This window comes from Platalea leucorodia, assembly GCF_965183815.1.
Source record: "Platalea leucorodia genome assembly, chromosome: 1".
NCBI classification, from domain to species: domain Eukaryota; kingdom Metazoa; phylum Chordata; class Aves; order Pelecaniformes; family Threskiornithidae; genus Platalea; species Platalea leucorodia.
Window position 1 is genome coordinate 79444635 of NC_138823.1, and position 60948 is coordinate 79505582.

Here is a 60948-nt window from a genome sequence, read left to right on the forward strand (position 1 = left end):
TCCTCGGCACAGGCAGGGTGCTCAGAGGAGTCCACCAGCTGCGCAGACCACTTGTGCTCTGAGGTCATTCAGCGCTACCCCATCGCTGAGGAATCTGCTGGCCGCCTTCCTGACAGCGCCGTACAATGTCCCACCCCGCCTGCCAGCTAACACAACACACTCATGCTGAGCCCAGGCCCTGCTCCCCAGAGGTGCTTCTCAACCATGCTCCCCAGTTTTGGCAGAGCCCTTCACACCTGAGACCTCTGATCACCCACTGACCACCATATCTGCTTCAAAACACCCTGCTGAGTCCCATTTCAGCCTCCTCCCTTCACGTTGCTGTTGGGTGCGTTGGGTGCAAGAGGCAAGGCTAATACATTGGTACCCATAAGCACTGATCCCAATGCCTTGGAGAATTGCTGGAACAGTGCCCTTCCACCCCAGCACAGGGACAGGGACTCACGGTATCTGTATTTTCAGCCTTTTCTGTTGTGATCTCTCCCAGCCTGTCCTCCAGGGCTTAAAACAATATACAATACCCAGTATCCAGGATGCACATCAGCCTTCTCCCTGAAGCTCAATGACTTATTTGTTGCCACAGGTATAGCTAGGGACTGTCCAGGTGGCAGCTCATCTTGCAGCACCTACCCTAGCCTGGTGAGATGGTGCCATCACAGCAGGCTGAGTCGGCTGGAGCTCTGGATGGCTTGGAGACAGATCCTGGGGAGGGAAGGGTTGCGGTGGGGCTTTGCAAGAGAAAAGGCTGGACTTACGGAGGAAGAGTGGGACTTGGGTGGTGGGGCAGGGACAACATGTTTGGCTGGAAAAGCTTCCTTCTGTCAAGGCAGCGGGAGGGGCCAGCTGCTCTTAAGCGACAGGGAGCCAGGAGACAGAGATAACAAGGCTGGCAGGGCAGGGGCTCACCAGCCAGGGCTTGTCCCACAGTGTCCCACAGTGTGGGAGCACAACATGGGAGCAGGGCAGGCCCAGGGATGGGAGTCTGGTTCGGCTGAGAGTCCAGATCACCAGGCAAGTTCAGGGTGACAAAGCAGTCCAAGGCCCAGCTGAGAAGTTGATCTGCAGGTCAAGGTCAGTCCTAGTGATGGTAGCCAGTGCCAGACACAGTCCAGTGATTGCCAGGCAGATCTGAGGTCAAGCCAAGAGGTCAGTCCATGTGTCAGGGTCCAGACAAACAGTGTCTATGGACAGAAACAGCCATGAAAGAGGTGGAGACAGACCACGATACAGCTCAGGAAGGGACTAAAAGCCCAGGGCCAAGGTGAAACGGGGCTCCTGGTCCCATTGGCAAAGGTTGCAGATGGAGGCCCAGGTGTGGCTGGTCAGGGCCATCAAGTGCCTTTGGGGCAAGGCAAAATGATGGCTCCTGCCTACCTCTCAATTTTTCAGCAACTTCACATCTGTCTCTAGCAATGGGCTGGAAGGCAAAGGATGCTTCCACTCCCTGAGAAAGGCTGATCCCTCCTGTGCTACCTCACCTCATTTCTACAGCTTCATCTGCACAGGATAGCAGGCCAGCACCCTGCAAAGCATCTTCCACCAGCCACCCCCCAGGGACCGCTGCTGCTGGGACATTGTCCCCAGTGTCAGTGTCTCACTGTGCAGGGGCTTACCCTGGGGCTATCCACAAAATTGGGAGGGAGCGAGATGCCCCACATGGGGTGTCAGAAGTGAGCACCTGCTTTCTGACAGGTCTGGGTGGCCAGGGGCTGGGAGCACTTGTGGGTGCACATTTGGGGCACACAAGTCAGCTGGGCTCTGGCACTGGCCAGGGGCGTTGCAGCATCACGGTGCCAGGAGGCCCCTCTCCAGGCCCGTTCATGCTTCCCGGAGCCCACCCCGGGGCTGCTTCAGCCAAGGTCATTCCTGGAAAAAAGTTTTGTCTGATTTTCTCTGAAAGACATCCAGTGACATGGGCTCCCGGCTGCCTACAACACTGCTTTCTTCTCTAAGGAAAAGATGACAAAGGAGAGAAGCTGTAATAGCTATAATAAATAGGTATAATAAAACCTTGAGGGGAATAAATGAGATGAAAATAAATTACTGCTCACTGTCTCTTCAAAAGACAAGACACAAGAACTAGAGAGAGATCCAAAACAAACACAAGGCTTGCTCATGGAGCACGCCTTCAGCCATGGACACTTTGCCTCAGGAGAGCGTGGGTAATAAATGTTTATGTGGTTTCATAAAATACCTGGATAGAGACGCTGCAGAGGAAAAGCACAATTAAATACAAAGATTCAACATCTGTCTCAGACTGCTGGAGGCTAGGGGAATATTTGGGGGATTTACTACATATTTCCTTGCTCTTATATCTTCCACAAGGAATTTGCCAGTGGACGGTCTCACAGCTAGGATATAGCATTAAACAGTGTTTTATTCTGATCTGGTTTAGCTGTTCTCATTCATTCCACTAATGAAATGCGGTGGTGGCACAAGCATGCTGCAGCACACCTTGGGCAAAGCTAGCAAGGCAATAAGCTCCATGGCACTGCTCTGCAACCACTTCTCCCCAAACAGCCCCATAGCTGCTATTTAAATATTTGGTGAGTGATTGTCTGTCCTGGGCTGGCTTGTCACCTTTGCAGCCTCTCCCTGCTAGGGTGACAGCTTTCAGATGGGCTGAGGAGGTAAGATGGGAGGGAGTTTACCTTGTGGGTGGAACAGAGACCTCACAGGACAGAGGGTTTCCAGAGAAGGAGTGGATGCCAGCCCCAAGCACTAGCATGCTGGATTATTTGTCCTTTCTTTTCAAGGGCCACCTGCGAGTGCATTGTCCGTGGAATGGTCCAGAGGAATGGGCAGCCAGCCCACTTTTGTTTTTTAGAAAACAATTCTTTGGTAACAGAGGGAAGCTCTCAGCTTCATTTTGCAGAATCTGGTGAAAGACAGATCTGCATTCGCCTTATCCACCACCTTCAAGATTTTATAAACTTCACTTATAACTTCTCTCAGCCTTCCTGTCTCCAAACTGAAGAGCTGCAGCCTTTTCCGTAGTCCCTCATAAAGCAACTATTACATCCCTTTGATTGCTGTAGTTGCCCTTCCCTTTGCCTTCTCAAACTCCACCATGTCTTTTTTTGACACCAGAACAGCCCCCACTGCTCAAGATCAGGATGCATGGAGGAGGCTTTATATAGGGCTAAAATGGCACCCTCCGTCTAACTCTAAATACTCTTTCCAATAGTGCCCAACATTTATTTTGGCTGCTGCTGCATGAGCCCATTGTATAGGGTAAGAAATGACAATCCCAGGATCTTCTTCCTGATCTGCAACTGCAGATCTGAGCTCTGTGTTCAACATCATGTAGGAATGTGCTAGATTATTTTCCCAAAAGGTATTACCTTACATGTATCTATGTTGAAGCTCATCTGAGACTTTTCTGCCCAACCATTTAGTTCTGTGGGATCCTTCTGAACTTCCTTGCCATCAGATCAGTATTTGACCACCCAAAGAAGGTCAGTATCATCCCCAAACTTGGAGATTTCACAGTTCAGTCACTTCTCCAGGTCATCCATGAAGATGTTGAACAAAACTAGTCCCAGGAGCAATCCCTGGGCTACCCTCACTGCTTATTCTTCTCCACACTGAGAAGTGTCCCGTGCGCCCTGCCCTTTGCTTCTTGTCCTTTACTCAGCTTTCATTCCATAAAAGAACCTTTCCTCCAACCCTGTAGCAACTTAGTCCCTTTAGTAACTTCTGGTGAAGAACCTGTCAATGGCTTTTTGGAAGTATTATGTCTCCTGGGTGCCCTCTATCCATGTGCCTATTGAGACCCTCACAGAACCCAGCACGGCAATGACGCAGGATTTCCCTTTACAGAAGCCACACTGACTCTTTCTCAACAGACTGCTGCTCACATACTCATCAGTCTTACTCTTCATTATGCACACCACTCTCTTACCACGGATGGAAGTCAGACTCACTAGCCATTTTTTATAGTGGGGGGCTTACGCTGGCAATCCACCAGTGCTCTGGCACAGAGACATTAACGACAGCTTATACAGCCTGGCCAGAAGTTCACGGTTCCACATTTGAATTCCTTCAGGACTTTCAGGCAAATGTCATGCAGTCCTAGTGACTTATTAACATTTAAACGATCTGTCTGGTCTTACTTCAAACTAAGCTGTCTCCTCTGACCAATCTACTGCCAATATGGCATCAGGAGTGGAAATCTCCGCACCAAACAAGGCATTCCTCCACTGGAAGGTGGAAGAAGCAACTGTGTCCCAAGGCTTCTCTCCCAGACAGATATAAAAGAAAGGAGCTTTAAAGCTTCCTAAACTCCCTGGGAGAAACATCTGAAGTCTGATGTCTTGGCAAATCCATCTCTCAAGAGCTGAATTCTCTAGTCTCTTTCCCAGAAGCATGGCTGACAGTGTGGCTGCTGCTGCATCTGCAAGGTGATACTATTGAGGGGCAGAGGCAAGAAATCAAGACTGGTCTGGAAAAATATAATACGTGGAAACTGGACCCAAGTGATGCTAGGGGGTGATATTAAACTAAGGAAAAGTGCATTAATTGTATAGATTAATTTAACTGCTTTGAAGTTCAGTTCCACAGAATTGATCTGTTAAATCTAAGCCCTTCTCAACTGGGGACCTCCCAGGGTCTGAGCTTCAGCTTTCCTTGTCACTGTGGTCCAATGATCCATCGCTGGTATGAGATGACGCTAAGTAAATACCTAGATATATGGATAGCTGAGGACCTGGGACAAAAGTGAATAGGGAAGAGACATGCAAATATGCAGACACAATCAAAACAGGCAGAAAAACTTCCTTACCCTGGTGAGACATTATTGGATGGACATGTGGGGTGGGAGATATGGATTTCAACATCAACAACCCTGCTACTGCAATTCTTCTGTCTCCACAGAAAAAGGAGGCAGGACAGTCCTTGGCTGTCTTCTAGCAGCCCCTGATCCTTGCTAGCTTGATCCCTGCATGCTCTCCTGCCCTGTAGGAGTTGTAGGACCTGTCTACTGCTGTGGTCCCTGGAGATTTTTCAGTTTGTGTAGCCCATCCAGGGAACTGCCCTCTGCAGGATGATCTGCAGGCATGACACAAGCTATAGGATGCCCAGCTGTGCATCATCCCTAGCGGAGCTCAGATCCAGTTTAAGTCTTCCAGAGAGGAGATTTCATCAGCCTCTGTGACCACGTGAAAACTGAGGCTTCACTTGTGGGAGGTTCGGAATCCCCCCCCTCCAGAGAGTCAGAGAAAGCTGCTGGTGCTGAGATGTTAGCAGGGACTGTTCCAGAGATGAAAGGAACTGATCCTCCAGACGAGCCCTGGTCTACCTCCCCTTTATATCCTGTCATAACTGGTGGCTCCACCAGTTCTCAGCAACCTCACATACATAGTAAAATACTACCACACTTTGTGGAGAGGCTTTTCTCTTTTAATCCTCAGTTTCTAATCACAGAACCAGGCAGAAAGGATATGTCCAGGATAAACATCTCCATCCTATTGTGTCCTGAAACACTCAGGTTGTCATCTTGTTCATGTTATCATGCAGTGGAAGGTTCTTCTGCAATATTTTTTCCTTACCAGAAAGCTCAGGTATTAAGATTATCTTTTCAAAGAAGTCTATAGTTGTGGCTCCTGGAGTTGGACAGCCCAAGCCTAAGCATCAAAGCTGCCAGCAAGTCACCGTGCACACTAGAGGTGAAGAGAGCAAAGAGTGCTCAGCACTTCTCAAATTCCTGCTCTTGTTGTTCCTAGCTGTACCCCAAAACTGTGCTCATAGTTAGAGGTCTAAACACCACAGATGTCATGTGAAGCAGTAACATATTATTGTTTCTGACATATGGCAGTGCAAACAGAAAGCTGTGAAAGGGTGTACTGAACAGGTTTGGAAAACTCCTGAGTAGGCTTGGCCAGTAGGAGTGGACATACCAAGATGCTAAACCAAAATGTATTATTCAACCCATGCAATACAGGGAACAGAAAAAGAGGTTTTGGCCTTAAGTCTTGTTCTTTTGTACCTCCATTAATCCGTAGTAACTCCAACAACTACAACAGAATTGGTTCGCTTTGCAGCCCATTTTGTCTCAAATTGCATTTATATTCCAAAGGAGATAAGGTCAGAATTATTCCAACAAAATTATGTGTAGTATGAACAGAAACTAGACCTAGAATAATAAAAACACCACAACCAACCAAACAAAAAACCCACAACCAACACAAAATAGTAAGAACTTAAATCCACAGTTCATTTTTTGAAGGATTTTATTTCCTGGACATTTCTAAAGACATTTTTTAAAAAAAAGTTGGGGTGAGGGGGTGTCCACAGGCTTTCTAAAAACACAAATGCCAGTAATTTCTGGAGGAACCCAGAGTACCCAAAGTGACTGTGTACCATTGCCCAACCATCTAGCTTCCTGAGGTAAGTGACATCATTGCTGCTCTTTACCATTGTGCAAGTTTAGTTCAGTACCAGCCCACTTCTGCTGAAAAACCTCGCGGCGCAGCTGAGCGAGCAGAGATCATGGGCTTGCACTACAGGAAGCTGGCCTTCCCGTGTGGGCACATCTATATAAGTTCACTTAAGTCGTTGCTATCAACATCAGTCTTTTTTGCTCAGATGAAATTCAAAGTGCTTTTCTCCACAGTCACTGACCCAGATTTGTGAACGTGGCCAGGTGTCAGTGATAAAACCAGGACATTCAGCAGATATTTTCCTCCATTAAGAAAGACACAGATTAAAGCCTCTTCCATATTTACTGCCATATAAACTCTTTAAAAACTATCCACCTCTTGGGGTCCCTGCACTATACTCTGCTACTCCTGCAGAGGAGGAAATGGCTAGGGTATTTGTGATGATCTGGCGGGAGCATGACTTGGGTGCCTCTCTGTAATGTTGTCCAGTGGCTTTCAGCCACAGCTTGGCAAGCTGAAAGCTCTCCAGCTAATGCATTATTTTCTTTCAGTGATCTCATGTTTAAAGCATAATTTCCTTAGTCTTAGGCTCTCCCACAGGGTCAGTAAATTCCACATTCAAAGAAGATTTTAATTCCTTGGTGAGTGACAAGCTGGAATGGCGATTTGAGTCCTAATCCCTCTCTTGAGTGATGAATGGAGCATCTCGTCATTAGTACATCAGACAGATGCTATCAAAGATATCATGGGAATAGCAAACACCAGCAATTTGAGCCAGCTGGAAAACGACAAGCCTTGGGATGGTCCCCTCTCCACCCCATCAGCCTGCAGGGGTTTTGGTGAGCCCTCCCTGCCTCCCTCCTACTGGTATAGCATGATACAGTGCAGACTTTCTTTTCCTCTCTCTTCCAGCTCTTTTTCTTCCTTCAGACCCACCATTCCCCAACTTGCCTGGGGAAAAGAAGGAATTAATATTTAAAACTTGTCTACTTTATTCATTCCTGTTTTAATTCCTTCTCCTTTGAATTTCTTTCCAGCTCCTTGTCTTTCTGCTGAAACATCCTGACATGTTCCTTTTCAACCCCCTTTGCATGCTCCACTTGGCATCAGCCCAGCAGAATAAGTACATTTCGGGAAGCAGTGAAATTAGGGCTCAGCAAGGAAAGGGGGTGAGGAAGATCCCAGAAAAATTGCAGATGCCCATATTTCCCCAAGTTGCTTTTGTCTTACTGGAAATAAAAATGTCCCCTGCCTTGCCTCTCCAGCGCTGACCCACTGCCTCTCCTTCGAAGCAAATCTCCCTTTAGGTCTCTCCACAGAGGGGCTCTATCTCCACTTACTTAGTACTGCTGGCTTTTTGCTCCTCTCCAACCGAGGTACCTCTGCTAACGTTATCTAGTGTTCAGCCAGAGCTGATTCTTGGCCCGTTAAGTCGGGGAGGCGGAGGGAGGAATGGGATACCTGTGACTTTCAGGAAGCACCGTCACTGCCAGTGTCTTTTCCCACCCGGACACTCCACTGCTGCCTGTCCTGCCTTACCATCTGCCTCCTACACCTTTCGCTTGCCTATTTGTTTTCTCACCCTTCTGTCCTCATGGACAGACAAGACTTATTCAAGAGATCCTTGGCAAGCAAAAAAAATCTGCACAGGTAAGATGTACATGGACTAGTGAAGGTGGTCTTCAAGGGTCAGCCTCAGGTCTCTTTTCCTCTTGTTCACAATGTCTCTTTTCCTTCTCTCTGAAGTCCCTGAACCCTCTACTTTTCCCACAACTCTCTGATTTTCAGCAACCAGCACCACTCTCTGCTCTCTTCAGTGCCCGTCTCCCACACCTTTCCCTTTCACAGCCATCTGTGTGCTCCCGCTTCATCCCACCTGGTAACTCTTCACTCTTTGCCTGTTCCAGTTTCATCAAAGACTCCTTCTGCCTTCTTCTTCCCTGCCCTACTGGAAAGACCCTAAAGCTGTGCCATCTTCCTATCCTGTGGTCTCTGCTCTCTGCCTGTAGTCACCTGCCATAGGTAGCTGCTTGCAGACATCTAGTCTGCAAAAAGAGAGAGAAGTGCAAGAGTGAGGTGTTGTACAGACAGGTAATTAGGGCTGGGCCTCAGCACTATTTTGCAGAGGCAAAAAAGACAGGATTATGTGCACTCTAGCCATGTTACCAGCCACTGTAGTACAAGCCCAGTCCCACTTGGAAGCCCTTTGGCTGTGAATAATGATTTCTAGCTGACATAACCTGCTAAGATTGTTTAAGCAAAGAGCCCCGCTGACAAGGCTACGCAGCTTTAGCCTGGCTCAGTCTGTGAGTGGAACAAGCTCACGGTGGCTTGCAACAGCCTTGACAAAGCCAAGCACAACAGCATTGCTCTCTGCCTTGGTGTTACACAGCAAAGCGACATCAGCGGAGCGTGGGCTGGAAACGAGCAGCAAGAAATAACATTGCTGCAGTGCATTGCTACTTCCGTTTTTCTGGCTTCGAGTGATTTTAATGATGTGATCTTATAGTTGCATTAGCAAAGAGGGTTCCCTCATTTTATTTATTTAATTTTTCTTCCACTATTTATTATATTCCACTATAAAGAGAGAACATTTCTCTGGTTAACACATCTGAAAATAGAGCTGTGATACACATCCTGTACATATCAGGAACGCACCTGAGCAAGAGGTGAGCTCTACTTTACCTTGCCCTGTGGAGCCAGAAGTTGATTTCCCCTGTAGTGGATAACTGACATGAGTGAGCCTGCCCCTTTAATTTTGACCCAGCTTATCTGGGTCTTTCAGAAAGAAAAAATCTGAGCGAAGTTGGAGTTAAACCAGCTAGGTGAGCGAAACAGGGAAAACCTCGGACAACGGCAAGCACTCATTCTATTCAAACCATCTGACGGGATCACCTTGCCTTGCACTCCTACCCTACCCTGAGCTGCTAGCTGCTGCACACAGCTACTCACATTGACAGTCCCACTGACAGGGAGAGTTACGGCAGCTCACTACTCTCTGAAGCAACATCACAGAGCGCTACAAAGTACAGTGTTTGCAAATATATACAACAACTTGCAACCTACCCCTTTCCCCTGCATCTCTTTCCCGTTGCAAACACCAGTGCCTAAAAATTACCTTCAGCTTTTTGCTCAAAGGAGTCAGAGGAAATAATAATTTTTTTTCTCACCTTGTTGTTTTACTGAAGGACATGGGGTTTTTACTTGTGGTTAGCCACCCATCTGAGGTATCTTGGCAACTTTCTTAATTTTCTAAGGATTCTGGAAAAAAAGAAAGAACCTTAAAGAAATCTTCAACAATCTGTAAGCTCAGCACCTGGAAGAAAACCTGAAGAACAGTTTAAGAGTGCAATTGGAATAATTTCCAATCCCCTTAACAAATAACATCATTATCATAGCTTTGCTGAAGTTCATGGCAGACTACCAGCCCAGATGCAAAATTTCCTCACCAACTCTTAATATAGCAGTGGCGGGAAGGGAAGGAAACGTATTGCCACAGGTGCCACCATCTGCTCCACAGTCTGAAAGGGGAACTTTGTTTTGGAGCTTTATTAGCCCATTCCACTCCCCACTTGCTGAAACTAAGCATTCTGTTATTTGCTGGATTTTGATATACTTCAGTGTCAAAGACAAGAAACGGGCAAATAAGTAAAATGTGCTGAGGAAGGTTTCTGAAGGCATAAAGAGGATGCGGGCACCAAACTCCCATCACTCTTCCCATGGGAGCTCTCTACAAAGTACGCTTTGTGGGTCTACCTTTCTTAAATGAAATGAAGCTAGATTGTTTTGTGTCCCTGTGACAAACCTGCTTCCCTGAAAAATGGTCCCCTCACTACACCTTTCTAGAGGCTAAGCTACCACTCACTGTCTACAGTGAAACACATCACTGAAATGTTATTAGCTAAAGGAACAAAGCCCAGTTTGATTAAAACCTGTGCTAGGTAGGCAACTACAGTCCTAAGTAACAAGATTAGTATGCCTGTGGATGTGGCCAAAATGAATTACAAGGCCTGCAGGTGGGCTGGAGCTGAATCTATGGGTGTAGTCACCTCTACCATGTTTTCCACCAGTTCCTCAATTTCCATCAAGTTCAACTTCTGGTCAGTCCTCTAGCCCTGAAGCCTCACTAATCCAGCACAGCAATCATTCAGCTCCCTCCCTAGGGCCTCCTCTGCAGAAGGCAAAGTCAAAAAAACCCTCCAAGACCTAGCAGCAGAGCTCCTCGGAGCCAGATGTTGCAGCTGACTAATGTCAGTGCAGCTGAGGAAGAAGAACTGCTCCTCACACTAGTACAGCTGGCACAGTGCAGAGGGACACATTTTTAAAGCAAATGCACGGTCTTTTATAATCTAGCATAAAGCATAGATGCCATCCTGCCTGCAGTCCAGAAGATATTAGACATTTTTTATACTGACTGAGTGCACATTATTTTATAAGAATATTGGCACTGCTATGTACGTGTGTCTGTGTGTGGTGTGTGGTGGGGGAGTGCTTTTCTTTGTCCTTGCTGACTACGGCCTGCACACTGAACGCTCATTCTTGTTTGGAGTCTAGGAGTCAAAAAAGCTGTGAAAAATTATTAAGATGAAATACTGACTACCCATTTTAGACACCACATTAAAAAACCCTGGTAAATTTTAACTTGAGGGAGAGGAATGCAGAAAATGGAGCAGAGTCAAAGAGTTATCAAATTGATTAGAATTTGTTGCCATAAAGATTAAATTGAAAACCCATAGAAGAGCTCCCACTCAATGTGCAAAAAAAAAAAGTAAGCAAATGAAGAAGAACTGAAAGTTAAGTCTGTGTAATATCAAACCGATTAAAGATATCAGATGCTTCCAAAATACTTGTGCCAGAGAGCAGAAATCAGGACCTGGAATTCAACTTCCAAGAAGGCAAATGATCCAGTGGTTTGTATTAAAGCGATGTTTTAGTATTTTCTTTGATATAAAGAACCTCAATCTAATTGTGAAGAGGAGATTATCAGCAGAGGACAGGATACATGCTCTTGTTCTTCAGGACTCTGATGTCCACCATATTGTGTTGTCCTATCTATCTCCAGTCTCTGAGGTTTTCCTCCTGGAGACCCCTTTCACTTTAGTCTGTAGAACTTTCTTCACTCAGGCATCAAGGATTCCTCGCTTGCAGGCCACGAGCCTTCCTCAGTGTAACACTTTCCCAGTGACCAAAACCCCACTCAGTCTACAAAAGATGACATTAGGATTCCTCTAGGTTCTCCCTTCCATTTCGTCCACATACCATGGGATTGCCCCCAGCAGGGTCTCAGTTCCCCATATCCCCAGGGTTACCCTCAGCCCATTCCCTCTGCCCTCCTGCTCCCCTGCATCTCGGTTGCCCCCGACATATCCTTGGTCCACTTCCCTCCTGTATCCTCTGACAACCCCTACACAAGCGGTTCAGGCTTTCCGTGTGCTGACCGGCCAGCCAGCAGCCTACATAATAGAAAGAACCGGTGAATCCACACCACACGAATTTGCTCAGTGCAGTGAGTCTGTCTCCTCTGTGCCGTCCAGATTTTCTAGAAATGTAGAAGAACTAAACAGCACTGAGGACTTCGCTGTTTTGTCAAATTTGTTTGGAATTGATCAAAGGGCTCTAAAGTTACTAGGAAGGCACTGACAAGCCAGCACAGCGCCCAGGGGAACAAAAGCACCTGCATGAGGTCCCCTGATCAGGCCTTACACGTGTCTACTATGTCTACCCCGGTGGTTTTTCTGCAGCTAATTTACCTTATATCAAGGCTGCTAAATTCAACAGAACCAAACATTACAAACCTGAATTTGTAACGTCTAACCTGTATGCCTGTATGTCAGTGCTCTCTAGACACAAAGGATATTCTCAAATGCGAGTTTTGAGAATGTGTGTGTGTATTTTTAGTAAAGTAAATGTTAACACTGGCAAAATTCTGAATTTTCAATCTTAGATGCCGTATTTCTACAAAAACAAATACATAATGAAATGCAATACCTGTCCTACAGCAAGCCACTGTGAATTCTCCAAGGACAATGAATTTTGACAAAATACTCCTCAGTTTCACAGTCTCCCCCTGTCTCAGGAGAAATTTGGCAAAGCTGAGCCCAATTCCCTGAGACATCTGTTCATTCACATAAAAAACCAAGCTGGAATGGTTTGCCAGCCAAGCTATTACCTTCCGAGAAACCAAGGCTCTTTTATTTAAAATCCATGTGAGACAATAGTTGTAGGGAGTTCAATTTCATCATCTCTGTCTGTTCTCACAGCAACCCTGATAAACTGGGCATGAATCCATAGCTGGGAACTGAATTCACACTTTACAGACTGTCGGAAGCACATACCCCCGCTGCTTTCTTCGGGAAGGTTTGTGTGTTGTTATCCTCCCGTTACCCCAGAGCTGCACAGGCAGATGCATCAGACATGCCTGCACCAGTGAATGGAGGTGCCTGCAATTCTCCCACGTGAAACTGTTTCTCCTCTATATGCTGAGTCCAGAACCATGTCAGGACTGGCAGGAAGCACAGAAGTCACTGTCCAGCCCTTACCTCTGTCTGTAGGTCACCGGGAAAGCACACAGATCCAGCCCAAGGGCAGGATCAGGGAGGGCATCATGAAACTTCTCACCTCCCATGTGGAGGGACTGTTTTTACCAGCATGGCTCACGGCAACAGCACCCTGCAGACCTCAGGAGGCTTTCCCTGTGCTGGCTAGACCCCCTAAGAACAGGCTCATCTCTCCTGAAATCAAACAGCAAGTGGACAGGAACGCTATGTGCAGCGCCCAAACCAGAGAACAGCACTAATCACTGACCAAGGACATAAGCCAAGGAGCAAGGGAAGGTTTTGCACTTTTACCTCAGAGGTCTGCATGAAATCTTTCTGAAAGACAGGAGAGTTTCTTTAATATCAACTCAGTGTGGTGCAGGGAGACCTATTTTCTTACGGGAGATACACAGTGCATTGCAGGAGGAAGGGGAAGGAGTGACATGAAGAAGGGGTTCGAGATGGAGGGATGGCTGAAGAACTGCTGAGGATGTGGGGCCTGAGGTGGGACCCAGCTGGTGGGAGACTCTGAAGCAGAGGCACTATGGAGTTCAAAGACACGCATGCGGCCGCAGCTCCGTCACAGAGCATTTAGGGCTGGCCTGGAGGGAGCCGCCGGCTGCGGGGAGCCAGAGGGAAGGTGACTGCGTGAGGGAGCAGCCAGGCACGGCTGGCAGAGGTGACTGTGAAAAGAAAAATATTGTGGGGCAATGGAAATAACTGAGGGGCTGCACCTTGAAGGATAATATTATGTGAAATCTGAAGGGGCTCCCTGGGCTCACAAGTATGTCACTGAGGAGAAATTGGGCTGTGTTCAGTACAGTATTTTAGCCGCATTTATTTCCTCAGCATCACAGATGCAGGCAAGACCTCACCACATGATTACCGTGAATTACACTGAGAGGGACCAAAGGAGCAGAAATATAGTGATGTTGCCCTAGTCACTAGGGATGGGCTGTGCCTTACCAATCTTGATACCTAACTAAATCATAGTAGAGAGAAAACTGATGATACAGTAAGGATTTGTGAGGGTGAGGAGGTAATCTTGTCATCCAGGTTGGTTTAGATTCAACTCTGAATTGGGGCGGGGGGCAGTAAGGCAACTGCCCCAGGCCATGAGAGATGACAGAGGATTTACTTCGAGCTGATTGATTGTGAAATGATGGCAATGTGCTTTCCTGAAAAAAAGGAAGGAGCAGCATCAGAAACTCGGGTGGTGCTGGGGCTTCTGATGAAGATAATGTGAGGGAGAAAGAAGTGGAGGACACCAGTGCTTAGTGAAAGAGACGTTATTAAATGCCAGATGATCCTGATGCGGAGAAAGGGCAGACAGCATAGCAAGAGGCCATTGCAGCTGCATCCAGATGCCTGCAAGTGTTTCAGAATCAAAAAGGAGGCTTACAATGGGGGGAAGCACAGGCATGCATCTGAGAACAAGAGTAAAGGAACAACACACCCCACAGACAGGCTAGGGCAGCAGCATAGCTTACTGCTATCAAGCGACACAGAACTAGTAATAAAAGTATTTGTAAATGCATCAAAAATGAGAGGACGGCAAAAGGAAAATGCTGGCTATTAGCAGGAAGGTGAACTAATACCAGAAAGTCCGGTAAAGACAGAAGTGTCCAGAGCCACTTAGTTCAATCTTCACAAAAGTTAATTTTAAGGTATTCTGAATGAAATTAATTTTATAGCAGAAACAGGAGGTGTACGGAGGGGGAAGAAAAATTAAAACAGAATAACTAGATGTGGGCAGGTTTGAAATTCACCTCAGGGAGTTTAACCACCCCTGTGAGCCATGAGCCATGATGTCTCTGACTGCACGGGCAGATGTGCATCGTCCCTGGGGAATGGAGGAGGGCAAAGACAGAGGCCAGCCTTTCCGTGGAAGAAAGGAAGGTACTGGTAGCACTTTTAGGCTACTGGTAATGCCTGAAAGAAATGAAAACAGATTATCCAGAAGTCAGTTGATAGACATGGAGTAAATAATAAGATGTTAAAGGAAATAACAAGGTGGCAGCCAACAAGAAAATCCTGCCCTCCTGAGCTCTCCCCCTACTAGACCAGTCTGGAAATGGAAGGAGAAGAGGGATTGGAAGTCTTCACTTGCATTTTCTTCCTATGCTCTGTGTATGTCTGATGGTAGTCTCCTATTCCTACTTTGTCCTTCTTTCTCTTCTGAGTTTTCCTGCACTTCACAGTCTCTTTGTGTCCTACCCTCTTCCCTTGTTCAGGTCCTTCTTCTCTGGTCCTGCATGTTCCTCAAGTCTCCTCACGTCAGTCGTGGTTCCCAACTTTTTGCAGCCCCCTTTCAGTCTGCATACATTTCTTCCCATTGTCCTTCCTCTTCCCTCTTTCTAGCTCTGTTTTTATGAATTCTGAATAGGATATTCTGTTTCCAAGAAAACGTCCCAGCCTTCCAAACCAGAACTATATTTACCCCAAAGCTGAAAATCTCACAGCTCAACAACTCTAAATGCAGCTTTCAGGAGAGCATTTATCAAGCATTGGCAGAGTTTCAATGATTTTTTTATTATATTGACATTAATATAAAAAGTGACATTTTCAGAGTCTAGAAAACATCCCACAAGATTCTAATAATTTTAAGATGCACAAGATCAAATTTTAAAATCTTTTTTACATTTATAGCTTTCAGCATTTGAAAAGCATTTCTAAGCATCTGCTTAAAAAGTAAGTGCAAATAAGTAGTGTTATTGCAAGAGAGTTTTACAAAATATTTTGATGGTTTTAAGAACATTTTAATCAATGTAGTCTGTATTATTTTCTGATTTACTACAACAATTGATTTATTTTATGGGCATTTATTTATGCTAAAGATATTTATTCAGCCAGTTGATCATATCCTTTCTTCCTTCCTCAATATAAGGTTTATCTTGAGGATTGATATCTTGTCTTTTGCGATGTACAAACCCATGCGTCTGTCCAGGGTAAATTTTAACTTCATAATCAACTTTACAGTTTTGTTTAAGCTTCTGCTCCAGTAGGGTGACCTGTAACACAGAATGTTCCGTGTTGGCTGAGTACGGAGTTAACATGTTATGTATTTACAGTCCTCAAATTGTCCTGTTTTTTTACTTTTCTGGGAGACAGACACAGTGTGTCCTTGCTATCATTTTCTCTTCTACTAATTTTATACCCAAATTGCTGTTACTACACGTGCTTTATTTAACTAGGCTTTTTTCTCCAGTAAAAAAACAGCCTGTGACTGTATAAAACTGCAAAAAAAGTATATGGGTTACTGTAATAAGTGACTGTACAAGTTACTGCTGATAGACTTCACACAAAAAAAAAAAATGTGGCAAGATTTTGAATTAATTTGAAATTGAGGGAGGAGAGGCATGGATACAAAATCAGCAGTTCAAAGCTACTGACACTTTTGGCAGGAAAATGAAAGCCAACACCACTCAATGAAAGCGTGTCTTCCTCTTTGATCCCCGTGGTAGATAATCATCTTTCTCCAGTCATTCTCCACCCGTGCTCCCCAGGAAGGCTGTTGACAGTACCAGAAAGGAGAAGCTCTGCAGGACAGTGGGAGAAGGAAAAGGATAGTCACAGGATTTTTTAATTCTCCTGCAACTAGTGATTCCACCAGTACAGGTGGGGACTTTCTGCTGATTTTATGCTCCATCAGTACGATTAAAGAGGGTCTCCTATCTTAAACTTGACAGAAGTCTTCCTTTAGATTCTTGCCCTTTTCCTCCTAGGCACTCTCATATATAAATCATCCATATTTTGCAACAGAAACAGAAAACATCTTTTAGTGTCACTGAAAAACTTTTTGATTTGGGGATAAACAGCATGAATTTGTGTAGAACTACTGCAAGAGTGAAAGAGGAAGAAAAGTGCAAATTGGTTTTCTACTTTCTCTTAATTAACTATCAAATTACAAAACAAGCATGAAAAGCATTGAAAAAATAATTATCTCTGATGGGAAATTCACCTGCTCCAATGGGATGTAGTCATCCTTTTCAGCAAAAATGAAGAAGGTTGGATGGAGCAAACTGGATCTGTCCTCGAAGAACCTGATGACTCCTAGGGAAGAAGGAGAGGCATATACAAAGAGTCATGCTACTTAAAGTGGTTAAATCACTACCAAAGCTATACAGTCAAAATGAAAGACATTCTGATCAGTTAGAGCTGATCAGCTTGCAATGGAATTAAACACGCTCTGCTTAAAACTCCCTTTTGTTGTGAGAACTTCCTGTGATTTGGGATGTCATTAAAGACAGAAAGACCAGCTCTGCCTGAGAAAGCCAGGGAAGAATTGTTACATTTGCCCTATTCTTGTGGTTTTCTTTGGGCGTCTGCTTCTGACCACTGTCAGAGACAGGGTCCTGTGAAAGATGGACACTTCAGAGCTGCTCACCTCTAGCCTGGCATGGCCAGTTTTAAGATAATTGTAAATATCCATCATTCCAGATACCTGGTTAGGATATCAGTGTACGTATATTTATACTGATATGAATTCATAACAAATTTATATTGTAATTTTGACTGTTCAAATATATTTGAATTTAAGTAGCAGTACAAATAACTAGCTACCACCCTGGCCACTCTTTTCATTATTGAAATTATTACAACATAAAAGTAAAAAATTAGCAAGTAGCATTGTTGAATTGACACAGCTGATCGGCAAATCAGTGCAGCAAAATAGTCCCCATAAACTTTCTGGAACTTCAACTTCCTTTCACCACAAATGAATATAAATTGCTCTGGGTTATAGAGAAGTAGACAGGTTTATAACAAAAATATTAAAGGTAGCATAAATGCATTAAGAATGGAAAGGTGAGAGTGCAAGGGTTAAAACAGAGAGTTAAAAAATGGTTCATATTAGTAACAAGGGGCCACTACCAGGAGTAACATTGAGGAACAAGGTGTTCATGTCATGACCTGAAGGTCTGCAGCCTGTGCAGCCCCCAGCCCAGACGACCCACTGGCAAGAAACCCTGCACTCTAACAGAAGGACAGCAAAAAGGTTGCAGCGTATCACTGCTGCCATGTCTTTCCCTGTTAGCCCAACAGGGGAACAGAGTACAGACATGTGTATCAAACAGGTTTTCCAAACAGTGAAAACCAGAGAGTGGGCAACAACCTGTCCTAAGACTTATGCAGACTGAGGTAAGCAAGTTACTGTGGTGAAGATCCACCTCATAGTAACTGCTGGCTCCTAAAAGATACAAAAAACGTGTCCAGAAACCATTTTGTCATTGCCAGCCAAGGGAAACCTGAGCCATAGTGAGGCCTTGGCATTTGGTGTCCCTTGTATGCTACGTTGCACAGGAGTGATCCTGGCCGTGCGGCTTGGATACATAGATCTTGCTGGTTATGATTAAGTGCAAAAATGTGAGTGTGCAAAATCAAATTGCTTAAAGATTTTGTATAATAAAATCACCTTCTTCCTTAAGATGTCACACGGAATTTTGTTACAGTAATACTCCTACAGAATAAGTTCCTGCATCGGTCATGCCTGCTCAGAACGTAATAGGTATTTGAGACTTACCATAGAGGGACACCCCCGTCTTTAAATGAGGATTTTTCAGCATCAGATGTTGTACTGCTGCTCCACCCCAGCAAAACCCAACGACACCGATCTTCTTTGCACCACATTGTTCGCTTAGATACTTCAGGATGACATCGACTTCTCTGAGACATGTAAATGAAAGTGAATTAAGGCTCTGGCTCTATTCCCCTGGCCTCCAAGGTGGCTGCTGCTGCTCAGAGACTGGCTGGGCATCGGTCTGTCTGTGGGAGGTGGTGAGTGACTGTCTTTGCATCACTCCTGGTTTTTCTCTTTCCTTCACTTATCAAACTGTCTTTATCTCAACCCATGAGTTTTCTTGCTTTTGTTCCTCCTGTTCTCTCTCCTGTCCCTCTTGGGGGGAGTGAGTGAGCAAGAGTATAGGTGCTTGGCTGCTGGCTGGTGTCAACCCACAACACTAGTTTACTATTCATTTCTAAAATACAAGAGAAACTCCAAGGGAGAAGACAAAGGAGAAAATCAGTCTTCCTAGATCACTGTTACTAGAACCTAAGCTGATTTTATACACAGCAGTCCAATTAATTTCACAAATGGCAATAGTTGTCTTATAGGCTAACACAAATAAAAGTTTAAGAGACACACAGCCAGTCAAGAGCATCCCATTATCACAAATGTGACCATAGGTAAACTATCATCAGGGAGACAAATATTTTATGAAATTGTGGAAGCAAATTTGAAATTGTCGCTTCAAAATCAGCAGTAACATTATGCAATCAAGCTACGTGTCAGATAAAAATAGGAAAAATATAGCTAGAAGAATGGGAAAGTAGTATGCTTTGAACTAGCTGGGATCTGATGGGGAGCAGGACCAACGTCCCCTAGGTAAATAGCATTTGGTGACTATGTCTGCGCCCTATCTTAAATCCATGGAAGTTCTGCCTGCCTGCAGGAACTGAATCAAACTGTACTGGCAGGAGAGAGCTGCGTTTTCTAGCCTTTGCTGGTTCTTTTCTTTTGAGTCATTCATCTCACTTCTACTCTCTGCACAGGTGAACAGTGGGCGCTTTTATTCTTGTTCAAAGTTCTACTTTTCTCCAAAAAGCACCCCTCACATAACTGTGAGCTTGACCCATGTGCTGCATGAAATTTCTGTTTGCGGACATCCAGCTGTATTTGACCCATTAATAATTTAGGGTCTAATCCTGCATCTTTACTGAGGCAAAAATTCCTATGAAAGCAGGATGTCCACTTGACGGACAAGGAACAATGGTTGTACTTGTCTATTTTGCCGGCATTTCGGGTTTTCAGCCAGTCATCAAAAGACGCCCAGTCATTAGAAGGTTTCCAAGCTTCTTGTCCCACAAAAAAATCTGGGCAGATGGCTCTGCAAGAAAAATGAAAACAGTTTATGCCCATGAAATAATCTTGAGAAAGGGTTAAAGGGAAGTCCGTGTGTACTATACAACAAATTAATTTTGTTGAATATGCATAGAATTTAATCTACCTCAAAGCACTATACAAGCAACCCTCATTATCTTTTTATGTCTAATAAGGAGACTTAGCATAACTTCCAGATACATTTTGCCCTGTTAAAATTCATTAATTAATTTGACAAATTGTTAACTGCAATTGAAAATCCTTAGTGGTTTCCTACCAAATTTAAAAAACCAATGCTACAATTTACATGGTACATCATACCTTTGGGCTAGAAGGAATGCTAAACCAGTAATACAAGAAAGAGGATACCAAATATGCTTTTCACATATCTGAGAACTTGTTTCTTTCTTTGGCACAAGCTGGTACACTTTACCTTCGTGGAATGACTTTCAGCTTCTCTGGAATTTTTACCGTAGCAGCAAAGTTGCACAGATGCTAGGTCGGGAGGGAGGAAGCGGGCTGCTTCGGGCTCATAGAGGATGAAAGATGCAGAATAAGATTTTTCTCCGTTTCCTCTCTCTTCTTCTGTGCTTGCCTACTATCTTGTTACGGTAGGACTACTCAACTATGTTAGACTTCTTACAGTGTTTTAACAAACAGGAAACTCTGTAGAGAAACATCTAAGTGAAGCCTATGAAATTATTTCTCTTTGTGTCATTTATATAAAAAAAAATAGTTGGTTGAACAAACCTTCTCATTAAAAAGACACTTTGAAAACAGTAGTATTTCTTACATGTATCCATTAGCCGCAAGCATATCAGCCATGTATCTGGTGTTTGGGAGCTGCCATCCAAATATATCGTGGATCACAATCACAGCTTTGTCTGTGCCAGCAGGTGGTTTGCAAACGTACGCCTTGATGTGCTCAACTTGTACCTCCTGCCCACGGCCTCCATAGTCCAACCTGTCTCCAATATCACATGGGCAGGGCCTGGATTCATTAGCCATGTGTGATACTAAAGAACAAAAAATATTCAGTTGTGAATATCCCAGCATACCATACTGAAAAAGATCAAAATACAGCGGTATCATAGATTATTGAATTTTTGAATCATTACAGTAGTATCGTGAACATACTGATTACTGTTAGATCTAACACGCAACATTAGTCAATAAGCCCATTGGGTTGTTTTTTATAAATAATAATCTTATTGGAGTCAGTTATCTTACGAACCCTTCAGCGGGGACCTGGTACCTAACTAGGGCTTCCGTGCCCTACAGTAGCACAGTAAAAATAAAGTTAAGATCAACCAGCCAGGCAACCATCACAAATTATTTAAACAGTGATGGAGCCAGTTCTTTCACTCTTCATCATGTGCATGTCCTTGTCAGGAATGCATAACTTTCTTTAGTATGGACTGTAAAGGCTTAATACAGGACTTAGCATTTTGAAGGAAAAAAAAAAAAAAAAGAGAACACAGCTACTGTGTAGAAAGATACAATTAATTACACTTAGATTAAATGTGATATTTTCCTCCAGAGACTTAAAATATTCCGTAGCTGACCTTTTCAGTGTCAAGGGATTCTTTTTCTAAACCAGCTTTAGCATCAGATATTGCAGACTCTTGAAGGAGGATACTTAAGGAAGGTGCCAATAAAAATATACCAGTGAAAGCCAGAGTATAAAACTGAGTATAAAAATAAAATATATTTATCTAATATTAAATAAGGAATGCATTCAAACCCCAAGACAGAAAAAAGAAAACTGAACATAAGGAAAAAATCCTTAAGTTGAGCCAAATGTTTTATGAACAAGGCAACAGTAGGGCATGGTTAATTTTTTACGAACCATTGCTTAAACGAAAATAAACAAGTAATTCACAAAGGTCAAAAAATTTATGTAGCTCCTTGGTCTCAAGTTAATGATTTTATGCCACTGACCTTAGGTTAACCAGCTGAGTGAACTGACTTCATATTGCTGCAAAATGACTTGAATAAGGTATTTGAGTATGCACAGAGTATCTCCGAATTATTAAAGAATGTGGAGAGAATTTAGATAAAGCTTTACCTAAACTCTCTACAGATAAACTGTGTGTACTAAGAAAATTTTGCTAGTACAGAAACAAGGATGTTCAAACTTGACTATGCCAAATATACTCCCAGAGAGAAGTGGGAAACAGCACGTTACTGAACAGTCCCTGAACTAGTGTGACTTACATAGTTGTGGCACTAAAGGGACAGCTTTAGCAAAACAAACACGCAAACAACCCTACAGCCAGAAGATTTGCACAGGTTTCCAGGGACCAAGATGTTCTGGATTTGCAGACTTTAAAATTGAGACTATCCCAAGCAGCATTAGCAGGGCTAGGGTTGCAGATCTTGGGAGATTTCATTTTCACAGATCAATTCAAGACAAGGTGTATCTTATTTGAAAGCTGTCTTAACTCTGGGCATGCATTTATACTAATCTTCTACTTTTATTTTAAATAAGCTACACCCACTCATAGATGGTTTTTTTCCACATGTAGTCTCACATATAGGACTTCTAATTTAATATAAGTCTACCAGGAAAAAATGAATTAATAGATGAGCATATAAGACAAAATACAGTTTAAATATATAATAGAAAAGAGTTGATAACTAATTTTCCATCCACAAACTATTTCCTTTTGATTAGACTAACATATAACAAAACCAGCAACTGAATACTAAAGAAACATATATTTCAGAACTCCAGAAACACAAACGCAATGCCCTTTACACATCAGTATATTCTTAAAGGCTTTAATTGCAAATAGTTCACATTATCTGATAAAATGTGAAGCAAAATGTAAACCATGAAATATTTGAAGATGCAGATAGAGAAGCTGAGGAAAAGAGCTCCAGACACAAGCCTGCAAGGGGTAGTGTTGGCTTGTACGGTTTATAAGCCATATAGACTTGCATGCTTTGTAGCGTAATCAAAACATTTTGGTGTTTCTACATTTGCCATAGTATGCACTACATCCAAATAGTATCTTTTTCCATTTCTGAAATGCTACTGAAACATTCCTTAAAAATTAATCCCCCTCTCTTACATCCATCAAAGCTGTTCTTTCAGGAGGATCTGTAAACCCGCAGCCTTGGTGTTCCACCATCTCCACCTGCAAGCACTTGAGCATTTATTTGAAGACCAAACAATAACTTTAGTTTTCAGAAACTTGAACGTACAATCAGTATAAAGACATTGCTGTGCGGCTCTTTCACTTCCAACAGACTCTCCTGAGCCCTCCCCCTGAGAGGTCTTCTTCACCCCAGGAGGGAAACTAAACAGTCCCTGAACCATCATCTCAAACAATTAGGGACGAAAGTAGCCCCCGATAGCATTTAAATGAGCAAACACTCTTTAAAAAGCACGTAGATAAAATGAAAGTCTCCCAAACATGCTGAGCCAGATCTCAGCATGACCTTGGTTGACATTTCTCAGGAGGAAAAGCTGTGAAAGTTTAAAAAACCCAACCAAACCCCACACATACATACCTGTAGCACAGCAAGTGTGGGAGATAGCAGAGGCCGGTCGCAAGAGCTCAGCGTGAACGGTTACGACTGAATGTGATCCCAAAAGACAGTGCCAACTCATAAAATGAAAGGGGTGAGGGCGAGGATCAGGTTTCTTCAAATAAGAGTTACGTAAGGCGCTGCCTTTACCTTTGCGTATCGCAGAGTCCCAAAGCTGACAGGTCGCTCTTCTTAAAGCCGTTCATTTTATTGCCAGTGTAGGCAGGGTGTGCTACTGTGAGGAGTACTGCGATAGCTGGGTACCAAACCTTCTTTTTAACTTACACAAAATGGTATTAAGCACTGGAGGTCTTTTCTTTTCGGCTTAGGAAACATGTTGACTTAGCTGAGCAATTCATTTAGATAAAACTTTTTTTTTTTTTTTATAAAGGGTGTTCCTTTGTTTTTAAAGGTTGGGGCAGTATCACTTTTAAACATTACGTTGTCGTTATTACTTCCTTAGACTATTCATCCGTTGGTAAGACATACCTGAAGTCATCAGCAGGGTGAGGTAGTGAAGTAGGGACATCGTTTCAAAGCTCTATACAAGACAAAGTTTATATAGGAAAAATATTTTCTCTTTCAGACTGAAAATAAATAACATGCAAAAAGGTAACGGTTTTGTAGTACATATCATTATAGTAACTGTTTAAAATGCTGATACATTTTTATGCTATCACAGGACGCTTTATACTTTCTTTTTTTCCTTTTGAATTGAAGTGACTTCCTGATCCTTGCATCCCTCCCATTCTCCTGATTTTATTGGATTATTAGGATTATTCTTTAAAGAGCTTTATCTAAGGATATTAGCAAGCCAAAATTCACTGTTTCCTCAGAGGCACATTTAAAAAGTAGCACTAAATGCACATTAGTCTACCACACTTTTGCCTCGGGAAAGTGACCGGCCTTACAATTTAGTCCTCATATATAAGCTGTTTTCCCATAGTCTAAATAACTTTGTCAATGCTATTTATTTGCAAGTTCTAAAATAAAGTCAAATGAATGAAAAAGTCCCACCAGAGAATTCCAGAGTGAAGTCATAAGGTTCAAAACCCAACCCTTTTGTTTTGGTTTGGTTTTTTGGCTTTTCCCACTTGTATACTACAAACAAAAAATTATAGCACACAGGGAGCTTAGACACTCCACGGCACTTTCAAAGAACAGTAGTGAAATAAATGAGAGAGAAACTGGCAGTTTAAATCATTCCTGGAAAAGAGAAATGACAGCAACGCTTGCAGAACCTTCTCTCCACTGGAGTTGCTTAACCACATTTCCAGTGCCTTAGTCACAGGAACGTGCCTCTGGAAATCCTTCCTTATCCGTAAGACTGTTGCCCTTTACCTTAATATTAACTTTAAACTTTAGAAATCAAATGGCTTTTAATTTGATTTCCTGTTGTTTCCGTGTTCCTTGCTAGGCAATCCACGCAGTTTCTTTACTTAGAAGTCAAAACATAATTCAACACATCATGACCTCTGTACCTGCAGTGGGCTGCGCTCTGTGCTATAAACACGTACCTCTTTTGGATCTCGCATTTCCAGCTCTTACTCAGTGACTTCGTTTTATCACGAAGATCTGGCTGTACTTGTAGTAACCTGTAGCTACCCTTTCGCTTCAAACAAATGCTGCATCTCACTTCGTTTTTTTCTTTTTTCTTAGTCACGGTGTTAGTGTTACAGTACACACGCCGTTTCAGTATTTATGAATGACTGCTGTTCTCTAAATATATGACCTGATCGTCCTCTTGCGCATTAGCTAACCTTCTAATGCTAATGGCACTCCACTAATGTGGAGTTATCCAGGTTTTACACTGGGGTAATTAAGGTAGAATAAACTTCCAGACCTCTACCACCTTCTCCTGGAAAAATGTGTTGTGAGAGCTGTATCAGGCAGGTAACAGCTGGATTAATATATTACATACAGATGGTATCATATGAAAAGCAACCGCTAATCAGCAGTCGCAGGCCAGAATTCTCTGAAGACCTCCCCACAGGAAAGACGGAGGGCCATTAGCAGCATGCAAAGGAGGAAAATATCGATGGGAAAAAGCAAAAGAAATTAAAATCCCATTGAGAGAGAGACGGTTAATACATACTATTGACTATTTTTAAATGACACACTGCAATGTATATTTCTCTGATAGTATATCAGTTTAATTTGGGAGATTGTCATTAGTAAAATTAAGGCTTTCCTAAATTACATTTTCTTCCCATTAAATCACATAGCAGTCTCTATCAGGAGCACTGAGAAGGTGAAAAGGAACATAGATTCTTTTCTTCTTTTTTTTCCTTATAACATTAGAAGTATCAGCACCAAGTGCAGATGCTGGGCAGCTGGTGTCAAACTAACAAACACAAGCCTCTCTCCCCATGAGGCACAATTAAACTGTGGAAGTCACTGTCAGAGGCTGCACTAGAGGTCAGCATTTCAAGCAGGTTCAAAAAGGGACTGGCAAATTCACGGAGGCTCAGTCCATCAGTGGCCGTTCCACACACCGCTCCGGTGGCAACGTCCAGCTCAGGAATCCCCTGAACGGCTGGCTGCCAGGCTGTGGAGTGAGAGGGGAAATTCCCTACGCAGCCACCGCTGGCCACCGACTTGAGCTGATGCAACACCGAGATTTTTGTCGTATCATCAATGGAAAAATTACCTAACAAGACACATTACGCAAAACCATGTAACATTTCTTCTTTAAGCAGCAACCGTGGCTTGTAAGCCACACGTTAAAATGCCCTGTCTGCAGATTGCATTGTACTTTTGAATTCCTAGACTGACCAGGAAATCATCTACAGAGTTTGACAGAACCAAAGGTAATCTGAGAAAGTAGTACCCCATCCGAATAACCTTAGCCACAAATTTTGAATCAAGATATGCCCGTTTACGTCACCTGTTAAATACACATCTGCCACCAGGGTACAAGTCAAAAAAGCCTAGTCTCTCAAGATGAGCTTCACCAAACAATGTATGTGTGTCCCTAAATTTTGGGCTTGTGATTTATGCAGAACTTAGATGAACAGTGGCCATAATACACAAAGAAAGAGATTGATTTACCATTGGTCTAACTTATTTCAAGCATTAAGGAACTCTCAAGGAACTGGAGAATATTTCACAGCACATGACACTGCTAGGTGAAATCTGAGACTTCTTCAAAAGAACTGTCCTGGTTTCAGCTGGGATGACAGAGTTCATTTTCTTCCTAGTAGTTGGTATAGTGCTGTGTTTTGGATTTAGGATGAGAATCATGTTGATAACACACTGATGTTTCGTTTGTTGCTAAGTAGTGCTTACACCAAGTCAAGGACTTTTCAGCTTCCCATGCCCTGCCCGGTGCACAAGAAGCTGGGAGGGGGCACAGCCAGGGGGGCTGACCCAGGCTGGCCCAAGGGCTACGCCGTACCGTATGGCCTCGTGCTCAGCAGATAAAGCTGGGGGAAGAAGGAGGAAGGGGGGGACGTTCAGCATGATGGCGTTTGTCTTCCCAAGTCACTGTAACGCATGATGGAGCCCTGCTTTCCTGGGGATGGCTGAACGCCTGCCTGCCCATGGGAAGCAGTGAATGAATTCCTTGTTCTGCTTTGCTTGCATGTGCGGCTTTTGTTTTACCTATTAAACTGTCTTTATCTCAACCCCAGAGTTTTCTCACTTTTACTCTTCCGATTCTCTCCCCCATCCCACCGGGGGGGAGTGAGTGAGCGGCTTAGTTGCTGGCCGGGGTTAAACCATGACAAGAATGTACTATGAAAGTATCAATTAGAAACTACTGACAAAAAACATCTAAAATATTCTGTTTGCTTTTTTCTTTAATTTCTATTTCAACAAACTTTCCCCTGCCATTTTCTAAAATGTGTTATCAAAAATCTCCAGTGTATTACATAATTGTGTTACAAATTAGTTTACTTTCTCTTCTATTAAATGTATTTATTCAGCCAGTTGATCATATCCTTTCTTCCTTCCTCAATATAAGGCTTATCTTGAGGATTGATATCTTCCCTTCTGCGATGTACAAAACCATGAGTTTGTCCAGGATAAATTTTAACTTCAAAATCGACTTTACAACTCTTCTTTAGCTTCTGCTCCAGCAGGGTGACCTGTAATATAGAGCATTGTACTGGTTATATTAATATAGCCATATTCCATGCTGCCAGTCCTCAGCTTATTCATAGTTCAACTCCCTAATTTATCGCTCATGCTAGACACTAATAACCAAGCTCCATATGGGGAAAACAAACAGTAAAATTATACAAAGAAAAAACCACCTTTGCAGTAAGGGTCTAGAAAATGTGTTAGACTAGAAAGGCAGGTCCAACAATTTGCAAAGATATGGATATAAAAAAAGTATTTCCTACGTGTGAAATATGACAATTTTAAATACACTACAACTGAACAAAAAGCTTCTAACAAGACAACTATGGAAGCAATTCGGCATATCCTACACCGTTTATGGGTTCCTAAGACCAATAGAAAACAAAGTCATACAGCAAAGGATAGCTCCCAGAGTAGAGTACTCCAAAACAGCAATGGGATTTTGATAAAACTTTGTTACCTGGGTTACAAGGCATACTTTTTTAAGGACAAAAAAAAAAATAAAAAATCTAGTTTTCATTCTTTGCCTAGGTTACATTAGCCCTTCTATGTCTAGCTCCATTTTTCTGCTTATTTTTTGACCTTCAAGCACTATTATGAGGCTGAGTTTTGACTCCCAATTCAGGATTGAAATATAAACACGCAGAAATGAAAGAAGATGAAGATTATTAGCATACTTGATGAAGGGGAATGAATTCATCTTTTTCAGCAAAAATGAAAAATGTAGGGTTCAGGAGATTGGGTATATCATCAGAATCCTTGATTAGTCCTAGAAAACATTAAAGAAACAAAAAAATATTAAATTGACTTATAAGGTGAAATCCAGATTCAAATACAGCACTCTGCTTGTGCAGTGAAAAGTTTTCATGTCTCATGCAATACGTAGCCATAAATATTAGCTTTACTTTCAAGATAGAAGAATACCCTCCTAGATTAAAACTCTAAGACAGACTCAATATCTGAATTAATAATCTGAATTAATCTGAATTAATCTGAATTATTAATTAATTAATAATCTGAATTAATAAGACCTGAAAGACGCCTTCTGTACATACAAGCTTGAGTTCTTTTGAACTGACTGGGAAAGTTCATGCTTCAGTAAGTAGATCAAAATTTGCATTCTGAGAATGTTAGCAAAGGGCAGCTCAGCTATCCCAGCTTCTTGCACAGAACATAAAAGGAAAGTTGGTGTTAAAATAACCTCAATCTAACTCTACAGAGTAGCTAGATAAAAAAATAGCACTCTCTGCTCCCAGGTGAAGTTCTAGCTCTGCAACATGCATAACAGTAGTAAACAGGAAAAGGAAGCTAAACTGGAAAGGTGACCAAAAGACAATATGTCTGTCTGTCCAGACCTGAAATTAAGACATGGCTGCTATGACCCATTCTGAAACTAGGAACAAATATCCTCACCATCATCTTCTTTACATAATATCCTTCCTACTCTGCTGAAAATAGAACAGAACAGAATATTTCATTTCGAAGGGATCGACAACGATCATCCAGTCCAACTGCCTGACCAATTCAGGGCTGACCAAGCTAAAGCATGTTGTTAAGGGCATTGTCCAAATGCCTCTTAAACACTGACAGGCTTGGGGCATCGACCACCTCTCTAGGAAGCCTGTTCAGTGTTTGACCACCCTCTCGGTAAAGAAATGCTTCCTCATGTCCAGTCTAAACCTCCCCTGGTGCAGCTTTGAACCGTTGCAACGCAAATTATCTCCCTCCATCAGCTGACAGCCTGATTTGAAGAAATAAGGCTAGATCAAGTACTTAAGCTACACAATATACATATGCATGTGTACCTGCTTGTCTTACATCTTTGTATTTACCTACCATAGAGAGATACACCAGCCTTCAATTCCGGGTATGTCATCATCAGGTGACATACAGCAACACCACCCCAGCAAAAACCAACGACACCTAATTTCTTTGCACCACACTGTTCCTTTAGATATTTCAGGACAGCATCAGCTTCTCTGGAACATATAAGCAAATGCAAATTAAGCACCCATAGTAAAGCCAGTATTTGAAATATGAAAAGAAAATGTAGAGATACATGTAAGTGTCCCCATATCATGCTGCTACTACATTTTCTTTCATGTACTTTAAATAAATCATTATTTCAGACAAATATTAGGGGTTGCTAATCTGAAATCATCAGAAAGAGGAAAAACAGAACTGAATGGAATTAAATAAAAACGCAACACGAATAACATACATCGACAGAAACATAAAGGGATGAAAAGCAGATGATTGACACCTACCTAAGAGTTAAAAAAGCTTAAAATTCTCTGAGAAGCGGGAGGAATTTTTGCTTTGTAATGTAGACAGAAAAAGTAATAGAAACCTCCTAGAGAATACTATTCATTAGACAGTCAAAATGCTGACAATAACTGTAAGTTAGCATCTGAGATATTTGCTGCAGGGAAGTCAATGTAACAAACACGGTAGGTGTTTTCAGAATTTAAAATGTAGCTTGAAATACACCTCGCCCAGATGCTGCATTCTGAAAACCCCCATTTACCCCTGAAGCAGGTGTCACCACGCAGAGGCGGTAAAGAGAAAGTATTGGTGGCAGAGAGGTAGCAGTTAAGTCTTTTATATCACCTCAGAACTGTATTTTCAGCCCCAGTTCCTTGCCCCTGGGGCACGCAAGCTGTATACGCCGTCAATACATCAGCTTTGCAAATACCACATTATTTGCCAACACACAACCACACGCAGAAGCAAATTAAGTGCCAAAAAATTATTTCTTCACCAGAGCTAACACTTGAAACGTGAATCGCCTGTAAGAAATGCCAGGCAGAGCCCAGCCCTTCCCTCCCATTGCAGCAGAGAGGGGACAGATTCCAAACTAAAAAGTGCCCACGACAACTGACCCCTCTGAGACAGGAGCTCTCTGGAAATGACTCAGTTATGTCTTCCATAACCTTCTCACCAAATAGGTAAGCCCAGCACCCTTCAACGTAGCTACTCCCAACAGTCCAAGACAGACACGTGCCAGGAAGTTAGTTTGGTCTCTGATTAGTCTGACCCCTTCTCAGTATTGCCTTGCCAACAAATTCCTTCTGTGTTATTAAGGCAGCAGAGCACCTCTGCCACTGACAGGTCTTCGCCGATAAATGCTCAGGCAGTGTTGCACATGGGAGGGGAAGACATGATCTCTTCGGGGGCAGGACTAAAACAACAGGACACTTTACTTGCTAACCGTAACAAGTTAAAATTAACCAACAGCTTAAATTCAAAGCTAACTGGAAGCCACAACAGGGCACAGATCACTGCCTGAGCTGTGCTCCTCAAGGACTGCTTCACGTGTGAAGCACTAGCTTCTGTTTCTCAATGGTCCCTACAGACACATCTTCACTGAGGACATGAGGGTCATTTAGCATACAAACAGCCAAATGGCTGCAGGGCACTACCCCTACATCAGGATTTAGAGGCCAGAAGATTATAGTCCAAGTTATAGAGAAGAAAACACCTTTGCTTGGCAAAGGACCTTGGCATCCTGTAGCAGCCTGAGTTCAACAGCCCAAGAACATACCTGGTCTACAAACCCTAGCAAAACCCTTTCAATGAAGAGCAGCAGTTGGTACTTGCCTATTATTTCAACTGTTCCAGCTGTCATTCTTCCTCCCCCCTTCACATGTTTCATCTTGTTTGGTTTTGAGGTAAATTTGGGAAACCGTCTGTCAGTATCCCTTTTAGTCACAGAGTTTTCTATCGCTCTGCCTAGGACACATGTGCTAACAAAAGAGTCCCAAGGTGTTATCAGCATGCTGAAGAAATCAGTCCTGTTCCTCTCCAGAGCTGTTGTGTTTCTGCTGTGAGGAGATATGATAATTTGGACCTGCCTTTGAGGCAGAGGAAGAAGCCCTTAAGCTACCTGTTAGATTCTCTCAAGAAAGAGCAAAACAAGAGGTGCTGCAAACACTGCTATAGTTCAGGAAGGCACCAGTAAAGTCTGTTGCAAAATCCGCAAGAGAAATCTAAAACAGGTATTATAGACTCCTTTACTAGAAAGAAATTATGAGTTAAAGAAACCAAAGGACATTCTAATATAACTGGGCTGATGTGCATCCAGGAAATCTGAGCAATCAAGAAAATGCCGACACTGCTGAATACAATTCAGCTATCAGTCAGCTACCCTAAAACGCAGGAAAAGGGATGCAGTTACACCAACAGCTGGACAGAACTGGAACCAACAGAGTTTCTTCAGCAGCGGTGCCATGACAACATCTTTAGGAGCTAATGAAGATGTCCTTGATCCCACTAACTACACGAGCATATAGTCTGCATGTAAATGCAGGCGTGTACCTTTCCCTTGGCCTTTGCTAAGCCGAGAGTTTGACTCCAAGGTTGTAGCAGCAAACAGCTCTATTGTCCCACTGCTACATAGCTGTGCAGTGTAACTAAGGCGTTAGCAGAGGACTCTTGCCTCATGTCGTCCGAAGTTAGCATTTTTTTTTCAAGGCAGCCAACACACTATGAGTTCAAATCACAGCAAACTCGGTCTTAAAAATCCTTCACAGTGAAAAGAAGAGGCTGCCTGCCAAATCTGTGTTCAGGGCCCTGAACACATCCACTCCTCCCTCCCCCACGGGTTTGCTGCCAGGACCAAGGGTCATCCTAAAGATAGTGCAGGTAAGGGCTGCTCCCCTCCCTCTAGCGACCACGGGGAGAGGCTCCCAGACAGCGCTGCGGGGCAGCCTCAGCAAGGGCTGACAACCCCGGCCTCCATGGGACTTGTTTTTAAGCTGAGGCTCTGCCGCCCAGCCTTGCTTGAGCTACAGCTCCAGCTCTGTCGCAGCCATGCCTGTGCCTGGCCATGGGCCCTGTTGACCCAGATGCCTGTCCAGATCACGGACGCACAGACTGACTTCCCAGCTTGGCCTCGGCCCTGCCACATCACTGCAGACCTGCCTGGTGATCACTGGGCCGTATCCGATACTGGTTAACGTCTCCGGACCTGCCCCTGACCCCACCTTCCTCATTCCCAGCTTGACCTGGGACCTGCCTCAGTTGACCCTGGCTGCCATCATTCTGGCGTACCACGGGACGGGGCCCTGGCACTGCCAGCTGATACTCCTCTTGGCTCCCAGCACCCCGTCCCCTAGGGAGCCACCAGCCCTGACAACAGATGATCCAGCCATCAGCCACCTGGGGCCAGTTACACCGTGGTGGGCAAGTACAACGGCGCAATCAAAAACTCTTTTCTTCTTTCCGTACAACATCTTAAAAGTATCGGTCTGTTACACTTGGTGAGACTCGAGATGAGAATTACACTTTCTCACTGCTTGTGTCACTGGTCATTTTTAAACCACGCTTTTTGAGGCAGAGAAAATAATTAGCAGTCTATGATATCATCATCAGATGACAAAACTCTTCACTCTGTTCAAGGCAAAATAAAAAGTCACTGATTCCATCCACTTCTAAGGAGTCATTAAAAAAGGCCACCTTCACTGGTAGATTAGCTGCATCCAATCTCAAGGAAAAAAAAAAAAAGGGGGAAGAAAAAGCAGTATCTGATGTCAGCAGGCAATGTGATATCCAGCTCCCTGACATCTTACTTGTTTATTTTCCTGGCATCTCGAGTTTTCAGCCAATCATCAAACTTGGACCAGTCATCAGAAGGCTTCCAAGCTTCTCTTCCTGCAAAAAAGTCTGGGCAGATGGCTCTGCACACACAGACACACACACAAAAAAATCAAAATTGAATGAATTAATCACACACTGAGATTTTTTTGGCCCTTCATAGCATGGAAAGTTTCTATCCAGGCATAAAATTGTTTTGATTTCTTTTTCCTGAGAAAGTAATGTTTTTAAACATCAGTGTTTAACATAATTGTACAGAAATGACTATGAGCTTTAGAAAACACATATAGGTATCTCTATAGGCTTTTTTCAATTACTAAACCACACAATACGATTTGTGACACAAATCTGGAAAATATAAATATTTTTATTCCTAGTATTTTATCTGCTTTGAGTACATAATTTGGAACTATGCACAGTAAAGCAATAGATTATCTTGTAAAGGATGATCAAACTAGGTCCTGCTTACAACAATTTTAGATTCTGCATACAACATAATACCATTTAACATAAACCCATCATTAATGGGTTCCATTTAAACAAAGACAATTACATAAAATAGTTATTTACTACAGAGCACATCATGAGGCTTACTTAAGAGCTAGGAAAAAAAAATAAAAACACCTGATGGACTGAGAAAGCAAGGAACAAGTGAAGGGAAAACGCGTGGGAAGAAAGTGTTTTACTGCAGACACCATTTGGTGACTGGAAAAAGGGAAGTACAGTAAAGTCCACTCAGTACTAAAGAATTCCTGCATCACAGGGGTGCCCAAACCCCGGCTCGGGATGACCCCAGCTGAAACGTGTTGCGTGACCCGCAGCAGAGCTGTGATGGTGCAGTCACCAGTGGACGCTACAGTCTCGTCATGCAGAAGGAAACAAGCAGGGACTCTGGAGGCTGCCATCACTAGGTCACCCCCAGACGCTGCTGTGTGTTCTCCCAAGCCCAGCCCACAGGGAAGCAATGGGATCCCTGGGAAACTGCTGTCAGCTTTCACTTATTAAATGCCTTTGGCTCTCTCCCTCTTCAGACACACAGTATGTATCTCAATGATCATGGTGAAATGACCGGATCAGTTTGGCCTAAAGCAGACCAAAGTATGTTGCAAGCATTTTTTTTTTTTTACTGTGCTTGATCATTTCTGTGAAAAAAACAGTGACATCCACAGCATACTTGTGTTTGGAAAGGTATGGGCAAAATTGCACAGCCTTTGGATAAGTACCTGTCAGAAAGGCTACGTATTGCTCTGAAAGTGAACCTTCCCAAGCCCATGTACAAGAACAGGTTCTTCCCCACTCAAATTAGCCTGATAAGACACTACAAGCCATCAGTCTTAATGTGGTTTCTGAAATATAGCTTTCATAGCTCCTCATCCCTTACTGCACTAGGAAAAATCCAGCTATTTTCCTCTCAATAAACATTGGTGCACCAGTTCAGCACCATCTTGAAGCAATCAGGGAAGACACACACGGCCTCTCTTCATTCAGACACTGCTGCCTGAAAACTCTCGGCTCTCCTCCTGCCTAGAGCAATGGAAACACCAGCCTTCTTCCCTTAACCACTGCGCTATTAGCAGTACAGGTGGAGGGAAAGAAGGCATGACGAAAAGAAGTACAACACGGCATGAATCACAGGGAAAAATTACAGGAAGTAAGGTAGCATGGAGAAATACCAATTCATCAGACACTGGGTACTTTTGGCTGAGTGGACTCTTACTGTAATAAGGAAGCACACTGTCATACTAGCAATTTGCCAGTATCCTGCACAGCACGAAAGGTGTACACCCAGTCTCATGTTGAGAATGATTGCATTTGGTCACAAGACAAACATACTTCCAATCATGGAGCAGAAGAGGGGATGTCAGGTCCTCAGGAAAGACAGTAGCAAGGAGCAGACTATAGACCAATTCATTGTTCCAGTGTATCAGAAAACCCTAATCCCACAGAGATAGTATCTTTACCTCACAGAGACATAGAGCTCCTTTCAGCTCCACAGACAGATCTCAGCCACGTGGCAACTGTCTGCTGATGCCTGACTTCCCTCATGCTCCATAGGCTGAGAGCATTAAAGGCACCATCTCTCAAAACTAGCCCACTATAGAATTAAGCGGAGGTTTGCTTTTTGAAACTGCAGGCCAGTCCCAACCCTATATGAATGTTTGTAACGTATAATGCAAATGGAGTACCTTGCAGCATATCCAGTTATTGCAAGATGTTGCTGCATTTTGAAATTTAACTGCTATAGGGCACTGAAAATGAGTGTGAAAGACTCGCAGGGGGGAAGGGAATTGTATTTAACACCCCATGTGCGCATATGAATCATTCATATGCACATATATTTCTAATATGATATTGAATGACATTCATTCATATTTCTGCTGATGACAATTTTTTAAAATCCCATCATATAATTTAGCTTGAATGACTGTTTATTTTAAAAAGATTTCTAAAAACAGAATACACATTTGTGTTCCAGAACACACTATTTTTTGAAGCCATCTCACATTGTTGGGAAAATTATCAGAATCACTTTTTCCTGCATCGTGTTTTCAACATTCCATGCATTGTATGTGTGCAGTCACTTCTTCTGTAAACAGCAAAGTATGAAGAAAGCATGCTGTACTCTGCAACGTTTCACAGCAATGTTCCTTTGTGGTTTTGTATTATGGAAATATACCACTGAAACTGCCCTGGTAATAGTTTCCTCTCATGTATGGGAATAACAGTTCTAACGTAAGGCTAGAAATCATAGAGTGGGATTTCTTGGAGAAGAAAAGATTTCTTACATGTATCCATTAGCCGCAAGCATATCAGCCATGTATCTGGTGTTTGGGAGCTGCCATCCAAATATATCGTGAATCACAATCACAGCTTTGTCTGTGCCAGCAGGTGGTTTGCAAACGTACGCCTTGATGTGCCCAACTTGCACCTCCTGCCCACAACCCTCATAGCCCGACCTGTCTCCAATACCACACGGGCAGGGCCTCGATTCATTAGCCATCTAGGAATCTGCAGGAAAGCAAAAAGGACAAACAGTAATATAATTTATTTGCAGTAACAACTGTGATTATGGGTCATAATCTTCATGCAGTCCCCACAGTCCCCTCCAGACACCCAGTAACACCCTCTTGATGCTGCAAGGTTAGAAGTGAGAGATCCAGGTGTTTGATGTAAACAAGCTCTTGACACCAGCCCTCTCTGGTTTCCATAAATATTCACGAATTCCAGGTCAGTCAGCATAACCCAAGAGTGTGATAAGGCCAGAAGAAGGGTTTATGTCAGTCCACCATTCCCAGCTTTGTGCCTGGAGCAATCCTGCATGTGGTAACTGCGCTTCCATGTGATGCCCCCATACACTGTGCTTCATAACCACTCCTCTCATGTGGTCTTACAGCTCCTCCTCACAGGCTGGCACCTGGTAACCTCTTGCTGTGACTCCTGTGAGACCCCACTGTCAGTGTGCTACTTTTCTTACTTTTTCCCTTCAAGTTTTCATTGTGCATGTCCCCTTTCCCCTGCTCCATGGGGAATCCAGGGCTGCTGCTTTTGCCTACATGCACTTTGGTGGTCCCTTGTATCCCCTGCTGCATACAGCCCTTTCCGAGGGAACCATCGCTAACTGGCATCTCTAAAAGTTCTAATAAATCAACTCGAAGAAGGTAAACCAGAAGAGGGTTTTCTCTGGGAGTTACACACTATGTAATCCAAACTGAGAGCGGTCAGAGGAATACAGAGACATACACCAGTGTTGTGCGTATAACATATCCTCATACATCACAGACGCATGACTTCTCTAGAGGTATACATTTTAAAGGACAAACTGGAAACTACTCCATTTCTCCTCAAGTGAAGGAAGGTTTCCAAAGAGTTTATGACCTAAGAGGTCTTCTCAGAAGAATCCCTCAAGCTCAGTTTAATTTCTTGATCCTTTCAACTGGAGATAGGCCACTGTAGCATCTTTTTAAACCCATCTAACTTTTGGCGCCCCTTACTCTTACCCCTCCACCAAGCAGTAGGTAGTCACACACAGAGCCTTTTTTCTACCCGCGTCTGAGAAGCTGTTTAACCTAGCTCTGCCGCCACTCTTAACTGATCCAAATGGCACTGTTTGCTTATTAACAAGAGCGAGTCTCTCCTCCCATGTAAATGCATGCACTGGAGCAATATTCCTTGGCCTGGCTGGTCCCCTTACTAAAGTGAACTGCAGCATGCTGACAATAAAAGTCAAATGCACCCTTCAATTCTTTACTATTTTTTTGTTAGGAATATATCTTAACCATTTATCCCCTTCTAGATATTCTAACTAATTCCAACAGATGTCAAATAAGACCTTCAATACACTTCCAATACTCCCTCCCCCCTTCAATTTCTCTGCTACAAATGTGTGTAACATGGAAAACGGTATCAAAAACAAAACAAGAAAACACAGTGAACAACAAAACATATTACTCCAAATCCTGCCTCTTTACACCAGTTAAGCTCTCTTCACAGGACAACGCGCTTTGCGGTGACACACGGAGAGGTTCCCAGCCCCAAGAACTGTCCCCCTTAAGGACATCTGTCAGCAGTGCCCTTTTTGAACAAAGCTCCTCTCCTGACCTTCTGCAATCGGTCACCACATGATCTCCAAAAGATGCAGCTGGAGCATCACTTGCCAGCTAGACTGACTGCAGCTTTGCCAGCATTGCGATGAGGCAGAAGTACCTTCTCCAAATCTCAGGCAAAGCAAAGGCATGAGACTTCAAGCACACTCTGTGTAACTGACCAGACTTAGAACAACCCTCCTTCCATCCTGCTTGCCAACTGTTTTCATTCACAAGCAGCTCATCTGAGCGGTAAGCCGACAAAAATTGATTTCTATTTAAGTAAAAGACTTGTTTCTTTTAAAATAAATCTGTTTAAAAAATACATGTTAAAACACAAGCTGTGTTTAAACAAAAATAACAGTATTGCCAAGGTTTAATATACAAAAACAACATGCTGCATCAATAATGATTTTAAAAATGTAATGACTTGAAGAATGTTTACAAGTTATTCACAGAGAGGAGTAAATCGTCTTGTACTGCTGAGTTTATCCCTACAAACATGCCAAAATTCACAGCATCACCTTTCTTTGAACAGAGTGAATGCTTGGTAAAAAATACTAATTAAACTGACATGGGTGCAGATTTTCGAAAGTACGTAAGAATAGTTCACAGAAGGGATTAATAGAGGTGTTGAGCAGACCATGAACAAAACACTTTTTTCTTCCCGCAGAATTTATCTGGTACAGCTAAAATACATTTAAATAAAAACTTGCAGGAACCCAGGATTTTAAAAGTTGCTTATTAACTCAATTCTAATTTTCACCTATATGTAATTCAATCACCACAAATTTAATGAGCAGAAGGTTGTTAGTTTAGGAATCTGATTGTGTTTCCGGTTTAGATCAGCTCTTTGCACTTGTAGGTGAGATCAGCTCTTTGCATCTGTGAAACATCAAATGAAATAAAGTTCAAACTTGTCTGTGGCCGAGACACATGAAGACTCTTAACGTATCAACTACTCAGGTTTGATCTCCACCTAAGAAATCAGCTGCATCGCCATCTCTTTTGACTTTTATTTCAAAGCTTTATGAAGTGTGAATTTCACCACAACTTTAAAATACTGCATGCCTTGCCTTTTTTACAAACAATTACTCACCATACTTTATAGTCTCACAGTTTTAGACACTTTGTCACATTTCATCAAGCCTACACACGACATAGTTGCAGCCCAGATCTGGCATTTCCATTGCCTTAATTCACCCTTCCCAGTTTCAAGATTTAGGCTACCACATAAGCCTCCTCTATAAAATAAAATCCAGTGCTAAAACAATTTTGGTAAGACCCAGTTTAGGCAGAGAGTCTGATCTGTGAACTTCTCATATTGCGGCCACAGCACAACAGCATCTGTGCTGTTCTCCCACCCACAGTGGTGAGCCTGCGGCTACAGCATCAACGCGGAAATAGGTAACAAGACTCAAAACAGCTCTAGTTTGAAACACTTCTGCGCCTTCTCCTTCATCTCTCTATTTATTCTTCCCATTGGCTCAGAAACACCTCATCAGCCCTTTTCCTGCTTCCTCTATGCATGCCATCAAGGGGGCAACTCCCCGTCTTCTCATCCAGCGAGCTCTGAACCTCAAGTGATAGGAGTGCCAGACACGAAACTGCAAAAAAAGGTCTCCACAAGAGTCTATACTGTAACAGAGGCTTCTCCTACCTTTAATGAGCGCTGGTGACGCTTGGATGGCAGAAGTTCAGATTTACTAGTTGCTGTTCTTCGAATGCTATTTCTTCAGTGATATATATTTGGGTTGCTTAAGATGCGTCCCCTCTCAATTGAGTTTCAGTTTGCTGAGTCATTTTAATGTGATTTTGCACTATTCAGCCAATCAAGTTTAAATAACAGAGAATTGCAAGGAGATTAACTCAGCGTTTTGGAACTAATACTGTTTGTCACAGTTAAAACTCTCTTAAGCAGCTCAGTATACCTCTATTTATATTTGTTTGTATGAGAAAAAAGATCTTATGATGAGCAAGCATAAACAGAATACCCTCAGGGTACAATTTAAATCATGCTTCTTCCAACTCATTGGCTTATCAAGTTTTAACGATATCCCAAGGCAATCTGATTTTGCCATGTACAGGAGATAAACTGATAAACATTCAGTAGTGCAAAATAAAACACAGGGTGTGACGATGTTGTATCACAACGAGGGCTCCCTCTGAATAACTCCAGAGTCCTAACACGGAGGTGACATTCCACCTTGCACCATAACCCAGCAGGCTACAGTGCCTTGCTGCACGCAGAGACAACATTCAGCAGCTTTGCTCGCTACAGCTTCCCACTTACAAGGAAGCCAGGTTTCCTCCGACAGTGGTGTATCATTACCGCAGCATTTGACAGACACCATTCAGAGTGCTGATTATTGTAATTAGAGCCAAACCCCCTGAAAGCCTTCTTCATGACAATCAAGGAGAGGGGCCCCATCTTGTGGACATCTCCTGGAGCCAGGATGGCTGCAAAGCTGTTAAACACAGTGCTTCTGATGCAGTACTAAAAAGCTACCTATGACAGGGATCTGCATCTGCAAGATCTTCGCCTAAACTTGAGTTATGTCAAGGCTGAGCAGCTAGGGGTTATGCGCAGAAAAGGCCTTCCTTCTTTCTCCTGAGGCAAACCATCCTCCCCTTTCTGCAGGTGTGACGAATCCTGCCTCAATACAGCTTTTAAAGACCTGGAGAAAAATTTACACACTGCCTGCAAACTCTTTACCTGTGCACTGAGGAGGCGGATGAGGGCAGAGGGGAATGAACCGGGATGATGTCAGGGCATCCGCCACCACCACGGTCAACCAACCAAACCTGGGAACAATATTACCAGGGGCCCCAGGAGCCGTGGCGCCTGTGACTACGTGCTGTGAATGGCCGGAAAGCCTGGATACCCAGCATGGCTGGGGACGCCCTGGGCCAGCCCTGACGACCCAGGGCTCAGCACGTTTGCAGAAGAGTGCGGGCAGGCTTTCACACCTCTTCTATAAAAGCTGTTTACACAACCTGCAGCCGCATCCCACACATGCTATCCCACAGCTACAACACCCAGCTCGTTAGCTTCATCTAAGGAGGCTCCCCACTGAGTGCTTGTTTTTAAGAAGCCGTGTAGTATTTAGGAAAACAAACAGGAGAAAGCTGTTGTGCGTGCAATGCATGCTTCTAGCCCACTTCAAATAGGTTTTTAACACCAAAATCGCAACTGGCGTTTTTCAGTTCAGGACCAACTACAGCAGACACTGCTTTCCCAGCTCCCTCAAATTTATATTTTTCTGATTAGCAAAAACGTCATCACGCTTGCCCCTCATCTCTTACAAAAATGATGTTACATACGGTGCTGCCTTCACAAACCCACAATACCCGGCGGATTTTTCTGAGGTCACGAAGGCACGCAGGGACGGGAGCGGTGCCAAGGGCCCGGAGCTCTCCTTGGGGTACGCGGGAACGCTGCAGGACCAGGACCCGGGCGTTTGGCTACACAAGACACAGCTAGTGACGTGGTATGGCCATCTGGGGGGACATGGGCTAACACAGACTTGGGTTATCACACAGAAAGCAGCCAGTCGGCACGGGGGTTTTGGGGGTCAGAGGAGGTTTGGGGTTGAAGGGGCCCCTGGAAGTCACCTCATCCAATCTCCCGCTCTGGGCCAGGTCACCTTCTATGCCAGGCTGTGCCACTCAAGGCTTCACCCTGAGGGGTTCTGAAACTCTCCACCGAGGGAGATCATAGAATCATAGAATCGTCAAGGCTGGAAAAGACCCTTAAGATCATCGAGTCCAACCATTAACCTAGCACTGCCAAGTCCATCTATACCATGTCCCCGAGCACCACATCTATCCGTTCTTTAAATACCTCCAGGGATGGAGACTCAACCACTTCCCTGGGCAGCCTGTTCCAGTGCCTGACCACCCTTTCAGTGAAGAAGTTTTTCCTAATATCCAACCTAAACCTCCCCTGGTGCAGCTTGAGGACGTTTCCTCTCGTCCTATCACTCGTTACTAGGGAGAAGAGACCGACCCCCACCTCGCTACAGCCTCCTTTTAGGTAGTTGTAGAGAGCAATAAGGTCTCCCCTCAGCCTCCTCTTCTCCAAACTAAACAACCCCAGTTCCCTCAGCCACTCCTCACAAGACTTGTGCTCCAGACCTTTCACCAACTTCGTTGCCCTTCTCTGGACACGCTCCAGCACCTCGATGTCCTTCTTGTAGTGAGGGGCCAAAACTGAACACAGGACTCGAGGTGCGGCCTCACCAGTGCTGAGTACAGGGGCACTATCACCTCCCTGCTCCTGCTGGCCACACCATTCCTGATACAAGCCAAGATACCATTGGCCCTCTTGGCCACCGGAGCACACTGCTGGCTCATGTTCAGGCGGCTGTCAACCAACACCCCCAGGTCCTTTTCTGCCAGGCAGCTTGGCTGTGAAACGCCCTCCCCTCCTCCCAGCCCAGCGCCGCCCCTAAGGCCTGCTGCCTCGTCGCCTTCCCCTACGCCCTCCTGACAGGGCCCCCTCCACCGACCCTGCACCCCGCGAAGCCGGCAGCAGCCCGGGATCCCCTCAGCCTCCCGGCCCGGCCGCCCCGAGTCCCCGGCCTGGCCTGGCCTCGCCTCGCCCCGCGGCCGGCAGCCGCAGGCCCCGCCCGCCTCGCCCCCGCGTTCCGGCGCCCCTCTCGTCCAGCGGGGCCCAAGCCGCCGGCGGCTCCCCCACCCCGCAGGGCGCAGCCGTTACCGGTCGCGCCCGCGGCCTCTCGCCCGCTCGGCGCCAGGCGCGCAAAGGGCGGGGGCGGCTGCCGGCATCCGGGGCGGGGAGGGCTCCTGGCCGCAGGCGGTGCCCGCCCGCAGGCGCCTCTGCCCCGCCGGGCGCCGCGCGGCCTCACGCTCCCGGGTCACGGCGGACCCTCCGGAGCGGTACCGGCGGGGAGCGGTACCGGCGGCGCTGGGAGGGGAGGGCTGCGCTGCGCTGCCGGCCCCTCGGGAGCTAGGGGCTGCCGGCAGGGAGCGCCGGGGCGCCTGCCCCGGCCTCTGGGGGAGGCGAGGCCTGCAAGTGAAAAAGGTGATGGCGGGGGATTGGTAGCGCTTCTCGAGCTCCCCCAGTACCGCCTGAAACCTGGTCTAGAGTCACAGAGCACATCCAGGGAGGCACTTGAGAAAAAAACCCACATCTTTTTCTTTTATCCTCCTGTCCCGGTGTCAGAGGAAATTTATTTCAGCAGGCCGGCGTGTGGAGCAGGACGCTTGGTTGCGGAGCGTGGGGCTGCTGTTGCCAGCTTTGCGGAAGCGCGGCACCCCAGCAGGAAGGTCGCCGCTGGAGATGATACCCCTGTGCTCACAACAGGGCGCCTCCCTTGGCTATAGCACAAGGCTTATATTTTCCACTTCAAGTTTCATTCTGACTACTGAACGTCCACCATCACCATGTCTATAGCCATACCTCCATCGATACAGCTGCCCAAAAGGCAAAGACAGACGTGCCACGCAGATACTGACTGGCCACGCAGGTATGGAGTGGTGGACCAGGGAGCTGAGCCACGCACAGTTTGTACCGTGCCTCTAACATCCTAACTTCTCTCCCTCACATCAGTATTGTTTAACATAGCCGGTCTGTTGAGGTATGCAGACAACCGGCATACCATGACCCTATCATTAGGCTGATAGGATAGCAATGTGTGAAACTGTCAAACATTCCTGGCACCAAAGGGAAAGTAATATCCAAGCAGATAGCTAGCCTTGATTTATGGCTACATTAACAAGGCAATAGTGTGAGAAACTGCAGATGTTGTAGAAAATGAAAAGGATCTTTGAGTAAACACGAGTTGCCAAGTCATTACCAAGGCAATGAAATAAAAAAATACAAAAAAAAAAATTTTCTTTGCATCAGGATGAAGTCATGCTCACTACCATAGACAAATGGGTAAACAATATCATTACTATTGATACCATAATGCAGAATAATGAAGCAAATACAATGCAAGATAAATTCAATCAGCTTTTAATGCCTAATCATCCTTTAGTCCAACTTTGATTTCACAATCTTGTTTAAATCTTGTAAAAAAATAATTAAGAACTATAAATTAAGTTGTTCCTACTTTTGTTTGTGACAATTTTCAAAACCAGATGTTTTCGCTTTACCATTTTCATCTCTAAAATTTAATTAAATCAAATACTGATCTTGAAGCCTAGTGTTACTTTATGCTTTTGTCAAATAAACATTTTGATCCAATCAATCATATCCTTTCTAGCTTCTTCAATATAAGGCTTATCAGCAGGTTTCATATCTTCTGGCTTCAACTGTGCAAACCCATGAACTTGTCCAGGATAAACTTTAATTTTATATGCAACTTTACAGTACTGTTTTAACTTCTCCTCCAGTAAAGTGATCTGTAAAAGAAAGCATTCTTCCATTATATTGCAGCTTTTTTTTCAGTTTGCCAAACTTTCCATTTCTTATATCACAACATCTTTGTCTTTTCTCGACTGTCACACTTGAAGCAGGTTCTGTTGCTCAACGGATGAGAAAATGCCTCTTTGTGATGCAAGACTGAAACATTTTTAAAAAATCTAGGTGACTCTGAGAACCTCAACAGTTATTGCAGAGATGATTTGGTAAATCTCACTGCCATAAAGGAACTGGTGCACTTCTATTCAGAGACTTAATATGGCTTGTAACCTAATTTTAAGCTCTGATCTTGAGAGAACACGTTCCCTAAACCTCAGTGACTCTCAGTCCAAAATATTTTGATAGGCTTAGTAACAGAGTTTAAGAAAACACAGGGTTTTTTTTTTTTAGTTTACCGTATAACAAAAAGACGCCGCTCCTGCACAATCTTGTGATAAGTACACACATATTCACACAGAGAGTACTAATCGTGTGATTATGTACCTGTATACATGTGTAGACACATTTTTGTGCTCATTTCCATTAAAAAGTCAGAAAATAGGACAATGAACACTTACTTTGCCCCTGCAAGCTTAATTCTACCCATTGTGCAGATTAGAGACAGGACTGTAATTTATTTCATGTTCACTTTTTTTTTTTTCCACAGAGCCCTTTATTGCTCAGTGCAGAGAAAAATTTTGAGGATTTATTTTTTTTTAAACGCAGGAATTTTTCTTACACAATCTGCACAGGTAGCTCAGAGAGAAAGCTTCAGGAGAAAAAGGTATGGTTTCAGTATGTAACACATGATGGAAAAAATGTATTTATGAAAATTGTGCCCCTGGGAAAAAGACACTTTCACCATAAAAAGGGGACAGGGAGTGAAGAATTTGTTCTTCTGTGCAGAGGAGACGCATATTTGAGTACAGAGCAGCATGCTGAATAACAGCAGGAAATACCAATTGGCTTCTGCATTCCCAGAGCATGCTGCCAGTTGCCCAGTGAGACCCTACTCCTACAAAACCACCTGTGCTAGGGGTGGTGTGTTACCCTTGTCACTGAAGAGAAAGAAGTTATGCACAGAAGAGGGCACCAGTTTCCTACCCATACATTTACCCAGCCTCTCAGGTACGCTTACAGTAGGGGCTATATCAGAATATAGATGGCAGCCAGGAGTCAAAACAGAGTCTGCAAGTTGTCATCATCTTAATTAAAATTCACGCCCACTCTTCTGACACAGTTCATTTTGTCTTCTTGTATCAAAAGCAATTGGTCATTGGTCCACATCATCAGAAAGTTCAGTTACCAGGCTGAAATTATTTTTTCCTTTCAAAGTCCAAATCCAGTGGTTTAACTACCTGTTCTCTCAACCATAGCAGCAGTATCCAAGTTTTTGAGATGTTAGGCCCATCCCAGTTGGATCTCCCTGCCTAGTTTCACACACTGCTTGTCCAGCCACTCAGAGACCGGTGACTGGTCTTTACTGCATTTCTCACCTCAAAAAAGCAGTTTTGAATAACCTAAGCAAGATATGGGGGAAGTTGAAATACAAGCAAAACAATCCAGCCTGTCTGAGTTTTCGTATCTGAAAATGGTTTCTGACAAGCTAGGATTTCTGTGTGGGATAAAAGAACTGTGGGAAAAGAAAAAACATTTCCAGTACCACAGCTTACCTGATCATAAGAAATAGTGTGGTCTTTCTCACCAAAAATGAAAAACGTGGGATTTAGTAAATTGTATCTTTCTTCAGAGTCCCTAATTATTCCTATAATGTTTTTGAGAAACAGTCTGTTAGTGAGGTTAACGTTCTTGCAAGATAAATGGCAAATTAAACGACAAAATTTCTGTTTAGGTTTACTCATTACGTACATTTTTTAGATCAGGACAGTTTCTATTTGGATGGAGAAAAAAGCATTTGGAAAATATATTTCCCCACTCCCCAAGCACTAAAAACAATTAAAATTACTGTGCAAAAGGAAGCAATTTTTTCTGGTTTAGAGTATTCTTAAATTTTTATACCAATATAGCATATTGCTGCAATAACCATAATTAAAATCTGCAACTCACCTCTGAGTTGAGTATTTACAGAACTTGTTACAAAGCAATAACTAGACTTACAAACTACGCATAGTCATGTGAACCCATGTAAGTTTTTATGTGTTCTACACTACCATAGAGGGACACCCCAGCGGTTAATTGAGGATTTTTCAGCATCAAGTGATGTACTGCCATTCCACCCCAGGAAAACCCAACGATACCAATCTTCTTTGCATCGCATTGTTCCTTTAGATACTTCAAGACAACATCAGCTTCCCTAAGACATATAAACAAAAGTAAACTAAGGAATCTATTGCAGAATCAATACTTGACAATTTAAGAAGTAAATTAAAAGAGATACATGACACTTTCTGCGTCTGCGCCCCCGATCATTTAAAACAGAGAATACTTAAAAAACACATTTCAGCATAGAGCAGTGGCTTCTATTCTTAAACAGGAGTTAACATCTCTGCTCCTAGTTTAGGGAAGTACAGGTGTAGGTAGTTAAATACTTACCTGAATTGTGACCTGCTCCTTTGTTTTCAAAAGAAGCAAATTTTTAATTGAATCACTTTGTCTAGGACAGGTCAACTAAAGACAAGACATATCTGCAAGTAGAACAACACCTTGCATTATGGATTGTAGGAATAGATAAGCTTCACTGTGCTATCTCTATGGAGTCCACCTATTTAGATAAAGATTTATCTTGAGTATGCTATTCCTGTTGCATGAGTTAATATTAAAATATCCTACCAAGCCCACATGCAATAATACTATACTAAAGTAGCAATTATTCAAAATTAAACTGTCAGTAACTATAATGTTTAAAAAAGCAAGTATTGCATGAGGTATAATGCAAAAAATATGCAAATTGTTTTTAACGTAGGCCAGAGCAGGTCAATTTTTTTTTTTTAATTGCTAACTCCTTAAGTCTCAATAGTTTTATCTTCTTTATTATCTACAGAGTTTTACATTAATTTTAAATGCAGACCGCATATACTAATAACTATATTTTCAAAGATTTTGCACATTAGTATGGTCATCACAGGTTTGGTTAGGCTGACAAAAAAGCAGTACGAGAGTGACACAATCAGGAGATCGTGTCCTAGGCCTGTAGTGTGTGCGCTGTGAATGGATGAGCTCTCTCAGATTTTATTTGTTTGGAAGGGTACTAAGTCATGGGTGTGTTGCATTCTTTCTGGTCTGAAAGAGCAACGGATCTGACCTCGAGGGCAGCTACAAGTGAACCATCAAGAGACAGCACAGGCACGTCCTTGAGGTCTTAATTGTTTAAGACAGTACCCACATATCTGCGCACTCTTTGGAGTAGGATTTTTTACAGGTTTAGTCATTTGTCTTTTCAAAAAATTCGGTCACAGCTTCTGCAACTATATGGTCAGAAGCTTTGCTGAGAGATGTTGAAGTTAGGCTGTGACCACTGGGACCTCTTGAAAGGGTCAGAAGAATACTTGTGGCTTACAGATGATAGCTGAGTAGTAGGGTGTCACTGCCTCAGTATCATCTTCTGAAGTTTTAGGCTGTGGTGATAGATGCTGAAGAAACAGTAATGCCTCCCGTAATTCAGGCAAGCCTTGCTACAGGCACTGCTAGGCTCTACAGATAAGTGGGCGCTCTATTCACATCGAGAAAAACAGTATAGTTGATGAGATGTATCTTAGGTTTTGGGCAGTCTTGCCAATTTTGATCTAGTGCTGCTCAGGAGAATATCATCTGCACCTATCATTATCTACAAGGCAGAAAGCAAGATGGTCAAGTGACAACGGGCAGATAACGTGAGCACTTGTGGAAGAGTTTTCTTCCTATCTTGATAAACCGGAGGCAGAATCAGCGCTTGTGGGTGAGGGTGGTGGGTATGTCCTAGCCTGTGAAACACTGGCTATGAGCCTGTGCAGCCAGTATGACATAGAAAAGGGCCCAGGAAAACCAGATAGGGACAATAAGCAGAATGATGGATGGAGCAGATGATCCCTTCCAAATCCCAGCCAAGACAGAACCACCCAGAACCGCAGCAGAACCACCCAGAATAAGCACTTGTGTGCGTGCAGACAGCTTGCCCTGCTGTGAGCTGCCCCTTTTAACATTTCATACGAATTCCCCTCATTTGCTGGATGCTTTTTAAAGTTCCAGTACAAATATGCATCTTACTTGTCTACTTTCACAGGATCATGATCTTTCATCCAGTCAGCAAAGTCAGCCCAGTGATCAGTAGTTTTCCAGGGGTCTGTCCCCTTGAAGAAGTCTGGGCAGATGGTTCTGTGTGAGACATGGAATCAAGTCAACTTTCATGTCCAGGTGGGGAGAATCTGTGGATGTCTAAATGTCTCCTAATGTCTTTTCTACTCCAGAGTACACATCTACATGGTTACTATCTGAATCATATTCTACTCATCCTGTTCTGGCAATCAGCAGAGCTAAAAGTATATGTCTTTCTATGCAAAAAAAAAAAAAAAAACAAAAAAACAAACCCACAAATAAACTCTTATTATTTCCTTAAACATACTTAATACAAAAGTAAAGGGATTAACCAACCCTCCTGATTCTGTATAAACACATATATCTCTCTCTGCTAGTAAAAGCTAAAGCAACTGTTCAAACGATTTGGTTCTGAAAAGCTTATACAGCTTAAAGATAGATACCAATGTTTATCTTTTAATCAGCCACGCTGCCACATAAGCACAAACACTGGCACTTCATGACTCTCCTTGTGGCTTTGTGCTCAGGTAGCCATTTTTGATGGGTCAATTTTAGTAGCTTTGGTGGCCTCATGGGAATATTTTGTCCCTTTGCATTTTTATTCGCTCAGACTGAAATGGTATGGTTGCCCTATGTGTATGGGAAACATCAAACGCCATGCTTAGCTTTGGGCCTGGTGATCTATCAGTGCATTTAAGAGGAAGAGAGGAAAGACAGTTGCTTACATGTATCCATGACCTGCAATCAAATCGACTATGTATCTGATGTCTGGGAACAGCCATCCAAATATATCATGAATCACAATCACAGCTTTGTCTGTGAAAAAAGATGGTCTACAAACATATGCCTTGATGTGCTCAATTTGTACTTCATGTCCAAGGCACCCATAGTGAGATCTTTCTCCAGTATTATATAGGAAAGGATCAGCCATGTGGAAACCTAAAAAAAGAAAAAAAAAAAAAGAGAGAGCAAGAAAGTCAAAATAATTTGTTAACACAAATTATTAAGGGCAAATAAAGGCAAATACAATCTGCAGAAAGTAGTTCAATAATTTCTGTAAATAACATTGACATCCTTGTCTGAAAGGAGAAAGTAGAAAAAAGCAAATGCAATGTTCCAGTGCAGAATGGCTCTTAGTCCATTATGTGTTATTAAGCTGAGAAGGAAAAGAAATACCAAAAGCAGAGTTATAAAATTACAAACAACGTGCACATGTCAGTTCTGGCTCTCATGTCACATTTGTTTTGCTCCCGTGCCACTCTGTCAGCACTGGTGTGAAGCAGTATGGCTTCAGATGTCACTCTCTCCCCAGGCATGGGCCCGTCACTCGCGTCTTCATGGGGAATCCCATGCTGGGTTCTCCGAATTATGTGATGGGTAAGGACCACAGCACTCAACTGCTACAGAAAAGTACAGTGTTCGGTGCTTCTCTCAGTGCTGGCGCCTGCTAGCTCATCTGTGCTTTCGGCAGCAGCATCACAGCTGTTCTGGGAGCCGATGTGTCAGGCGCAGTTGGTGAAGGACTGCAGCACAAATTTGTAAATTAGATTCCAATGCCTTGGGCCCATGTGCCCTTGAAAGGGATGGTAAGAAAACAAGCAGACATGCAAATCTCATTCAAAATATGTGAGAGTATTTGGTTTTGTCCCTTCTCCAAAAATAGCAAATACAAACAATGAGCCAGTAGCTGTGCTAGAGAGATTAAAGTCAAAAGTTGTGCTGACTCTCTGTGTCAGCAGCTTGGAAAGGACTCTGTGCAAAAAGTAGAATGTGATCCTGTAATTAAAAGTAGTGTTATAATTCATCTATACAAGGAATCCAATTAAGTCTGCAGGGGCAGTGTTAATAGCAGCATTTCCTAGCCATGTACTGACTTTGAAACTGTCCTTGGGGGTGCAGTACACACACCCGCATATACATTATGACCATCTCCGCGTCATCATTTCTACATCAGCCTATTATTTCTGTTTGCGTTGTAACATGTACTTTGGAAAATGATCTAGTCTTCATGGAAGTGCGGCAAATTCTGGTAAAAATGTATACTTGCCTCAGCTCTCCATTAACCACAGCAGCGGAGAGCTAGGTTTCACTGAGTAATGGGAAATTTCGCCTAGGCAATACGGACACATTTGGAACCATGGTGCAGGCAGACTGAAGAACAGAGAGCCGATGCCGTAGAGACTGACCGCTTGCTTATGCCTTACACAACACTTCTCAGCTTACATGATTAACACAGGCTCAATAACAGCATCCAAATTTTATATGTATGCCCAGGATAATCAGCCTTCCCCATGTATAGTCCAGAGACGCTGTTCTTCCTCATCCTCTCCCAGCCCTGGGGCTGCTGTCAGCAGATCTGGCAGGGCCAGCACTAAGTTGGAGCAAATATGCTTGATTACAACCGTAACCCCTGGGTGATACAGGAACTGGGCGAATGTGGCTTTACTGCTAGAATCAAGCTGCTTCAGAAATAGCCATGAGGTGGATGATCTCACATCATGAGTAATCCCCTGTGCTGATAACTGAGAGCTGATTACGTTTGTTAATTTTTCTCCCACCTTTCTCAACGTCTGAATGTCAGGGTTGGTGCTAGGCGGCATTAAGTAGCCTGATCTTCAGGACGAAAACCTCCATTGTTTTGGCATAGAATCATAGAATCGTTTAGGTGGAAAAGACCCTTAAGATCATCGAGTCCAACCGTTAACCCAGCACTGCCAAGTCCACCACTAAACCATGTCCTAAGCACCACGTCCACCCGTCTTTTAAATACCTCCAGGGATGGGGACTCAGCTGCTTCCCTGGGCAGCCTGTTCCAGTGCCTGACCACCCTTTCCGTGAAGAAGTTTATTGTATGAAAGTGGAAGTTGTAACATGCATGGGAGAGTATCTCCCAGTTTAAGCCCCCCATAACAGGTCTGAACATGCTTGAGAGCTGTCTGTTTATGCAAAAGTATTCCTACCTCTGTTTTTTTAACCAAAGATGAATAAGCTTGTTGAAGTGTGAGAGACTGCCTGGAGAATTCACAGGCACTCCCAAAGACAGCTACCACCACTGGCTTCTGAGGCGGCAGCCACGATCTTACCCCACTAAGGTCCTTTGTTCAGAAGGGCACAACCCGTGGCGTTCCCTTCAAGGAAGTTATGTTTAGGAGGCATTAAGCTTTGCAATAGCTGTGAAGCAGCCTACTGCCTATCTGTTGGTTGCTTCCCAGAGATCCTTTCTTTGGCCTGTCTTGATTGATGCCTAGCCAGCTGGGTCTCCTCCAGGCACCAGGCTGCAGAGAACATTAGTAAATAGTCAGCCACACCTGAACTGCTTAGAAGTCTTTGATGGGATCCTGTTCAGTCAGAAGCTTTATTTGTTCCCGCCCAATTTGTCCCATGCAACACGGTGTGGCAAAGCAACAAGCTAGGATATTTCCTACCTGTCCTGTCTCACCTCATTCCCTCTTCCCACCAATTTCATCCATTACACTTTTCCTTTTCCTGCTTTCCCCGTGGCATCGTTCCAAGCAGGCAGCATCTCGCTTTTACGCCCCATTCCTCATCGCTGAGCTCCAGCACAGATGAGACTCGGGGTCTGGCGTCAAAGCTAGGAACAGGGGAAAAACTGACTGCTGCCAACAGGAAAAAAAAAGAGTGATATCCATGAGTCCACTGTCATCCTGCTGCTCGTTAAGAGAAGGCTTTCTTATAGCTTCTTCTCACCAGTGCTTCTACTCTTCACTGGGTGTCTCGATACCATTCAGCTTTCATGCAAATAACGTAAAAACTGAGGAGAGTTATTTGTTATTATCACAAGGCAAAGATGGGCTCCCTTGGGTGGTAGGACAGACCCAAACTATTACATTTTTAGGGAGCAAAAATCACATAGTTAAATCCTGCTGAGTCTTAGTTTTCAACAGGAAAAAACAAATCCCTACTTGGGAGGTGGGGCGAAAAATCTTTAAAAAAACAATCAGGTAAAACAGGGGCAAAGATAGTCCTAGGGATGATCCCACTTCTCAGAAAGTGAGTATGAGCACGTGATCTTAAAGTGCTGTGCTGTTTGGCAGGACCTTGGACTAGTGATGCCAAGATGTGACATCTCTGCCATCTTCCTGGGTCCAGTGATAACATTTTAAACTCCATCAGTAATTTATTTCAATGGTAAGTGCTCCAATGGACCAAACAAGGAAAAGAATGGGAATTCATTACCATAAGGGCAAAAGAAATTATTATGGTCCTTAATGTGATCTTGCTACCAATGGATGTAAAATGGTTACCAGTGTCCTCAGAACTATTGCTGTGCCACAGCTTGCAGCAAGCACTCAAAATGAAATCCCGTCTTTCCCAAAGTCGACACCCTTTATCTTCATCTTATCCACTCCCTAATACTTGTCTTTGTACATTTTTTTATGGAAAGCAAAATAAAAGTCTCTCTTTAAAGGAGTGGTTTTTGCTGAATGTTTCAAGCCTTTTCAAAGAGCTATATCTAATTGCTTAGCAATTTCAGATTTCTCCGTTTCAAAACAATTAAAAGCCTTCCTCTGCTGCCAACTCAGTCTTTGTGGACCAGTTTGCCATCACATACCTGGAGTACAGGATCCTGTTTTAGCCCAGCTCGCTGCTTCTGCTCCAAGAGATACCAGCTAGATTTCTCTAAACGTAAGAAGAAGAAAACCAGTTCTGTTGACAGTTTTGCTCCTGCTGCTGCCCATCCAGTTTCCAGGCGCTCTTAAACTCTTCTGCAGACTTTGGGATTGGGAGGTGAGGAGGAGAGGCTTAGCACAGGAGTCATCCCGCGTGGAAGGGGTGGGGACAGATCACGCAGAGAGGCAGGGTGCAGCAGGCTCCACATCAATTGCCTTTTACTCCACCTTTTATTTATTTATTATTTAAGGAGTTTAGAAAGCAAGATGCGCACAAATGCTATACTGCACTTTTTTTTTTCCCCACGTCTCTAAATATGTGTAATTCCTAAACAAAATAGTATGGAGAAGTTAAAACGAGGACTGCTGAGTCTTCTTATCAGCACACTTCAGTTTTCTGGGAAGAGTTCCCCTCCAGACTTGTACACTACAAAGCAAATGTATCTGATGCGGCCGTTTAAGACACTGCAGAATCTTTGGACCTCAGCATTTATAGCTGAGACATTTAGCATCAGTGGTGCATTTGCTGATGCATTGTTAAATTCAGAGATGCATTTTCTTATAGAATATACATGCACTTTTATTGTCCATAATAAACATCTTTAATGGAATTTATGCCGAATTAAGATGAATCTGTCCTGGCAAACTTGCAGCATAAAAAAATTACGGATGTCTCCCTAGCACCCAGATTAAACATATTACAGCCACACCCACAAATATTCCCAACAAGTCCAAAAGTGTTCTGGGTTATTTTTGATTAGACTTGCTTTCAACAAGTTAGAAACATCTGAGGCTGAGCTGGTTGTTATTGATGATGGCTCATTGAAATTTTCCATTCCTATTTCCATAATGGCCTTGTATGCAAGGAACATTACCTTAGCCCTCAGGCTGATGTCTACTATAGCTTTAATTTTCTCTGTGCATGCAGTTTGTGTGTGTGTGCGTGTTGGGGGGGGGGGGGGGAATGAGAGACACAAAACAGCTCAAAGAAAATTACGTCATTTCAAGTCAAAGATCAATAAAGAAATATTGATCCTAAGTGTATATAACAAACAAGTCTCACAGTCACTCTTGTAGGTCCTCAGCAGTGCTCTGTCTCGTAGTGACCACTGGGTAATCAGAGGACTACGTAAAACAGGTGATGGTTGGATTCAGTTCACCCAACTTCACACATTTACAATGAGGATGTCTGCATGTCAGCAAGGTGTCTACACTCCCGCAGTTGTCATCAAGATTTAGGGTATGATTCACACTCTATGGGTGTCTTCTTTAGAATTAAATGGATAGTCCCCTAGATGCCACCAGCTGTGCTGATCACGGAGTTTAATGGCAGCCTACCCACCTAGTGCAGGTGTAGATTGCTGTGCTGAGTGCATCATCAGTCAGGCAAGATGAGTCCCACCTCTGTGTGCTGTGGGAGCTACACGCAACTCAGAATTAAGGTTTGTCATGACCAGACAGGGGGTGTTTGTCCTGTCATACCTGTCGGTAGCTTTGCACATCAGGATTGTATAAGAAACCATTAAAAAGATTGCTTGTGTTGCAAGGGAGGGAGTGGGGAGACTTCACTGAAAAGGTCTGTTTTATACTTTGATATTAATGTCATCTTGCTTGAGCTTGTCTAACCCCACCTGGGTGGGCACGCTGTACTCAGATCCACAAGACTGAGGTACTGTCTTCCTACCTTACCCCCCCAAGGACTTGGGTCCGTCCAAGCTGCGGTCCCCTGTGGAACAGATTGGGCCAGCAGAAGCAGCCATCTGATCCCACATGCATCTAACGACTGTAAATCCTGTCTTCATGCCCAGCATCTCTAATTGGGGGTGGTTACGGTGAAAGGAGAGCAAAGGACTCGCTCTGCTGTAATGCAAGCCTTTGCCTGCACACTGTGATTATGTTTGACCTGCAAAGCCTAAATCATTTAGATCTCCCATACTTGAAGAGACTGTCTCTTTCCCCATAAGATATCATCACCTCTGAAATGGACTCAGGATTATGGAGCTCATTGCACACATGCATTTCCTACAGTCTCAAGCAACTTACACATTTTTTTTAAGGCTGCTATGAACATCTCTATTTTTAGGGTTTTCAAAAAAAAAAAAAAAGGAAGAAGACAGACAAGGGTTGGAATGAGCACAACAGATTCACTTGTTCAAACACACAGTGGTCAAACACCTTCTTCACCTGAAACACACAGCTGTTTTTTGTTTGGTTTTATTTTTTTTTCCTGAAGGTTTGTACCAGTACTCCTCCAATTGCTCCTCCTGGTTTTATAGAAATGGGTGTGGAATAAAACCCCAAAGTAAATCCTCACAGCTGTTGGCTGCATTTTTAGCTGTATGTTAACATAAGAAACAAGATCCTAGGACATGCAAGCCTGCTGTCCCGAGGCAAAATAGAAAGATATTCTCTCCCAACTACTGATAGATAAAAACCCAGAAAGGCGAGTACTCTGCTGGCATCTAGTGCAGAAGTGAAAGAGTCCAACTGAGAGACCAATGCACAGGCTTAAACATGCCCCGTTTGCCGACACCTGATACAGTACTTGGAGTGCTGCTGGTAGCAACAGACTTGTCAGAAAGTTGAAATCATTACAAATGTTATATTTATGTTGTGAAAAACCTGTTCAAAGTGCCTATGATGAGTGATGCTCTACTGGCAGCCTAGAAGCTTCAGACAAGGCAAGAGAGATGGCGAGGCTTCCCTCTCCTCTTGCGCGAGTCCTGCCGGCAACAGCAGCCTTGTTAAGGGGTTACCACCGCGGAGGGGACCTTGTGAGGAACCGGTGGAGAGGCTCTCAGGAAGGTTTAGCGGAGAGGCACGGTGGGATGGGGTCAGAACAGCGCAGCTCTGCGGGGCCAGCTGTAACGCCAGTGAGGGCTCTGCACCCAGCAGCTGCCCTGAGAGCAAGAGGCGCCCCTTGGGACTTGGGTGGCTACGGGAGGGGAGCGTAGCTAGTCCCTCTCACACAACTTCTCTGAAAAGGGAGGGCCTAATTAGTGGGCTCGTAATTTGGGTTTGTGGCTTTTGTTTCTGTATATTATTCTGGTTCCTTTCCCTCCATCCAGTAAAAGGCTGTGTACCTAAACTTACGTACTGAGGCATCACTTGGGAGTGAAGAAATATAGTTTAACAAATCTGATTTCATTTTCCAGGTTTCTGGCTTCAGTCTCTAGTCAGTGTTTGAATAAGACCCTTGGAAATCAAGCCAGCTCTTGTTATTGCAAATCAAGGCCTGGTAGGAGGCTTACATGTACAGGTACTCTCACTGCCATCAGTGAGAATTAGTCTCACACTTAGGATTTTGTTCTTTACCATTTACTTAGTGCGGTTTCTGGAGTTCATGGCTGCCTTTGCCTGGAGCATTAAAAAAAATCTCCAGGAATTCTCTGATTTGGTTAGTCAAGAACCATATCCCAGCTCTTTCCCATGCTTTCCCGTGTGTCTAAAAAGAAAGGCTCCGAAGTCTCTCCCCTGTGGGAGTGACCTTATCTGCTCCATCTGGTGCGGCGCTGGCAGGCACCGCCGTGTTCCCTGCGCCGAGCAGAGCACCCGCCGATCCTCGCAGGGCACCAGGACCCAGGCCAGGGCGATTGCTGCTTCTTTGCTATTAATCTTTGCATCTCTCACCATGCTCCCACTCCTCTGCACTTTTATTTACTGCTAAAAATAAGAGACCGAATCTGCCATCATCTCTCCCTTTTGGTCATCTCCCCTTTGCATCTGCCCCCTTTCCTGGCTTTCCACTCTACTCCATTTCTCTAAGTTATTTAAAGCCACTGGTGTCAACTGGTCTCTGGTTGTTCCTTTTAATGTCCCTCTGAGTGTCCCGTTTTTCTTTTGGGTAGGCTAGGGTCAGCTCTCAGAGCATACAGCTCCTTTTCTCCCTAAAATCAAAAGTATGGCTCTGACCACAGGGACAGAAGGATGATCTGCAAAAAAGATTATTTCAATAGGTATGTTACTAATTTGCTTGTTGGCATGTAGAACTGGTTGACACAACAGCTTCTGGGTTTCTCATGCCTGGTTTGGATTAATTTTTACCTAAAATAAATTGTGAATGTTTAGTCTCAAATTTCCTATTTTTGCTGAAAGAGCTTGTGGGATTTCAGAGGGTGTGTTTTGTGAAGTTTATAGAAAAAGGGTGGAGTATAACTTTAATTATGCCAACATAATAACAGGAAAACTATTTGAATATTGCGGGTGGCATGCAAAGAGGCATATTAAAATTACCTAACACTGTCCAGGTGTTTCTAGGTTATTCAGTAGCTCATCACTTTATTAAGAAACACTTTTAATGGAATTTCAGTACAAGGCACATGATTCCAAATAATAATGAATATTAATAGCAATATGTAGAGAAAATAGTACATTTCGGAGCAATGGCTCCAAAATAGGTATCCCAAATCAGAGGCAGCATCACTGTTGCACTGAACACTATAGACACATGACCAAGACAATAGAATTAAGATTACATAGATACTGCATGGATTAAGGGCCGATTTCCTTATCTAAAAACCTGAACATCTATTTTTTGCATGATATAAGAATATGTCTATTATTTTTTCATACCAAATATTTTGTCGTCTTCTCTAAAACTACAAAAAATTTGGAATCCAGAAATGACTAAAAAGTACTTTTCCTTTCTGTTATCCACCATTCAGACTGTTACCTTCAAGGATGAATTCATTTCACATAGGTAGTCATTGAAAGCTGAATTTTGTATACAGAATTTTCCCCATAAAATGTTGATTTAAAAATACATATATTTGGTCTGTTTTGCTCCAGGGCACAAGTCCTTTTTTCTTTTTCTTTTTCTTTTTCTTTTTCTTTTTCTTTTTCTTTTTCTTTTTCTCTTTCTTTTTCTTTTTTTCTTTTTCTTTTTCTTTTTCTTTTTCTTTTTCTCTTTTTCTTTTTCCTTTTCTTTTTCTTTTTCTTTTTCTTCTTCTTTGGTATGAGTTGTCTCACACAAAACTCACCTAACGCTTACTTTATATTTCAGGAACTTTCTGGGATCAATCAGCTAGAAGGAGGTCATTTTGTTTGCTTGTAATTGAGGCTGTGTTTGCACTGAGTTATAAACACAATTTTGGTCTTCAGTAGAAATAAGTTGCCTTGGACAAAAAACTGCACGTTGTGCCAGTAGAATTTACCCCACTTTTCAGAAGAGGCAACTTTCATGAGTAGAAATCTGGCTTCTCCTCTGTAAATTCCCAGTGTGCACTTGAACAGTTTGATTTGGCTGAGATTTTCCAAGAGATCCTTTTTAAAGCCAAGAGGACCCCAAAACTTCCACTTACATATGATCCCGCACAGGTTATACATCTTCTAGATGAACATCTAGGATTTTTTTTCTAACTGGAAAAAGGAGAAATGTTTGCTACTATCACTGATTATTGAACAATTCTGGCAAAAATTACTCTACTAAATCAGTGTTTTAAACTCCAAAATTTTAATCAAAGTGCCAGGAAAAAAAAAACCTTCTTCCCATGTTTGCTCGACTTTAAAAGTCCTGGTTTGCAAACATGGCTACACATTAGTAATCTTGGACTGGATCCAGGCAGCTTTGGACTGTATCCCCCAAAGCAATACAGATGCCCAAGTGCAACATTAAAGTAGCAAGTTTAAGGAAAGTAAATATAAGAGCCTCTAATTACATTACAAGGTAATTACCATACATAAATCAATTCAGACCAATCGAGGTACTTTATTAAATACATTTGCAGAGAGCACCTGTTCTTACTCTTTTTCTAAAGCGAAATAATGAACTTTGGCCCAGCAGAAAGAAATTACATTTCAGTGTAATCCTGCAAACGGTTGAGTCTCTGCTGGCAGTGAGTGTACCTACCCCATAGTCTGTGCCGGTTTAACAAAATCAGTTTCTAAGAGTCCCTGAGCATATGCTGGAGTAAACACGTAATGGAGGATCTCGGAGGAGAGAAAAGAGTCCGGGCAGGGAAGAGGCCAGCCCACCGCGTGTCTCCAGCACTGCCCAGGGCAGGGACAGGCAGGCACACGGGCAACGTGCATGACGTGTGGAAGGGAACGCTTGGGCCAGGGAGGGCAACCAGACTGCAGTCACTGCCCGCCCTGTCTGGTACAGGGAGGACATCTGCTGCATGTGGCATCAAACGTTGTGGTGTGGAAGAGGTTGTCTCCCCCTGCCCACCTGGACAGGTAAAACTTTTGCAAGGGCTATGTGTGTAAAGCAGCTGTGCCAGCGAAGAGTGAGCTCCCAAGCTCGCTCATCCACAGCTCATTTGTGAACTAGCGAGTTTCAAACTGGAGGTTTCAGCAAGGAGAAAGCATGAGCTTAAGCAGGAAACGTCAAGGCCTTATCAGATTTGCTCTTAAGGGCTGATATTACCACCTGCAGTCCTGACAGTTTCCAGCATACTGCTTCCTTCTGGTCTAAAACAAATGGACCTCGGTTCCCTGATGGACACGCAATGAGATCTCAGAGAGCTGACAAGTTATGGGCCACAAGGCAAAAGCTTAGGGCCACCTTATTCAATCCTTCACAAGGTTCCTCTCTCAGGTGCTTTGATTCTCCCTTTTTTCCCACAGGAAGCAAAGAGATGATGGCCTGTCTGTACTTGACACAGCAGCTACAAGAAGGCAGGCCCCTTCCAGAGCTGCGGCTCAGACCTCAGGCCAAGCTCGTCTGTTCATGACAGCCTGTTCTCCTGGCTCAGGAGGAAAAAACAACCCAAACCTGAAACCCTTCCCCAGCAAGCTGGAATCAAATCCCCAGTCACCTGCCCCTCTTCAAAGAGACCAACAGTCTGCACCACAACTTATTAGCTTCCCCAGATCTCCCAGCTTGCTTGTAGGTTTGCCTGGGGAGCCGAGATCCATTTTTTTGAGTGAAATCACTGCTTGCTTCTACCAAGCCAGGCACCAGCGGGTTTCCTTGTGCAAACCTTCTTGTAAGCCCAGATACAAATGACGAATGAGTTCTCCAGGGTGTGAGTGATCTTCGGGCTTGTTATCTGGATAAAGAGGGGAAGGGAAAAAAGGGAAATTAGCCATCTTCTCCACAGAAGGAATTCATAGTGTGTCTCTACCATCACATACTCTTTCTCATGAGAGAGTGATAGATAGACAGTAATGGGATAGCATTTGTCTGAATGTCCATACAAAAAAATAAAACTTGGATATAAAGGAGATAGGAATAACACTATGGGAGGAAGCCTTGGATAGGCCGGTCCTGAAAGAAGGACCCAGGACTTTCTATCCAAGACATATGCCCTCAGTGCGGCGTTGGAGATTTAACATAAATATGCTAGGTCAGAGATCCATGTTCAAGCTACTGCTGCACCATGCTCATTCGTGTGGAGACTGCCATACCCACATGGCTACTTCTTACCCTCTGTCTTCTCTGGGAGATCCTGCCTTTGTACAGCCACTTATGTTTTCATGTGAGCAGGAACCAGAAGCCTGATTCCTCTTGTTCCAGTCAGATACCAGTATACTACTAGCTATTCCAAGACTCCCTCTCTGGTTTTAAGCAGAAATCGGTGTCTGCTGCTGATCTCTTCCCCTGAAATTTCTTCAAAAGTGGCACCAAAACTGAATTTTGATCACGTGGATTTTTCTGATGATATGTCTTTATCCTTAAAAAAATCACAGCCAGCTCATTTCAATTCCTCAGAGTTAAAACCCATAGTTTAGCTGTGCACAACCATTTATGTATATTATGCAACAATCATGATAAGGTCTTTCCTGTGAGAAAAGACATAAATGCCAATGTTTTCAAACTTAAAGCTCTGAGAGCTAAATGAATTCCCAGAGACAAACACATATTATGTGAGTTGAGAGCAAACAGTAAGCATAGCATGACTCAGAAGAACAGCAATGAAACTGCACATTCCTCAGTGAACTTGTGAATTATGCAAATAGAAAGTCAGAAATTAAACAACAGACTCCTGCCTTGGCATTTGTAATTAAGGCTCTTCATTACCACGCAAGATGCTTTTATAATATAGGTTTGTTAAAAGGCCTGGTTTATGTTTTCTGCTTTGATGGTATAAAAAGGTTTTGTGAAGTCTGGGAAACAACTGGTTTCCCTAAATGCAAACTAGATGATGCATGTTTCACCTGGGTTC

The 60948-nt window shown here is 43.5% G+C and overlaps 3 protein-coding genes across 3 annotated transcripts; all 3 read right to left on the minus strand.

Annotated features, from left to right (window-relative positions):
• Window positions 1–15747: 15747 nt before the first annotated feature.
• CMBL (carboxymethylenebutenolidase homolog) lies at window positions 15748–20801 on the minus strand (the record flags this gene model as incomplete). Its single annotated transcript, XM_082313484.1, has 5 exons — window positions 15748–15927; window positions 16878–16969; window positions 18438–18580; window positions 19693–19800; window positions 20587–20801. The coding sequence occupies 5 exons, from the start codon at window positions 20799–20801 to the stop codon at window positions 15748–15750; spliced, it is 738 nt and encodes a 245-aa protein (XP_082169610.1).
• Window positions 20802–27238: 6437 nt separating this feature from the next.
• LOC309591046 (carboxymethylenebutenolidase homolog) lies at window positions 27239–42344 on the minus strand (the record flags this gene model as incomplete). The annotated part of the gene is made up of 6 exons (XM_082312787.1): window positions 42312–42344; window positions 35795–36017; window positions 32984–33091; window positions 29250–29392; window positions 28091–28182; window positions 27239–27418 (listed from the first exon to the last, which is right to left on the minus strand). Exons 2-6 carry the CDS (start codon window positions 36007–36009, stop codon window positions 27239–27241), a joined length of 738 nt encoding a protein of 245 aa, XP_082168913.1. The 5' UTR covers window positions 36010–36017; window positions 42312–42344.
• A 1436-nt stretch (window positions 42345–43780) lies between these two features.
• On the minus strand, window positions 43781–49140 carry LOC309588383 (carboxymethylenebutenolidase homolog; the record flags this gene model as incomplete). The annotated part of the gene is made up of 5 exons (XM_082307610.1): window positions 43781–43960; window positions 45632–45723; window positions 46130–46272; window positions 48162–48269; window positions 48935–49140. 5 exons carry the CDS (start codon window positions 49138–49140, stop codon window positions 43781–43783), a joined length of 729 nt encoding a protein of 242 aa, XP_082163736.1.
• Window positions 49141–60948: the final 11808 nt, after the last annotated feature.